The following is a 57023-nucleotide window of genomic DNA, read 5'->3' as shown; positions in this document are numbered from 1 at the left end:
GTGTTTGGACCATGATAGTTCGTTGGTGATGTGGACACCAAGGAACTTGAAACTCTCAACCTGTTCCACTACAGCCCCGTCAATGAGAATGGGGGCGTGCTCAGTCCTCTTCTTTTTCCTGTAGTCCACAATCATCTCCTTTGTCTTGGTCACGTTGAGGGAGAGGTTGTTGTCCTGGCACCACACGGCCAGGTCTCTGACCTCCTCCCTATAGGCTGTCTCATCGTTGTCGGTGATCAGGCCTACCACTGTTGTGTCGTCGGCAAACTTAATGATGGTGTTGGAGTCGTGCCTGGCCATGCAGTCATGGGTGAACAGAGAGTACAGGAGGGGACTAAGCACGCACCCCTGAGGGGCCCCCGTGTTGAGGATCAGTGTGGCAGATGTGTTGTTACCTACCCTTACCACCTGGGGGTGGCCCGTCAGGAAGTCCAGGATCCAGTTGCAGAGGGAGGTGTTTAGTCCCAGGATCCTTAGCTTAGTGATGAGCTTAGAGGGCACTATGGTGTTGAATGCTGAGCTGTAGTCAATGAATAGCATTCTCATGTAGGTGTTCCTCTTGTCCAGGTGGGAAAGGGCAGTGTGGAGTGCAATAGAGATTGCATCATCTGTGGATCTGTTGGGGCGGTATGCAAATTGGAGTGGGTCTAGGGTTTCTGGGATAATGCTGTTGATGTGAGCCATGACCAGCCTTTCAAAGCACTTCATGGCTACAGACGTCAGTGCTACGGGTCGGTAGTCATTTAGGCAGGTTATCTTAGAGTCCTTGGGCACGGGGACTATGGTGGTCTGCTTGAAACATGTTGGTATTACAGACTCAGTCAGGGACATGTTGAAAATGTCAGTGAAGACACTTGCCAGTTGGTCAGCACATGCTCGGAGTACACGTCCTGGTAATCCGTCTGGCCCTGCGGCCTTGTGAATGTTGACCTGCTTAAAAGTCTTACTCACATCGGCTACGGAGAGCGTGATCACATAGTCATCCGGAACAGCTGGTGCTCTCATGCATGCTTCAGTGTTGCTTGCCTCGAAGCGAGCATAGAAGTGGTTTAGCTCATCTGGTAGGCTTGTGTCACTGGGCAGCTCACGGCTGTGCTTCCCTTTGTAGTCTGTAATAGTTTTCAAGCCCTGCCACATCCGACGAGCGTCAGAGCCAGTGTAGTACGATTCAATCTTAGTCCTGTATTGACTCTTTGCCTGTTTGATGGTTCGTCGGAGGGCATAGCGGGATTTCTTATAAGCGTCCGGGTTAGAGTCCCGTTCCTTGAAAGCGGCAGCTCTACCCTTTAGCTCAGTGCGGATGTTTCCTGTAATCCATGGCTTCTGGTTGGGGTATGTACGTACGGTCACTGTGGGGACGACATCATCGATGCACTTATTGATGAAGCCAGTGACTGATGTGGTGTACTCCTCAATGCTGTCTGAAGAATCCCGGAACATGTTCCAGTCTGTGCTAGCAAAACAGTCCTGTAGCTTAGCATCTGCGTCATCTGACCACTTTTTTATTAACCGAGTCACTGGTGCTTCCTGCTTTAGTTTTTGCTTATAAGCAGGAATCAGGAGGATAGAGTTATGGTCAGATTTGCCAAATGGAGGGCGAGGGAGAGCTTTGTATGCGTCTCTGTGTGTGGAGTAAAGGTGGTCTAGAGTTTTTTTTCCTCTGGTTGCACATTTAACATGCTGGTAGAAATGAGGTAGAACGGATTTAAGTTTCCCTGCATTAAAGTCCCCGGCCACTAGGAGCGCTGCATCTGGATGAGCGTTTTCCTGTTGATTTATGGCCTTGTACAACTCATTCAATGCAATCTTAATGCCAGCATTGGTTTGTGGTGGTAAATAGACAGCTATGAAAAATATAGATGAAAACTCTCTTGGTAAATAGTGTGGTCTACAGCTTATCATAAGATACTCTACCTCAGGCGAGCAAAACCTCGAGACTTCCTTAGTATTTGATTTTGTGCACCAGCTGTTGTTTACAAATATACACAGACCGCCACCCCTTGTCTTACCGGAGTCAGCCGTTCTATCCTGCCGATGTAGCGTATAGCCCGCTAGCTGTATGTTATCAATGTCGTCGTTCAGCCACGACTCGGTGAAACATAAGATATTACAGTTTTTAATGTCCCGTTGGTAGGATAACCGTAATCTTAAATCATCCAATTTATTTTCAAATGATTGAACGTTGGCTAATAGGATTGATGGAAGAGGCAGTTTACTCGCTCGCCGTCGGATCCTTACAAGGCACCCCGATCTACGTCCACGATATCTCCGTCTCTTCCTCACGCGAATGACGGGGATTTGGGCCTTGTCGGGTGTCTGTATGATATCCTTCGCGGCCGCCTCGTTGAAGAAAAAATCTTCGTCCAATACGAGGTGAGTAATCGCTGTCCTGATATCCAGAAGCTCTTTTTGGTTATAAGAGACGATGGCAGAAACATTATGTACAAAATAAATTACAAATAACGCGGAAAAACACACAATAATAGTACAATTGGTTAGAGGGCTGTAAAACGGCAGCCATCTTCTCCGGCGCTGTTAGTAGGAATGGAAGTATTGTTGGGCGCGAACCAAGGGCCCTCTGCACGCAACATTCGCCACCCAAAGAATCACCATCAGTACCACTGACCTCCAAAAAAAATGGCATTTCTAGGTCTGGAGAAACAATACTTCTAGGTCTCAGGGCGAATGACATCACTTGCACAAGACTAGCGCATCGCTAACTAGGTAGTTATTCCACATCGGCTACACTATAGCATAAAGGCAAGAAACCCGGAGTGCCACCAATGGACAGTAGACAAGATTAAAGACATCTCTAAATCTTTCAGTACTTTCATCCAGATTTGAGTACTATTTCTCTAGCTAGAATGGAAGTGTGATATAAAAAACTAGGGATAAAGCTAATGAGATGGTGAGATTAGGGAAATAGGACAAGGCAGATGAAGATTAAAGTTTAATACATCCAGGAAAACCTTAATTAAGGAGTAACAAAATGGGGTTTTAATTCAGTCTTATAATTGCTCCACACTTGTAAACAGCTGATGGATAATGTGGTATTAGTCACCAAAGCATCAAGGAAGTTTAGATTAGCATTTCCCTCAGCCAGATGTCTGTCTGCTAGCGGCTCTCTGGATTTAACGCTTGAAGGCCTCAGACGGAAGACTTCTCTCAACTTGTGCGACAGGCAAACCTATCTGTGCATAATCAGAGGCAATCCAAAAATTATATAAACAGGCTCTTGAGAGGACTCATATGACACGCAGCATGATAAGTAGGCTTGGGCGGTATACCGTATATATACCTATACCGGGGTATTTGGAAATAGCCACGGGATGGTTTTTCAATACCGTCAATACCGTTGAAACTATTTCTTTTAAGTTTTTTAAAATACATTTGAATATTTGTAGCTACTTTTTAAAGGGCTACTTAAGGATTAGCAGATACCCATAGACTTCCAGTCATTGCGCTAACGCTAGTTAGCATTGGCTCAAAAAACTAACTATAACTTTCTTCATACTGGACACAACGACATAAAAATGGTATCCATGAGTTCATCTGACTCTGGGGAAGTAGATAAAGGGCCTCATTACCAAAATACCAAAGTATCCCATTAAGTAAATACCTGCAGTCAACTTGTGCAATACGTCAGGAGATAAATGTCACGGATTCTGCCGAGGCTGCTCCTCCTCCTTGCTCGGGCAGGCTTCGGCGTTCGTCGTCCCCGGAGTACTAGCTGCTGCCGATCGATGTTATCGGTGTCTGTCTAGTTTTGTCTGTATTGTTTACACCTGTTCCACATTATGTTTGATTGTTGCCCTATAATTACCCCTGTCTCTCATCGGGATCTTGTGTGTGATTGTTTCCCTTCACGTATGTCGTTTGTGAGCAGGTTATTTCCTCCCTGTGTGGAGTTATTCTGTGTTCATCTTTTCAGTATCGGATTAAAGTACGTTTCCGAGAGTTCCGTGTCCTGCGCCTGACTTCTTCAACCGCATCTCACTGACAGTCGTGACAGAATCACACACCGCAACATGGAGTCAGCAGGAGCGACGGCACCGACCGGATCACTCGAGGAGCGCGTCCTACAACAGGCAGCTATGCTTCAAGATCTTGGTGCCGCCATGGAAAGGGTGATGAACACCTTGGGACGATAGGAGAGAGGAGGTTTGCCCACACCTCCTCCAACGATACCACCACCATCGGCCACTCCTATCGTCTCACATCAGGAGTCCAGTGGGATTCGGCTCTCGCTCCCGAGGGCTTATGATGGCACCGCAGCCGGATGTCAGGGTTTCCTGCTCCAGGTGGAACTTTACCTGGCAACCATTCACCCGGCACCCTCAAGATACGAGAGCGTGTCCGCCCTCATCTCCTGTCTGTCCGGCAAGGCACTGGAGTGGGCCAACGCCGAGTGGGGAGGAATAGATGCCGCTACTGTGAACTATGCGGAGTTCACCCGCCGCTTCAGGGCGGTGTTCGATCATCCCCCGGAGGGGAAGGCGGCGGGTGAACGTCTGTTCCACCTCAGACAGGGGAGGAGGAGCGCGCAGGAATTCGCACTGGACTTCCGGACTCTGGCTGCCAATTTGGGATGGAATGAGAGGGCCCTCATCGACCACTACAGGTGTAGCTTAAGAGAGGACGTTCGTCGAGAGTTAGCCTGCAGGGACACCAACCTAAGCTTCGATCAGCTGGTGGACATGTCGATTCGCCTGGATACCCTGTTGGCTACCCGTGGACGTCCGGAGCTGGGGCCGTCCATTCCATCCCCCAGCACTTCCGAGCCGAGCCCTATGGAGCTCGGGGGTGCTGGTAGTAGGGAGGCCAGGAGAGAGGCTGTCCCCTGCACCAACTGTGGCCGCCGAGGACACACGGCGGTTCGGTGCTGGGGAGGGTCTCCTCGGATTCGAGGCAGCAGGCAACGCACTGATGAGTCATTCCAGGTGAGTAAGGCCCCAACTCACCCAGAGCTCTCTGTTGTTCATATGTGTATTCAAGTTGTGTTTCCAGAGGTTTCTTCTTACTCCCAGCATAAGGCGCTAGTCGATTCAGGCGCAGCTGGGAATTTTACCGATCGCCATTTCTCATATAAGTTAGGAATCCCTATATTACCAGTCGATGTGCCCTTCCCTATCCATGCCCTAGATAGCCGGCCTTTGGGGTCGGGATTGATTAGGGAGGTCACAGCGCCACTGAAGATGAAGACGCAGAAGGGTCATGAGGAGACTATACAGTTGTATTTAATTCCCTGGTTAACATCTCATGACCCCAACATTTCAAGGCAACAGAGGGCTCTCAAGGGATGGTCTGATCAGTGTGTGGGGCGGTGTGTAGGTGTTTCCGTAGGGGCAACGACGGTGTAAAGTCCGAACCAAATGCCCACAATGCACATTCCTCCTGAGTATGCCGATTTGGCACGCGCCTTCTGTAAGAAGAAGGCGACTCAATTACCACCTCATCGACAGGGGGATTGTGCGATAGACCTCCAGGTTGGCGCTGCGCTCCCTCGTAGCCATGTGTATCCTCTGTCTCAGGAGGAGACGGCTGCTATGGAGACATACGTCACCGAATCCTTGAGACAGGGATACATACGGCCATCCACTTCCCCTGCGTCCTCGAGTTTCTTTTTTGTGAAGAAGAAGGATGGGGGTTTACGCCCGTGTATTATTACGTGGTCTCAATCAGATCACTATTAAATACAGCTATCCTCTCCCTCTGATTGCTAGTATGACGGAGTCATTACACGGGGCGCGCTTCTTCACAAAATTGGATCTCAGGAGCGCTTACAACCTGGTGAGCATTCGGGAAGGAGATGAGTGGAAGACAGCATTCAGTACCACCTCGGGTCACTATGAGTACCTCGTCATGCCATACGGTCTAATGAATGCTCCTTCAGTCTTCCAATCATTTGTGGACGAGATTTTCCGGGATTTGCATGGACAGGGGGTAGTGGTGTATATTGATGACATTCTGATATACTCCGCTACACGTACCGAGCATGTGTCCCTGGTACGTCGGGTGCTGGGTAGACTGTTGGAGCATGACCTGTATGTGAAGGCAGAGAAATGTCTGTTTTTCCAGGAGTCCATCTCCTTCCTGGGACACCGGTTGTCTGCGTCAGGTGTGGAGATGGAGATTGACCGCGTTTCAGCCGTGCGTAATTGGCAGACTCCCACTACGGTAAAGGAGGTGCAGCGTTTTTTGGGTTTTGCCAATTACTACCGGAGGTTTATCCGGGGTTTTGGACAGGTAGCAGCTCCCATTACCTCCCTGCTAAGGGGGGGCCCGGTGCGTTTGCAGTGGTCGGCTGAGGCGGACAGGGCGTTTAGTCATTTGAAGGACCTGTTCACCTCGGCTCCGGTGCTGGCACATCCGGATCCCTCTTTGGCGTTCCAAGTTGAGGTGGATGCGTCCGAGGCGGGGATCGGTGCTATACTGTCTCAGCGCTCGGGCACGCCTCCAAAACTCTGCCCCTGTGCTTTCTATTCCAAGAAGCTCAGTCCGGTGGAACGCAATTATGACGTGGGGGACAGGGAGCTGCTAGCGGTGGTCCACGCCCTGAAGGTGTGGAGACATTGGCTTGAGGGGGCTAACCACCCTTTTCTCATTCTGACTGACCATCGTAACCTGGAGTACATCCGGGCAGCGAAGAGACTGAACCCTCGTCAGGCTAGGTGGGCCATGTTTCTTGCCCGGTTTGTATTTAAGATCACTTATATCCCAGGGTCACAGAACGTTAAGGCAGACGCCCTGTCCCGACGATATGACACAGAGGAGAGGTCCATTGAGCCCACTCCCATACTACCTGAGTCTTGTCTAGTGGCACCGGTGGTGTGGGAGGTCGACACGGAAATCGAGTGGGCGTTACGTACCGACCCTACTCCCCCAGAGTGTCCAGAGGGACGGAGGTACGTGCCGCTTGAGGTCCGTGACCGACTGATTTATTGGGCTCACACGTCACCCTCCTCTGGTCATCCTGGTATTGGTCGGACGGTGCACTGTCTTAGCAGGAAGTACTGGTGGCCCACCTTAGCCAGGGACGTGAGGGTTTACGTTTCTTCCTGCTCGGTGTGCGCCCAGTGTAAGGCGCCTAGACACCTGCCCAGAGGGAAGTTACAACCTCTACCCGTTCCACAACGGCCGTGGTCTCACCTGTCGGTGGATTTTGTCACGGACCTTCCCCCCTCCCAGGGGAATACCACGATCTTGGTCGTTGTGGATCGGTTTTCTAAGGTCTGCCGTCTCATCCCTATGCCAGGTCTTCCTACAGCCCTACAAACGGCCGAAGCCCTGTTTACTCACGTTTTCCGGCACTACGGGGTGCCTGAGGATATAGTGTCTGATCGGGGTCCCCAGTTCACCTCTAGAGTGTGGAGGGCGTTTATGGAACGTTTGGGGGTCTCGATCAGCCTTACCTCGGGTTTTCACCCTGAGAGTAATGGGCAGGTGGAGAGAGTAAACCAAGATGTGGGTAGGTTTCTGAGGTCCTATTGCCAGGACCGGCAGGAGGAGTGGTCGGGGTATATTCCCTGGGCAGAGATAGCCCAAAACTCACTCCGCCACTCCTCCATTAATCTTACGCCTTTCCAGTGTGTGTTGGGCTATCAGCCGGTTCTGGCACCCTGGCATCAGAGCCAGATCGAGGCTCCTGAGGTGGAAGAATGGTTTCGGCGCTCGGAGGAGACATGGAACGCTGCGCATGTCCATCTGCAGCGGGCCATCAGACGGCAAAAGGCGAGCGCCGATCGCCACCGCAGTGAGGGTCCGGTTTATGCACCTGGAGATCGGGTCTGGCTCTCGACCCGAAACCTGCCCCTTCACCTGCCCTGCCGGAAGCTGGGTCGGCGGTTTGTGGGGCCATTTAAAGTCCTGAGGAGATTGAACGAGGTATGTTATAGGTTAAAACTGCCTATTAATTATCGCATTAACCCCTCGTTCCATGTGTCTCTCCTCAGGCCGGTGGTAGCTGGTCCACTCCAGGAGAATGAGGTACGAGAGGCCCCTCCGCCCCCACTAGACATCGAAGGGGCTCCGGCGTACTCAGTCCGTTCCATCGTGGAATCGAGGCGTCGGATGGGGGGTCTGCAGTATCTCGTGGAGTGGGAGGGGTACGGTCCGGAGGAACGGTGCTGGGTCCCTAGGAGGGACATCCTAGATCCCTCCCTGTTGACAGAGTTCCACCGGAGTCATCCGACTCGCCCTGCTCCGCGTCCTCCTGGCCGTCCCCGAGGCCGGGGTCGGCGCACGGCTGGTGCCGCGCGTCAAGGGGGGGGGGTACTGTCACGGATTCTGCCGAGCCTGCTCCTCCTCCTTGCTCGGGCAGGCTTCGGCGTTCGTTGTCCCCGGAGTACTAGCTGCTGCCGATCGATGTTATCGGTGTCTGTCTAGTTTTGTCTGTATTGTTTACACCTGTTCCACATTATGTTTGATTGTTGCCCTATAATTACCCCTGTCTCTCATCGGGATCTTGTGTGTGATTGTTTCCCTTCACGTATGTCGTTTGTGAGGTGATCTAGTTACAGCATGGAATTCACAACTAAATGTTTGCCAGCTAGATAACTTATAACTATTAAGCGAACTGTCTAAAATGTGCTAAATGCTCTGCAGTTGGCATTTGGTTTGCTAATTTAGTAGCTCGTCAGTTAGCTATCTAGCTAAGTGGCTAGCTTCTTACAAAATCAAGTTGCGCTTGATAACAGCAGAGAATCCCCTCCTGGATCAAGAGCCATGCTGTCTAATATTTGTTTTGTGCACGCAGCAAACTGTGAGTAATATTTTTTTGTTACTTGTATAACTTTATGAGCTGGGATGTCTGTCCTGCAAATACTTTAGGTCAGAGACTGTATTACATGTTCGCAATGCGCTCGTTAGCATTTAGTTATCATTCTCTATGGGATTTTACATGTACTTGTCAACATTGCTAACCTTCGGATTACAAAGGCTCAGTGGGGTTTGAAAATAGCGCCCCTTGTGTTCAGTGCCAGTAGTACCGAATATCCCGGTATGGCACAAGGTCAGTATGAAGGCATGACAATCTGGATACCGCCCAAGCCTAGTGATAAGTCCCTCAATTTCAAAGCTCAGTGTGAAGAAAGGAATATATGGAGTCTCTTTGAACCCTTTATGTGTGTGTGTGTGTGTGTGTGTGTGTGTGTGTGTGTGTGTGTGTGCGTGCATGCGTGCGTGTGTGTGTGAAGAGAAATGGTCTTAGAAGTTGATCAGTGACAGAAACGTGGGTGCTCATTTCACATGTCAAGATGTGGGGGCCAATCAAATATTTCATTTAGGCCGCAATGCAATTAAAGTACTGAAAGCTCCACGTCTGTTATGGTCACTGCACACTTAAGCCTAGAGGAGATAATAGGGAATGGGACGGCAGGTGCTTAGGTGCACAACTCTTTTGACTGCTTATCTCTTTAAAGAAGCTCCTTGTCATTAAGTCTCTCTTTACAGATTTGTTCATGGACTTTTAGATGGAGAACTTAAAAGGAGGCCTGTGTGTTTGAAATAGTCCCTATGGAAGTATTACGTTCTGAACCTAATAAAATATACAGTTGAAGTCGGAAGTTTACATACACTTAGGTTGGAGTCATTAAAACTCGTTTTCAACCACTCCACACATTTCTTGTTAACAAACTATAGTTTTGGCAAGTCGGATAGGACATCTAATTTGTGCATGACACAAGTAATTTTTCCAACAATTGTTTACAGAGAGATTATTTCACTTATAATTCACTGTATCACAATTCCAGTGGGTCAGAAGTTTACATACACTAAGTTGACTGTGCCTTTAAACAGCTTGGAAAATTCCAGAAAATTATGTCAAGGCTTTAGAAGCTTCTGATAGGCTAATTGACATTATTTGAGTCAATTGGAGGTGTACCTGTGGATGTATTTCAAGGCCTACCTTCAAACTCAGTGCCTCTTCGCTTGACACCATGGGAAAATCAAAAGAAATCAGCCAAGACCTCAGAAAAGAAATTGTAGACCTCCACAAGTCTGGTTCATCCTTGAGAGCAATTTCCAAACGCCTGAAGGTACCACGTTCATCTGTACAAACAATAGTACACAAGTATAAACACCATGGGACCACGCAGCCGTCATACCGCTCAGGAAGGAGATGCGTTCTGTCTCCTAGAGATGAACGTACTTTGGTGCGAAAAGTGCAAATCAATCCCAGAACAACAGCAAATGACCTTGTGAAGATGCTGGAGGAAACAGGTACAAAAGTATCTATATCCACAGTAAAACGAGTCCTATATCGACATAACCTGAAAAGCCGCTCAGCAAGGAAGAAGCCACTGCTCCAAAACTGCCATAAAAAAGCCAGACTACGGTTTGCAACTGCATATGGGGACAAAGATCGTACTTTTTGGAGAAATGTCCTCCGGTCTGATGAAACAAAAATATAACTGTTTGGCCATAATGACCATCGTTATGGTTGGAGGAAAAAGGGGGTACCTTGCAAGCCGAAGAACACCATCCCAACCGTGAAGCACGGGGGTGGCAGCATCATGCTGTGGGGGTGCTTTGCTGCAGGAGGGACTGGTGCACTTCACAAAATAGATGGCATCATGAGGAAGGAAAATTATGTGGATATATTGAAGCAACATCTCAAGACATCAGTCAGGAAGTTAAAGCTTGGTCGCAAATGGGTCTTCCAAATGGACATTGACCCCAAGCATACTTCCAAAGTTGTGGCAAAATGGCTTAAGGACAACAAAGTCAAGGTATTGGAGTGGCCATCACAAAGCCCTGATCTCAATCCTATAGAAAATGTGTGGGCAGAACTGAAAAAGCGTGTGCGAGCAAGGAGGCCTACAAACCTGACTCACTTACACCAGCTCTGTCAGGAGGAATGGGCCAAAATTCACCCAACTTATTGTGGGAAACAATTTAAAGGCAATGCTACCAAATACTAATTGAGGGTATGTAAACTTCTGACCCACTGGGAATGTGATGAAAGAAATAAAAGCTGAAATAAATCATTCTCTCTACTATTATTCTGACATTTCACATTCTTAAAATAAAGTGGTGATCCTAACTGACCTAAGATAGGGAATTCTTATTAGGATTAAATGTCAGGAATTGTGAAAAACTGAGTTTAAATGTATTTGGCTGAGGTGTATGTAAACTTCCGACTTCAACTGTATATCATTGAAGGAAATAAATGGGTTGAAGGTATTGGGGGCTGGGGGTATAACATGAAAGCGAAAAATTACTTTTTGTGTGCACTACGTGTCCACCGTTTGGTGGAAACACACCACTAGTGAGAAAATGCACATATTTTCATGTAGAATATTTGCATGAAAATCTGTCGCTAATTGGATGGAAACCTAGCTTCTGCCCATGCATTTTCAATGGATTCAATGGCAGTTCTTACCTTCGCCACATGGGGCATTGTGCCTTTTTCTAGGATGCTATTGGCTCCAGCGCTGCCTAACGGGCACTATTCATGGCAAAAAATTTACATGTGCGCACCCAAAGCACTTGCAAGCAAATTAGCAGTTCTCAACTGTTAGCAGTCTCTTACTGGCAGTAAGAATGTATGATTGCCATAATTTTTCGAGTTTCATCACTCAGTTATTACATTTATATAACATTTAACAAACCAAACATTGAAATACCGTTATGTAAGGCAAGGTAAAAATCCAACCCAGTCCATGCATCAATACCGGCATATAGTAAAATACAGTTTACCGGGCTGGGCAATGGATTTCAATGTCCTCTTGAATTATAGGGGGCAAAACTGATGCCAACTTGGCATTGTGTTGTCGACCATTAATCCATTGTACGTTTTGACATTTCAAGTAATGTCTGAGAGCTTATTAATATCTGCTCTGTTCATTCGAATATTAAATATGTAGGGATTTAATTCACTAAAGTAAACACCAAACCCCCTGTTGTGTGTGTGTGTGTGTGTGTGTGTGTGTGTGTGTGTGTGTGTGTGTGTGTGTGTGTGTGTGTGTGTGTGTGTGTGTGTGAGATTGAGCTTCCGCCATTTTGCTTACACCTTACAGATCTGCTAACAACGGAGTGTTAGGGCCAAGGGGAAGGGATAGTGAGGGATTGGCCTGTCAATCAGTCTGGCCTGTCAATCAGAGACTCCATTATGTCTGTCAATCGGTCTATTTGTGAGATGACCTCTGCTCTGCTCTGCTCTCATTTCCTGAGACAGAGCCCAGATAACAATCCCCACTTTGCATCAGCTCTGTTGAAACGATACAACAGTATCAATGACACGTTGAAACCATATATCTGCTGTAGTAGAAAGACTCCTAACTCATTCTGCAGAATGTCACTTTCAAACAATGGAGGTTGAGTATAGATACAGTATGGTAGCATAACAACGGCTCGTCGATTGTAGCTAGCTTAAGATAAATGCCCAGATTGTAACGGAAATAATGGGGGATCATTTTCTGCAGAATGATGTGCCATGATGTGCCATCCGTCATGGCCTGATGGTGTCATCATTTGTCATCATGCCATCTTCCTCACAGAGACCCTGACAATATGCGGCCCCAAAAACGGGACGCGTACTAGGGCGGGTCTCTGTAGCCCTGGGGCCAATCCTTCATCTGCTCGGCAGGTGGCAGGAGGAATCCATCAAACATGGTGGCCCAGTATCATGTCACAGCAGAGAGGGAAGGCACAGTTTTCCATACAATTTCAGCTGATGACAAAAAGGCTTGGCATATTAAGGATTGTCCAGATATCATAAAGCTATAATACAGGGATCGGCAACCTTTTTTTATGGAACAGTTCAATTTGAATTATAATAAATAACTACAAAGCCTAATAATAAATGCAATAAATAACATTATTTATTGCAAATACACGGTTCAATGTACAGAAATAAACAACTGTTACCAATAGCCCTAAACATAACTGAATGAGAACCAGTCCAGAATACAAAAGACAAGAAGAAGGGGAGGGGTGTGATAGGCTCATCTCTCTCCACGAATGTATTCTCTATCTCCCTCGAATTCGGGCGCATTCATTGTTTGTAAAATACCTTGTAGCAGTTGTAAGGGCAAAGATTCAGGCAGGCAGGTAGTGGTGCAAATAGATGTTCGTTTTATTTAGACTCACCTCTGTATGTATTTGGACAGTGATGCAATTATAAATTTTTTGGCTCTATACCCCAGCATTTTTTATTTTTTCAGATCACATGTTTTATATGAGGTGACAGTATAGAATGCCACCTTTTATTTTAGGGTATTTTCATACATATCTGATTTACCGTTTAGAAATGTCCTCCCATTTGAAAATGTCATAAGTATTTGGACAATTTCACTTATAGTGCATTAAAATAGTCCAAAGTTCAGTATTTGGTCCCATATTCCTTGCACACAATGACTACATCAAGCTTGTGACTCTACAAACTTTGTGGATGCATTTACAGCTTGCTTTGGTTATGTTTAGGATTAAGTTTTGTCCAGTAGGAAGCAGTTGTGCCTATAAAAACACTATTTTGCTCAAAACATATTTTTTTACCCTTAAGTGTATGTACATTACTGTATTTATTCATGGGATATTGTTTTTCAACAGCAAATCGCTGGTGTGCATCTTTAAAGGTAGACTCAGCGATATGACGTAGATGCAGAAAGTAAACAGCGTAGTGGGTACATTTCTGCAACAACTAAGAGTGTTGAAGTGTGAGGCTCAACTTCTCCTCTGTTTTGGTGCCCTGGCTATCAGGCTGTAAACAGCGTGAAGCGAACCCGTGCACATGTGCAGATACTGTGTGTGACTATGTGAAAGCGAAGTGATGCATCTCCCTCAATCCAATATCTGTGGTGCTGTTCATGGCAATGTCATTTCGCTGAGTCTACCTTAAAGGCTCTTTTTGCATGTTAAAATGTATCTCTGTGGTGCCTGCTTTGACTAGACACAACAACCTCAGTGCTTATTGGTCCAGGTAGTCCAGTCAGTTTTCTTCAGTTCGGTGCCCAATGAACACAACCCTAGTCTCTGATCTGCCCTGATAATGATGCCAACCTCTGATGCTGGAGGCATTCTAGTCTCAAGAAATGGCTCTTGGCATTTTGAGGTGCTGCTGATGCTACTACTACTAGTGTACTTCTGCAATTACTATCAATGATGATAATAGTGGGATAAAATTGCACTTTGTATTCTACACAAGGCCATTATTTGGCATGTGAACAATATCTATGTCCCATCAATAATAATAATAATAATATGCCATTTAGCAGACATAGATCACATAAAGTGAAAGACCTCGATCCACATGATTATATATTATATTATAGAGCCCAACCTATTTATTCTCAATGTTGGCCAATCACAGGACCTGCCTCACACAACCTTGCCTGTTTAGTATGCCGGTCCATACACTATCAGAGCTATATTAATCAGAACTTTTATTCTAATGGTGTTTATGGCCTGTCCATCAATCTATGCTGAGTGGAAGTTGGCTCGAGCTGCCTACTGTAGTAGAGGTGGGCGCACATGTGCAGTCGAGTGGGAGAACCTTCACAGGACATGGTACAGTACCTCTTTCTGTGGGCTATACTGTGTTAGCTGATGTGTGCAGTCATAAAAATATAATGAATTATACTTCTGTAGGCGCATGCAGCCACACTGCCAAAATAGTGAGCAGCTAGGGTAGCAGAGGATGTCATAGACAAATACAGGATAGGCTCATAGTTTATTTGTTCCTCTAATTGGAAGATGTAATACACATGCTACATCATGACTCAGGCAGTTTGTTTCATATTAATTTGTTGACCTGAATAGTGAGCAATGAGCATAACACTTGTGAACCAATAGCTGTTCAGACTGTGAGTTAGTGTAATCAAACGTTCAAAACTGTGTCTGCAAAAGCAAACAGCCATGCTACAGTTCGGCTGGCCCGGCTAGGCGAACCGTACAAATATGCTCGCATACTCCCTTAAAAGACCTTCACTTGAAAAGCGAGAAAAATAGGCAATAGTACTGTTTGTCCATTTTGAGACGCCATAGCCAGTATACACTTCCTCAAAATAGTCTGAACTAATCTAAGATAACCCAAGAAATCTGTAATCAATTTTGACGTTTTTGCCAAGGAGATCTTAGTCAAGCAATTTTGCATATGACTCGGATGTTTGGTGCAGTATTTCTCAAGTGAAGAAATGTGCATGAGGACGAGTCGTCTCTTGTTGAATGACAATTGGCCAATCGCCGACGAGGGGGCGTAGACTTCGGCTACCGACTTTGGCTTGCCTTGAAAAAAATGTGTGTGCCCGAACTGCCAAAACGAACAAAAACGTCAGGAAATGTTATCATAACATATACACGAACTGTTCCAAACTGTTTATCCTGCTGCATATATTACCTAGACAGGAGTCACACCAACAGCATCCACTGTAAAAGTGGCCATGTAACACGTGACCTCTCCCTCCAGGGCCCATGTGGAAGTGACAGAATGCACAGAAAAGGTTAATTTATATCATGTTGGTATACAAGGGGTATCCATACAGAGACCATACAAGACCCCCAGTATCTTCTATGGACAATTGGCTTCTATTTCTGGGAAATGTATTCCATGTGACATGAACATAAAATGCCTTTTTCACAAGGAAACTAATTGAACCATACGCTTTTAGGAATATTCCTGTACAGCAATTCCTCATACAGTATGTATCTGGAGGTGTTATGTGTTGATCATAACCCTTTTCCCCAAACCAATAGTATAGCACCCCTCTTTTGCAGAGAGACATAATAACACAAGCGGCACTGGTTGGTTCAGTGCAGAGCTAACTGAACAAAGACTACAATGCACTCTGGGGAAGCAGAAATGGGCAGTAATGAAGGAGAGGTAAGAAGGGGGGATGGAGGAGTGGCAGGCTTGCCTCCCTCTGAACTGGCCCCAAATAGGGGGGACAAAGAAATTATGTGAAATCCTGCTTCAGTTGCTGTGCGCGATCAGTGGAGAAGCACTGTGAGTGAACACACACACACACAGACTGGTCACTGACACCCACACAGATGCTCAGTCGAATACTGTAGAGTAGACAGTAGAGTAGCAAGGAGAGAAAGGAGAGGATCCAAAAAAGATCAGATTGAATCCAGACACTCAGTAAGAAATAGGACTGTGTTGTGAGACTAGAGGAGGCATGAGTAGGTAGTTGGTCCTGTAAGCTCAGGCTGATGCGTTGAAAGTATGTATAGACCAGCTCACCGTTAACAGCTAGCTGCTGTAATACACTGACCTCAATGTTGAAATAAAGATAATTCGAATGGAAGCATGATCAAATGTGTAGAGCCTACACTGCTTTCATTCCTATGTAGGCTTTAGTAGTACACTATATATACAAAAGTATGTGGACACACCTTCAGATTAGTGGATTCTGCTATTTCAGCCACACCCGTTGCTGACAGGTGTATAAAATCGAGCACACAGCCATGCAATCTCCATAGCCAAACATTGGCAGTAGAATGGCCTTACTGAAGAGCTCAGTGACTTTCAACGTGGCACCATCATAGGATGCCACCTTTCTAACAAGTCAGTTTATCACATTTCTGCCCTGCTAGAGCTGCCACGGTCAACTGTATGTGTTGATATTGTGAAGTGGAAACGGCAGGAGCAACAACGGCTCAGCCACGAAGTGGTAGGTCACACAAGCTCACAGAAAGGGACCGCTGAGTGCTGAAGCAAGTAGCGCGTAAAAAACTTCTGTCCTCAGTTGCAACACTTACTACCGAGTTCCAAACTGCCTCTGGAAGCAAGGTCAGCACAAGAACTGTTCGTCGGGAGCTTCATGAAATGGGTTTCCATGGCCGAGCTGCCGCACACAAGCCTATGATCACCATGCGCAATGCCAAGCGTCAGCTGGAGTGGTGTAAAGCTCGCCGCCATTGGACTCTGGAGCAGTGGAAACCCGTTCTCTGGAGTAATGAATCACGCTTCACCATCTGGCAGTCCGACTGACTATTCTGGGTTTGGCAGATGCCAGGAGAATGCTACCTGCCCGAATGCATAGTGCCAACTGTAAAGTTTGGTGGAGGAGGAATAATGGTCTGGGGCTGTTTTTCATGGTTCGGGCTAGCCCCATTAGTTCCAGTGAAGGGAAATCTTAACGCTACAGCATACATTCTAGACGATTCCGTGCTTCCAACTTTGTGGCAACAGTTTGGGGAAGGCACTTTCCTGTTTAAGCATGACAATGCACCCGTGCACAAAGCAAGGTCAATACAGAAATGGTTTGTCGAGATCAGTGTGGAAGAACTTGACTGGCCTGCACAGAGCCCTGACCTCAACCCCACCGAACACCGTTGGGATGAATTGGAACACTGACCGCGAGCCAGGCCTGATGCCCAATATCAATGCCTGACCTCACTAATGCTCTTGTGGCTGAATGGAAGCAAGTCCCCGCAGCAATGTTCCAACATCTAGTGGAAAGCCTTCCCAGAAGAGTGGAGGCTGTTATAGCAGCAAAGGTAAGACCAACTTCATATTAATGCCCATGATTTTGGAATGAGATGTTAGACGAGCAGGCGTCCACATACCTTTGGTCATGTAGTGTATAATGTTCTCTAACAGCCGTCAATTAAAAATATACATTTTCACCAAGATTTGGCTTGTCTCAACAATATTTAATCATTCCCACAACTACTGCCCGCTCAAACATGTGTCTTACAGTTCTGTTTGTTGAACAGTTAGGTTGTGGCGCTGTCTCGGCAGAACAATTGTCGTTTGCACAGTCATTGTTTTCTAAGTGTTGTTTCATGTGTGATATTTTATCATCCCTGATGCAAATTCAATAAATACCTGACAACCTTCCTGTAACTGTCTATATGTGAAAGCCTCATATCTTGCGACTTTGATATTAAAACTCACTTCATTGGGTGGGGAAAAAATGAACTTTTCAGTGAGTGCAACTGTAGCCTACACTGAAAAATGGATGCATCTACCTATGAGGGGTCTGCTTTTTTATTGTGGACCTAGCTACTCAAATCCCATTCAGCAATTGTATTTTAATTACAAATTGGTGGTGAATAGGTTGTGTTAACAATTCATTATGTTTTTTTTTTACTCACATCCAAAATAAGAACAAGTGCTGGACAAGGGATGCAGCAGCAGGTAGGTAGGAGGGGGGAAATATTGGTATATTTGTAATAGGCTATATCATTACCTAATTTAAATGACCATTGAATAGGCTACTGCAGATTACAGCTGTGGTTGTGAACTCAAAACTAGGCTAGCCTACATGTACCCATGCTTTCCAATAGACTTCTGCTGTAGCAGGTGCATCTCGAGGATTCTAAATTCTACCTCCTTTCCTTATTGACCATTTTGTGCAAAATGAGTCCATGAAGATTTTTTTGATATTGAACGATTTCAGTTAAATTATTTATTTAGCGTTTTGCCTACACAGTTGTAGCCTACCCAGAGCATGCATGATAATTTACAGTTTGGCGCGCATGCTGTTTGTCCCCTTTGCCACACCCGCACTAATACTCCGGCTTCAATCTCTTGTCTAGAGGTGAGAAGATGGCTATTTGATTAATTTAAAACGCACACAAGTAAAGCCAAAGCCGTAGGCACCACAGCCAAATCTACTGCATGGGTCAATTGCCTATTTCAATAAGGGTTTTTACAATATTTCGGACAACAGATTTGACACACTGACTATAAGCAACACTGACACTAGCTTTCGTAGACTACGCTGTATTATAACCCAGACCATCATATATGAAGAAGGATGTTGGTTTTAGCCAATTACTGAACACCGGACCGATCATACTGCACAGATTAAACCTTTGGCAACACCCTTCCAAGCCTTCCACGACACCAGCGGTGGCATTAACACCGGTAGCCTGTAAGGGAAGGTATCAACAAACGGATTTATGCAGGCATTATTTTCCACTACTGTACGAATAACAAAACGTTCCGGGTGTCCGCTACAATGTCATGCTCACATGATACACAGGCTACACCTGTGCCACCCATACACAGCAATATAACTGCCAGAGAACGCAGTACAATTAAATAAAGGCTACCTGTCCTGTCGGGTCCAACTGTCAGTCTTCAGTCCAGATGTGGACCATTGAGGTTACAGGCCAGCGAAGCAACGTTACACCGACGCCGCCACCGCCCCGCAGCTTCTTTTCCCCGGGAGATGGCGCGAGAGAATAGATGCGACGCACGACCGGCAAGGGCGAGGAGGAAAGACGGAGGGGCGTGAGATAGGGGACAAGGGAACTCCCAGCGATGCGCGTGATCGGTCGACCGCTCCAGCTACCATATCTTGGACACAGGGTCGACGCAGACATAAAAAAAACATTAACAACAACACTATTTTTTACTCAGTCGGGTCTCAATTTACTACTGAAAGTAAGAATAGTAGAATACACCAGGTGCTGACAGTCACTCAATTAGCCATGTCAGCTAACAATTTATAGATTGGTAGGGAAGAACCTGGATGAAAGTAACACTGTTCTTTTCCTAATTACTCAGAGATCAATAGAGCTAGAGAGACCATCATTTATGACAAATAATTTATAAATTTCCTGTATTATTAGCAACTGTTATTTCAGTTCTATGGTAAATTAATTTAAATTAAATAGACATAGAACAGAACTACAGCAACATTATTTTTGTACCTACTGGCAGGCGGGAGTAACACAGCTTTGGGACAGAAGTAGGCTAACAGCTGGTGAGAAGTGCACAATATCTGTCTTATCTCCATGTATGTTTCTGTTTTGTAATGCTCCTTAATTTAATCTAATCAGTGGAGGCTGCTGAGGGGAGGACGGCTCATAATAATGGCTGGAATGGAGTAAATGGAATGGCATCAAACACATGGGAACCAATTTGTGTCTATTTGAATAATTATAGATGCACTATGCAGAAATCATTCCACCATTTCCTGGTTGCAAAAATTATAATAGTTCGCCTAATTTCAGTTTATGTGACAAAACATGCAAGTATAGTGTAGAGAATCATTGTACCATCTAAACCGCTGTGAAATATATTTTCCATAACAAAAAACATTGTATTTTCAGCTGTTTGAAGCTGGTGTACAAAACCGAAAGTAAAAGACACAAAAAGGAAACTTAAAAACTGGACACATAGAAATAGCGCACTTAGAACAGATCTACCGCTTCCAAGACATGCGTTCATTGCGAATGACAGATCTATAACTTTCTATGTGAATTTTGTCAGGTAGCACAAAAATGTACATATTGTAGCTTTAATGATATAGGTTCTAAATGTATGAAAATTAATCATGCGTCTACATCGCAATGTTGCGCAACCACAATATTTGGATCACATAATAGCTATATTAACCATAATTTTCTCATCTCACTTTAATGGGAAAGTAGTAGGAGATGTTTTTCACAATTTTCAATGGCTATTCATGCTTAGCCCTACCAATCAGGTACGCCCCAGCTGTCCTTATCATGCATTTTTTGATAGATTAAACGTTTTTATTCTCTTCACAAACAGCAAACTCATCATGCTTATCACATATCCATGGCTTGACACAAGGTAATTGACCCCCAGAATCATAAAGAAATATATGTTAAACCACTAACCTGTTGATAAAAGCTTATGTGAGAAGCTGATCCATAAAGTAAATTAATTAAGGCATAATTTTAATGATGTCATATATAATTTTCAAACATTCAGTCACTTGTTGATATTTTGCTAGCAATATGAACTAGAGGAGACTAGGGCTGTGGCAGTCATGAAATCTTGTCAGCCGGTTATTGTCATGCAAAAGTCTGCTGGTCTTACAGTAATTGACCGTTAATTAACATAAACATGTCTAGCATCTCCAGGCCTCCACACATACAGGCTGCTGATAAATCAATTAATATACACCATAACAATAAATCCATTATTTATTTGAGGTAGGTCTGAAGAAACATTATGATATGAAGAAAATGTATTTCAGATTAACAGAATATGAGTCTGCCTATTACTGTATGTTATCTGGCTATGTGGCATGCCATAAGCTGTAGGCTTATTATTCATTTAGCAGACAAGATATGCTTATAAGTCCTGTGTCATTATTTTATATTATATGATTTTATAGTAAGAAGAATATAATTGAACTTAGCTGAATAAAATAGAAAGGATATTTTTCCCATTCCAGAGCGAGTGTGCATATGAAGGCTTTGTTGAGCTTAAAAGTGATCATTTGAAACAGGTCCTATAGGCTACACTAGATTTAGAGTTATTTGGAAACTTTAGTTGTTAATGATACAAACCTTAGCATGTCTTAGAAATCAAAACATATATGGGCTGCATGATGCGACTATAGGCTATTGATGATTTTAGAAAGTCACAAAAAAACTTGCTCTCTGTTCCTTGCCTCAGGCTGTGTATGGGTGTTTTTAATTAATCATTACCTTAGAAAGCACTGTCCATTTCTTTGTTAGGCTTTGAAACAACATCCACAATGACCATGTTTTCCACTCAGTTTCAACCTGTTGTTGAACTTCTTTCTTCAAATTGATCAATCACAGTGAGATGTGTTTTAAAAGCACAATGCTGTTTTGATGATAAGTGTTTGATGTGATTTTCAATTACATTGATGTCAGAGTGGTTAGAAGGACAATAGAGCCCTGAGTACCAGGCCATTAGCGAGTAGGATACTACCAACGCATGTCGTGAGTGCATAAGAGGAGATTGCCGTGACTCAATGGTCACATGGAATTCTATTTTATTTTATTTTTTACTTCTACTGCGGTCATGACTCATGACTGCCGGTGTGGCGGTAATATGGTCACCGCAACAGCCCTAGAGGAGACAATGGCTTGTGCTTAAACATTTATTTGATTATATTCCAGGTCATCAGTTAACATTGTGTTACTTTCATCCCACCTGTCTCTCCTGTAACTTTTCCCAGGCTAACAGACTAGCTAGCATAATACTTGAAACCTATGCTGTCATTTAGTCACTAGATGGATTAAGAAAATGACATTATGTGTTTGGAACCTTAAAAAACGAAACACAACTAACTCTACAACCGAAAAACACTTCCAGATCAGTTTTTTTACTTACATCACTCAAAACCACTTTTTGTTAACTCCGGGAAACACGGTCAGACTGGGTGTTTTTTTTGCAGGAAGCTCGTCCTCCGCATTAGGAACGTGCTGACTTCACTATGTCATTCTAGCTTCTGTCTTATCTGAGAAAATGGGCATGTTACTTTCGCCCCATGTTACTTTCATCCCAGCTCTCCCCTACTTAGTCTAGCCAGCTATCTAAACTTGACTAACAACACCCCATGCCAATATATCCTCACCGGCTTCTCGGGCATTATCACTTAATTAACTAATTTAATTTACAGCATGGTGATGTCACCATGGAAGGCCAAAACTCAAATCGACCAAAACAGGCTGAAATGTCAGGTGGTCTTTTCAAACAGCTCTTACACTAAAAGGGCATTATCATCATGTTCACAATTTCACAGTATTATTCCAACCTCATAGTGTGGAAATATATATAAAACACAGGAAAATCACGTTTTTGACTGCACTGGGCCATTAAAACTGCAGGCCCCTGCTTGGACACCACTTGAGGAATTGTAGTCAAGCCTACAGGCTATCAGATTTAGTCAAATCTCCCAAAATGTAGGCGATAGGCTACATCCGAATAAAGGTTAAGTTGCGTAAAAATCCTGCTGACTTGCGATTTGAGATAGAATAACGTTTTTGAGGGAAAAAAAACTGTCCGTGGGGCCTATTAAAATTGTATAAACTCTGGACTGTTAATAAAGCTAATAAATCTTCCCTATAAAGCTAATAAGTATTTTTCATTATTCTCCTATAGGCCTTAGTATGAACACTGAAAAATGCAGTCTGCTACATCAACAGTCACTCCTCCCCTCTAACAAATGACCCAGGAGATTCTCCAATGTGCTGAGCTATGGGGTCTGGGGGTCTACCCCTGGTAATTTACTCCAACTAGCTCAGATGTCTGAGCAAGGCAATAAAGAACAATACTGTGGTCTGTGCTTGCCAATGTTCCTGCAGACCTCATCTGTAGCTGTCAATTACTGCAAATCCACATGCATTTTTGATGAATGGACACTACACTCTTAGAAAAAAAGGGTTCCAAAATGATTATTTGGCTGTCCTCATAGGAGAACCCTTTTTGGTTCAAGGTATAACCCTTTTTGGTTCCAGGTAAAACACTTTTAGGTTAATTGTAGAACCCTTTGTGGAAAGGGTTCTGCATGGATCCCAAAAGGGTTCCACCTGGAACCACAAAGGGTTTTTCAAAGGGTTCTCCTATGGGGACAGCCGAAGAACCCTTGTAGGTTCTAGATAGCACTTTTTTTTCTAAGAGTGTAGCGTCACTAATGACAAATCAATGCTCCTCACTCTGCACAAAACGAATGGCTAATCCTATTGCCATTCAGTGGGATATATGGATAGATCTACCGTTACAGGCTTGTAAGCATTCTTTCTCTTGCAAAGTTCTTCTGAGAAAATAACTAATGGGCACGTAGCCAGAGCTGAGGTCAATTCTAGTAAGTTCCATTTAGTTGAATTGTTATGTTTTCTATTCATAGTCTGTGGTTAATTTAACTTCTGTTCTGGGGTTAACCTCAGCTCTGCACCATGTATTCCTTTAAAATGACCTTGGTTTTCAAGCATTTAGCATTAATATGATTTATACAGTATTTCTCCAACCATTAGTTAATATAAACAACAATTGGCATATGCTGCATAGTCAAAGGCATTGAACGCTAAGTAGGTGATGTATTGCACTGGGTGAGCCATAGTAAGCTTCTGTAATGAATGCCTTCCTTGGGTTTTATGCACGAGTGTTCTGTACAAATATACACTACCAGTCAAAGGTTTGGACACACCTACTCATTCAAGGGTTTTTCTTAATTTTTTTTAAACAGTTTTTTACATTGTAGAATAATAGTGAAGATATCAAAACTATGAAATAACACATATGGAATCATGTAGTAACCAAAAAAGTGTTAAACAAATCAAAATATATTATATATTTGAGATTCTTCAAAGTAGCCACCCTTTGCCTTGATGACAGCTTTGCACACTCTTGGCATTCTCTCAACCAGCTTCATGAGGTAGTCACCTGGAATGCATTTCAATTAACAGGTGTGCCTTGTTAAAAGTTAATTTGTGGAATTTCTTTCCTTCTTAATGCGTTTGAGCCAATCAGTTGTATTGTGACAAGGTGGGTATACAGAAGATAGCCCTATTTGGTAAAATACCAAGTCCATATTATGGCAGGAACAGCTCAAATAAGCAAAGAGAAACGACAGTCCTTCATTACTTTAAGACATGAAGGTCAGTCAATCCGGAAAACTTCAAGAACTTTGAAAGTTTCTTCAAGTGCAGTCGCAAAAAGCATCAAGCGCTATGATTAAACTGGTTCTCATGAGGACCGCCACAGGAATGGAAGATCCAGAGTTACCTCTGCTGCAGAGGATAAGTTCATTAGAGTTACCAGCCTCAGAAATTGCAGCCCAAATAAATGCTTCACAGAGTTCAAGTCACAGGCACATCTCAACATCAACTGTGTGAATCAGGCCTTCATGGTCGAATTGCTGCAAAGAAACCTCTACTAAAAGACACCAATAAGAAGAAGAGACCTGCTTGGGCCAAGAAACACGAGCAATGGACATTAGACGGGTGAAAATGTGTCATTTGGTCAGGAGTCCAAATTGGAGATTTTTGGTTCCAACCGCCGTGTCTTTGTGAGACGCGGTGTTAGTGAACGGATGATCTCTGCATGTGTAGTTCCCACCGTAAAGCATGGAGGAGGAGGTGTTATGGTGTGGGGGTGCTTTGCTGGTGACACTGTCTGTGATTTATTTAGAATTAAAGTCACACTTAACCAGCATGGCTACCACAGCATTCTGCAGTGATATGCCATCCCATCTGGTTTGGGCTTAGTGGGACTCTCATTTGTTTTTCAACAGGACAATGACCCAACACACCTCCAGGCTGTGTAAGGGCTATTTGACCAAGAAGGAGAGTGATGGAGTGCTGCATCAGATGACCTGGCCTCCACAATCCCCCGACCTCAACCCAATTGAGATGGTTTGGGATGAGTTGGACGGCAGAGTGAAGGAAAAGCAGCCAACAAGTGCTCAGCATATGTGGGAACTCCTTCAAGACTACTGGAAAAGCATTCCAGGTGAAGCTGGTAGAGAGAATGCCAAGAGTGTGCAAAGCTGTCATCAAGGCAAAGTGTGGCTATTTGAATAATTTCAAATATAAAATGTGTTTAACACTTTTTTGGTTACTACATGATTCCATATGTGTTATTTCATAGTTTTGATGTCTTCACTATTTTTCTACAAGGTAGAAAATAGTAAAAATAAAGAAAAACCCTTAAATAAGTAGGTGTGTCCAAACTTTTGACTGGTACTGTATGTAATATGCATAGGCCTATTGAACATATATACCATTCAGGCTCAATGGTTCTCCTTCAGAATATGAACACAACTGGGCAGTGCCTTGGTTTGACGTACGCGTGATATTTAGTTGACAATGATGTTGAGTGGGAGCTAGGCGGTAGCCTAAGCAGTTTAACCTCACACAGTCACAAACAGACAGACCTCGACTGCTGCCGCTTGGAAAAAAAAGTAATACTCGTAAATGCCCCCTTTTCTTGACTTCATCTATGTCTAGTGATTTGAAAAGGCTGGTTGGGGGAGGACATATCAAAGAGAAGAGAACAAGGAGATTAAAGCTTTTACAAACATTGTGACACACGTTCTCTCTTATAGATAATTAAATAAAGTTATGTTTGAGCCTGGATCCACATGGTGCAGTATCTACCACAGTGTTCTTTTCACATTCATGCAGTTCTATGCCCACTGTCTGGTCCAATCACAATTTAAAGTTTGAAGGTCTTCTTTATACTTTATACTAAGAACTAAAACAGTCACAGAGATTTATAATCTTGATAAACCAAATTGCTTATGTAAAGATTATATGAGGACCGTAATGGAAATTATTCTGTTTTTAACCTTGATACTTTTTTATGTATTTAATGTCATCTCCGGCTGGAGCAGCCTACTACTTTTAATTATCCAATAAATTCAAATCAATCAAGATTATCCCCTTCTACATCTGCATTGCTTGCTGTTTGGGGTTTTAGGCTGGGTTTCTGTATAGCACATTGTGACATCTGCTGATGTAAAAAGGGCTTTATAAATACATTTGATTGATTGATTGATTGATTGACAAGGTGAAACGTAAATGTTTTGCTGTGAGAATTAGCTGCATCTAATGCATAAAGGTGATCTTTGGTCAATAATTATCAAGCCCTGTCCCCTTTAGTGGATGTTTGTTGGATAAAGCCATCCATCACTTACGGTGTTGATCAGTAATTGTTTTTGCCTTTGTCAAAATTGTATTTGTTTAGGCATTGATACAGTGCATTCAGAAAGTATTCAGACCCCTTGACTTTTTCCACTTTTTGTTACCTTACAGCCTTATTCTAAAATTGATTACATAGTTTTTTCCCCTCATCAAATTACACACAATACCCCATAATGACAAAGCAAAAACAGGTTTTTAGAAATGTTAGCGAATTTATAAAAAGTAAAAAACAGAAATATGTAATTTGCATAAGTATTCAAACCCTTTACTCAGTACTTTGTTGAAGCACCTTTGGTAGCAATTACAGCCTCGAGTCTTCTTGGGTATGACGCTACAAGCTTGGCACACCCGTATTTGGGGAGTTTCTCCCATTCTTCTCTGCAGATCCTCTCAAGCGCTGTCAGGTTGGATGGGGAGCGGATGGTGCCTGATTTCCTCCAGACGTGACGCTTGGCATTCAGGCCAAAAAGTTCAATCTTGGTTTCATCAGACCAGAGAATCTTGTTTCTCATGGTCTGAGAGTCCTTTAGGTGCCTTTTGACAAACTCCAAGCAGGCTGTCATGTGCCTTTTACTGAGGAGTAGCTTCCGTCTGGCCACTCTACCATAAAGGCCTGATTTGTGGAGTGCTGCAGATATGGTTGTCCTTCTGGAAGGTTCTCCCATCTCCACAGAGGAACTCTGGAACTCTGTCAGTGACCATCGGGTTCTTGGTCACCTCCCTGCCAAGGCCCTTCTCCCCTGATTGCTCAGTTTGGCCGGGCGGCCAGCTCTAGGAAGAGTCTTGGTGGTTCCAAACTTCTTCCGTTTAAGAATGATGTAGGCCACTGTGTTCTTGAGGACCTTCAATGCTGCAGAAATCTTTTGGTACCCTTCCCCAGATCTGTGCCTCAACACAATCCTGTCTCGGAGCTCTACGGACAATTCCTTCGACCTCATGGCTTGGTTTCTGCTCTGACATGCACTGTCAACTGTGGGTAGCCGAGTATTCACTGAATGGTTTGATGAGCATGAAAACGATGTAAACCATATGCCATGGCCGTCTCAGTCACCAGATTTCAACCCAAATCAACACTTATGGGAGATTCTTGAGCGGTGCCTGAAACACCATAAACAAAACACCAAATTATGGAATTTCTCATGGAAGAATTGTGTCGCATCCCTCCAATAGAGTTCCAGATACTTGTAGAATCTATGCCAAGGTGGTTCTGGCTCGTGGTGGCCCAACACCCTATTAAGACGATTTATGTTGGTGTTTCATTATTTTGGCAGTTACCTGTATATTGCATTTATTAAGGCTTACTTCTCATGTTTTAATGTGCTAAGCTAAACATAGTTTAAGAGCTCTTGCCAAGAAAGATGTCTGGTGCCTTGTAGTGCAGCTTATTGCAATAGAGTAGTGCCTTGAACTGCTCAGATCATACTGTCTCTGTGTAGGGGTTAGAAACGTGTGCAGAGGACTTGTGGTCATGCAGGAGTGCTTTGAAGGTCTTGATTGCGTTTTCATCCCGTCTGCTCTCCAGAGATGGGAGTGAGTTGTAGGGAGTTCCAATGATGCGGCAGCCCTAAGGTTTCAGTACCAGGTCAGGCTGCAGGGTCAAACCAAAGACTATCATTGACCTGTGAATTGTAAAGGGTGTAGGCAGATTGCTAGCCTATGATATGCTACATCAAGTGCATAAGGTCACGTAAGGTCACGTACAGTACAGTGGTTGGATCACGACGGTGAAATAAAGAAGTCAACTTTATATTTGTTGTTGATACATTTCCTTTAATTAGACACTAAGAGTCACAGTTAAAGGGATTCTCCTGTACTTTTGAATACTTTTTTGCCAGTAGTTCTGAAAGTGGTCCCCGAAAATTGCGTACTATGCCACATGTGCAGACATGTGCACCACATCATTCCTCTCTCTCTCGCTCTGCTGTGGTTGCATCATGTGCAACTTGCTAGCTGTCACTCATATGGCGAGGGGCTGAAGCTCATTGGTTGAACTTGAATTCCAAGGGGGCTGGCCCACGTGGGGGAAAATGTAGGGAAAATGCCGCAGCACAGCTTCCAGAAAAACTATGGCTTTCAAACTAGGGATTTCGTGGCTAATTGAGGTAAGACAGTAATTCTGCTCGTAGACGGGTTGGTTGTTTAGCAACAAAATCGACGCATGCGCAACTATGGGGCAAAACAGACAGGGTTGGCTTAGATTGTAGATAACATGTAAACTATATTTTGTCTCCAATGTTTATTGACAACATTAAAACATTTGCACAATGAGCACTTGTTGTCTCTCAAATACATGTTACAGTTGTTAGTTAGCTAGCTACTGAAATGTTGCCATATTAGCATAGACATCAGTCAAACACCTCAAAACAAGACATGATATCAAGAACAAGATAAAACTAGCTGAAACAAGCTATCTGGTCATCCAGAATGACAACACACTGACTTCTGCCCCATTGAAGCGTGTGCATCGTTTTCGTGAAGTTGTCAGCTAACCCGTGGAGTTTAGACCAAAAAGCTCTATTTTTGTCTCATCAGACCACATGACCTTCTCCCATTCCTCCTCTGGATCATCCAGATGGACATTGGCAAACTTCAGATGGGCCTGGACATGCGCTGGCTTGAGCAGGGGGACCTTGCGTGCGCTGCAGGATTTTAATCCATGACGGCGTAGTGTGTTACTAATGGTTTTCTTTGAGACTGTGGTCCCAGCTCTCTTCAGGTCATTGACCAGGTCCTGCCGTGTAGTTCTGGGCTGATCCCTCACTTTCCTCATGATCATTGATGCCCCACGAGGTGAGATCTTGCATGGAGCCCCAGACCGAGGGTGATTGACCGTCATCTTGAACTTCTTCCATTTTCTAATAATTGTGCCAACAGTTGTTGCCTTCTCACCAAGCTGCTTGCCTATTGTCCTGTAGCCCATCCCAGCCTTGTGCAGGTCTACAATTTTATCCCTGATGTCCTTACACAGTTCTCTGGTCTTGGCCATTGTGGAGAGGTTGGAGTCTGTTTGATTGAGTGTGTGGACAGGTGTCTTTTATACAGGTAACGAGTTCAAACAGGTGCAGTTAATACAGGTAATGAGTGGAGAACAGGAGGGCTTCTTAAAGAAAAACTAGCAGGTCTGTGAGAACCGGAATTCTTACTGGTTGGTAGGTGATCAAATACTTATGTCATGCAATAAAATGCAAATTAATTACTTAAAAATCATACAATGTGATTTTCTGGATTTTTGTTTTAGATTCCGTCTCTCACAGTTGAAGTGTACCTATGATAAAAAATTACAGACCTCTACATGCTTTGTAAGTAGGAAAACCTGCAAAATCGGCAGTGTATCAAATACTTGTTCTCCCCACTGTATATACACACAGTGTATATATATATATATATATATATATATATATATATATATATATATATATATATATATATATATATATATATATATATATATATACACAGTGAGGGAAAAAAGTATTTGATCCCCTGTTGATTTTGTACGTTTGCCCACTGACTAAGACATGATCGGTCTATAATTTTAATGGTAGGTTTATTTGAACAGTGAGAGACAGAATAACAACAAAAACATCCAGAAAAACGCATGTCAAAAATGTTATAAATTGATTTGTATTTTAATGAGTGAAATAAGTATTTGACCCCTCTGCAAAACACGACTTAGTACTTGGTGGCAAAACCCTTGTTTGCAATCACAGAGGTCAGACATTTCTTGTAGTTGGCCACCAGGTTTGTACACATCTCAGGAGGGATTTTGTCCCACTCCTCTTTGCAGATCTTCTCCAAGTCATTAAGGTTTTGAGGCTGATGTTTGGCAACTCGAACCTTCAGCTCCCTCCACAGATTTTCTATGGGGTTAAGGTCTGGAGACTGGCTAGGTCACTCCAGGACCTTAATGTGCCTCTTCTTGAGCCACTCCTTTGTTGCCTTGGCCGTGTGTTTTGGGTCATTGTCATGCTGGAATACCCATCCACGACCCATTTTCAATGCCCTGGCCGAGGGAAGGAGGTTCTCACTCAAGATTTGACGGTACATGGCCCCGTCCATCATCCCTTTGATGCGGTGAAGTTGTCCTGTCCCCTTAGCAGAAAAACACCCCCAAAGCATAATGTTTCCACCTCCATGTTTGACAGTGGGGATGGTGTTCTTGGGGTCATAGGCAGCATTCCTGCTCTTCGAAACACACCGAGTTGAGTTGATGCCAAAGAGCTCCATTTTGGTCTCATCTGACCACAACACTTTCACCCAGTTCTCCCCTGAATCATTTAGATGTTCATTGGCAAACTTCAGACGGGCATGTATATGTGCTTTCTTGAGCAGGGGGACCTTGCGGGCGCTGCAGGATTTCAGTCCTTCACGGCGTAGTGTGTTACCAATTGTTTTCTTGATGACTATGGTCCCAGCTGCCTTGAGATCATTGACAAGATCCTCCCGTGTAGTTCTGGGCTGATTCCTCACCGTTCTCATGATCATTGCAACTCCACGAGGTGAGATCTTGCATGGAGCCCCAGGCCGAGGGAGATTGACAGTTCTTTTGTGTTTCTTCCATTTGCGAATAATCACACCAACTGTTGTCACCTTCTCACCAAGCTGCTTGGCGAAGGTCTTGTAGCCCATTCCAGCCTTTTGTAGGTCTACAATCTTGTCCCTAACATCCTTGGAGAACTCTTTGGTTTTGGCCATGGTGGAGAGTTTGGAATCTGATTGATTGATTGCTTCTGTGGACAGGTGTCTTTTATACAGGTAACAAGTTGAGATTAGGAGCACTCCCTTTAAGAGTGTACTCCTAATCTCAGCTTGTTACCTGTATAAAAGACACCTGGGAGCCAGAAATCTTTATGATTGAGAGGGGGTCAAATACTTATTTCCCTCATTAAAATGCAAATCAATTTATAACATTTTTGACATGCGTTTTTCTGGATTTTTTTGTTGTTATTCTGTCTCTCACTGTTCAAATAAGCCTACCATTAAAATTATAGACTGATCATTTCTTTGTCAGTGGGTAAACGTACAAAATCAGCAGGGGATCAAATACTTTTTTCCCTCACTGTATATATTTGCGGGATAAAAAGAAGAAGAAAAAACCCACTATGACACAACCTTATAAATACCTGCTATGCTGACAAGGTACCATTATAGACTACCATATACAGTGAGCTCCAAAAGTATTGGGACAGTGACACAAATATCATACCCCCATGACATTGGTGGGTATGATATTTGTGCATCTGTAACTTTCTCACTCATCATTAATCACGATTCATTCAGGATTATCCGTAATCATGGTAGCATCCACATTAATGTAGAAGTGTTTATAAACATATTCTAATCGTATTGATTTATTTAATAAAAGTGACTCCAAAATGACACTACATAATTTACCATTCATTTCTATTCGGCACAAAATTATCTGAAACATAACCAAAACAAACAGCAAATGCATCCAACAAATGTGTAGTGTCACAAGCTTGATGTAGTCATTGTGTGCTATGAATATGGGACCAAGTACTTCACTTTTGACTGCTTTAATACACATGTCCCAATACTTTTGGTCCCCTAAAATGGGAGGACAGAGCCAATACTTTTGTAGCTCACTGTAAATACCTGCTACGCTGATAAGGTAACATTATAAACACTACCATAGATACCTGCTATGCTGATGCGGTAACATTATAAACGCTACCATATAAATACATGTTATGCTAATGAGGTAACATTATAAACACTACCCTATAAATACCGGCTATACTGATGAGGTGATGTTATAGACACTACCTTGTAAATACCGGCTATACTGATGAGGTGACATTATAGACACTACCTTATAAATACTGGCTATACTGATGAGGTGAAGTTATAGACACTACCTTATAAATACCTGCTATGCTGATGAGGTATTATAACCACTACCTGCTATGCTGATAAGTGAGATAGGAAGCGATGTGAATTATATGAGTTTACAAGATTAATGAAAAGAGATGATCATTCAGAACAGCCTTACTGATTGAACTTTCATAAACTACATTATAACACTGTAAGCTTTTTCTCTCTGTTGTGTCAAATTTCCTCTGAGATGTATGTTTTAATTGTGACAAAGTCCCTGACAAACAAAAGGTATTGAAATCTAAATAAAGTGAATACAAAAAAATGGACACTAATACATTTGAAGGGGCTTGAAGACATGCCTTTTTTAAAACCCTTTGCCCATATCATCTTGTCTAATCTCGGAAGCTAATGCTGCGTTCGCAAGAGGAAGGTGGGAATTTACCATTTGTGAAGTTGTAAATACCAGTTGGATGCATTCACGTGCTTTGAACAGGTTGAGAAACGCTGATTGGCTAATGGCCAACAAGCTGTGTAAACCATAAACTAACTTAGCAGGCGTAGAAGGACAGGGGGAAATGGAAGTTAGGTTGAAAATACTGTATCCCTGAAAACCGGCAACATCTGCTTTCATCCACCGCCGCTAAGGGTGACCATAATCATCATCTCCTAGCAACCAATTTCATGAGCATCAGCACTTAAGAACAGCTTCTCCTTAAATTTAAATTTTTTGTTAAATGTTTTTATTTTTGTTTAATGTTTTTTATAGTTATTTTAGTGCATTGCTGTGTTCTGCACATCTAGAGGAATCGGAAGATACTTTTCTTTTATGGAAATAGTTTGATTTTGAGAGATTTTGAGAGATTGGTCGACTTGGTTTTGGCATGGCTAATCTGCTGAATCTTCAGGCAAAACAAGGCAGGAATGGGATTGGGGGACTATAAACCCAACAAGGACAACAAGAAGAATTAGGACAAAGACAAACAAACATAAAACCAACAGAGGGAGAAAAAGGAAGGATTTCTGAGGGATTTCTGGAGGATAGTTCAGGCCTTGATAGTGAAACAAGCATTCAGATGAACAAACAAACAAGCAAAGTGCACTTGGAAGAGAGGTGTGAACATTCTGAACATTGAGACAGTATCTTAATTTATGTGTAATGTTTTCTTTAATTGGAAAACACATTGAATATCTTTATTTGTATTATTCATAAAAGTGCATTGTTTAAAATGTGCATTTATCTATAGGTGCATTATTTATATAAGTGCATTCATCAAGAGGCATATGCACATCTTCTAGAGCAGAGTGCATTGTTCGAAGAGGTCACCATGGAGATGAAGATGGATGCATTCTCTAAGCATTGTTTCAGAGACCTTGCCTTCACTTATCCTGAAAATGTTACAAGTGAGTCAGGAAAAAATTTATTCAAAAAGAAATTGCTAGAGAATTCCCAGACTTTGAGGGCAGACTTCATCCTAAAAGCGAACAAGGAAATCAAAGGAGACGGATTATCCTAATGCTTGGCACATAGCTCTCCACAAGGCCAAAAATGAACTTAAAATGTCCGAAAACAGAACAATGAGGCAATTGTACATTGATTCCACCCCCAAATTAAACATTAATATTTATAATAACGGCACTGTGATTGTTCAAGGTTCGGAGGCCAGTCTGGATACATTTGTCCAGTACTTTAATCAAATTAAACCTCTTGTTGCCAAACTCAAAACCTCTCCACCAAAACTGCATACAACAGCCTCCACATCCTTTGGGTCCCAGGATGTAGTCCCCAGTGCCCCTCTCCTTCCCCCACCTGCATCAGACATAGCCCTCAGCATGCCACTCTCACATGTGACACCTGCAGTATCACAGCATCTCAGAGAGGAGGAGATCAGCCTGGTGCGTCAGGATAGGGATGAAAACCTGAAGTTGCGGTATGCTATCAGGTGCGTTGAGGAGAACAACCAGTACCTCAGGATGGAAGTGTGCAGAGTACGAGAGGAACTGTCTACCACAGTCAATATAAGCCATCTCCAGGGCCTGCAGAAGGAGCTACTAGTTCTAAGCAGGAATTGGTCAGCCCCCACCAGCCAGTAAAAACCTAGGACCCAGCAAACTGTTGAACAAGGACCCATCATCCAACCCAACCATCCAACCAACCCAACCAACCAATCCACCAACCCAGCTGACCCCTCCACCCCAGTTGCTCCCACTCTTGCCAGCCTCCACAGGCCTGAGAAGAAGCCTGACATTGTTTTGATGATGGACTCCAATGGAACATTTATTAACGACCATGAAAATAGAGTAGTGGCAAAATGTTTGTGCCCCACATCTGAGAGAGCCATGGAGCTCCTGACCGTGGCCCAGTTTGGCTCACCGAGCCTCATCATTGTACATACTGGAACCAATGACCTGCGTGCTCAACAGGAAAAGGTGGCCACATCACTTGGGAGGGTGATGCAGAGGGCCTCTACCACCTCCCCAGATGCCATGATTGTATTGTACACCCTGCTCTAGAGGAGAGATTTTCACCTGCCACCATCGAGAGAATAAATGCCAGCCTCCCCTGGAACTGTGCTAAATGGCCAAATGTAAAATTGACCCACCATCCCACCCTTAGTCTGGACTGTCTGTATGATAATGTACACTTGTTCAAAGAGGCTGTCCCCACCTTCGCCAGGACGTTAAAGGATGTTGCTCTGGGTGGCCAGGAGCAGCAGACCAGCCACCAACTGCCTGAGACTAATCAGACACTCCTTTAGACCTGCATCTGGTGGCGCCTCACAGAGACTGGAGAACAGCCAGCAACACTGCCCCCCATATCACCCGCCACCACTTCTCTCCCAGGAACTGCATGCAGATACACTGAGCTATGCTCAAGCCAGTCACAGTGGCCCCACACAGTTTGTAGCATCGCCAGCGACACTGCCTTCCACCCTACCTTCTTCAATTCACCCCACAACCTCCCTCCCATGTTACCAAATCAGGCCTGCATCAACTCAGCCCAGCTCTACACTGCACCGACCACTACCCTAGGGTCTGGCAAAACACTGTTGATGGTAGTGCACCACATGATGCAGTCCACACCATGTATCATTCACATCATCAGCCCTCATATGCTGAGAGTTAGGAGCTTTGCCAGCTACACTGCCCTCCGCACCACCCTCCTCAATTCCCCCACAACCTCCCTCCCAGGCTAATTTTGGTTACCTCCCTACTCCCATCCCCAGGACAGGTCTGGGACACTACTGCCCCCCATGGCAGCCCCAACCCTGCAACAGGAGCCACACCAAGGCCTCCTGTGCACACCCAGAATGGAGCATTGGCAGCCACTCCGGTCATCTGCAGCAGCTCCACTCCTTTGGCGGGAGCTTCATCCGGCCGGAACTGATCTCTGCCAACAATACTCACCCAGTTCCCGCAAGCCCCTGCATCCAGCGACTTTAGGGAGGTCTGTTGAATGCTCAGTCTGCTCTGCTCTCACGTGGTTGGCCAGGGACCTTGGCAAAGTCTCAGCTCACTCAACAAATAGCTGCAGATGACCAGCTCAGTTGGTAGAGCATGGCGCTTGCAACGCCAGGGTTGTGGGTTCGTTTCCCACGGGGGGCCAGTATGAAAAATGTATGCACTCACTAACTGTAAGTCGCTCTGGATAAGAGCGTCTGCTAAATGACTAAAATGTAAATGTAGTGACCCTATGCCTGTTAGCTCTTATGGAAATGAGCTGAATACCCCCTCTGACTTTATGTCATGTAGGGGGCTTGGGCTAATGCACCTAAATGTGCCAAGTATGAGTAAAGAAATTGACACAATTTACATTTGGGTACAGGACTCGTGTCCTGACATTCTGGTTCTCTCAGAAACATGGTTAAATGGTTCTGTCTCTGATAAAGACATTGAAATAAATAATTATAATGTATTTAGATTTGACACATTACAGAAAGGGAGAGTAGTGGCCATATATGTTAAATCGAATTTCATGGCGCCCCGAACTTTAAATATTTCTGTTCCCAAGAAATTTGAGCTCCTGGTTGTAGATGTGTCCATAAACCAGAATACACATGTATTTGTTGCTGGGATTTACCACCGCCCTACTGCCATGTCGGATGCTGTTGGTGCTTTCTGTCCTCGGAGTTGGTCATTTTTGAGGATTTGAATCTGGGTTGGCTATCCCCGACCTCAATCAATTTAAAAGTATATGCATTGATTTTAGTCTGACACAATTGATCTCAAAACCCACACGGCTAAATGTGAAAAACCCTGTTAACTCCTCATTGATTTAATTCTTATTAATAACCCCCAGAAATATTTGTCTAGTGGAGTATTTGCATATGATCTCAGTGATCATTGTCCCATAGCATGTATTAGAGATACCAAACAGCAAAATACTAATCCTTGTTAAATTAAGAAGATATATTTTTAAAAGTTTTCTCCTCAAGGGTTTTTACATGACATGTTCTACTCTGATTTAGCCACTGTCTCCTGTATTCCTGACCCTGAGTTGGCTCTAGAAAATGTATCCTCCATATTTATTCCTCTGGCAGATAAACACGCCTCTTTTAAACAATTCAGAGAAAATAAATCCACTGGGGTTGATATGCTTGATCCATTTTTGCTGCAGCTCTTTGCCCCCCTGATTGCTGAATCATTAAACCATATTTTTTTTACCTGACATGTACTCCCCCTTCACACTCCCCCGGCCCATGTACTCCCCCTTCACAAAGGGGGTTCCCGTTGTGACCTAACTAATTATCGCCCTATTTCTAAACTTTCTTGCCTAGCTAAAATATTAGAATCCTTGATTAATTCTCAGCTAAAATCTTTCTTATCTTTGAAATGTATTCTAAATGTACATCAGTCGGGTTTTAGACCAGGTCATAGCAGTATCTCTGCTGCATCCCTAGTTATACATGATGTGGATAAAAGGCAACATTGTGCTGCCCTCTTCATTAACCTGTCAAAGGCCTTCAATACTGTTGATCACTCACTGCTTATTCAGAAGCTTTCCTCAGTTTGCCTAGACCAGGCTTTTTAAAAACTTGCATTCAATACTAATTTCAGATCAATAAAGTGTTTCTGTAATACAATGAAAGCAGACTGTAGTTCAGATAGCGCCTGGTCAACCGTGAGGGCAATAGCATACACAACAGTATCATCGGCATAGAAGTGCAGGTTCCAATTTTTTACAGTCCATATTGTTAATGTAAACAGTAAAAAGTACAGGACCCAGAATTGAACCCTGCGGGACACCTTTCGTTATGTCCAGAAAACCTGATTTAAAACTATCAGTAGATACACATTGAGTTCTATCTGTAAAGTAATTTTTTAACTAGTTACATGCATGATGATGATTTAAACACTTTGGATGGTGTCGATATTGATCGTGTCCCTGCTTACAAATATCTGGTCATCTGGATAGAGGAAAAGCTGTCTTTTTAAAAGCATATTGATGAGTTAAGAAGCTGATAATAAAAATGGGCTTGTTCTATAGAAATAGGTCATGCCTCTAGCTAAATAGTAGAAAGCAGATTATTCAGTCAACCTTCCTATCGGTCCTAGGCTATGGTGACATCATCTAAATGAACGCAGCTGCCATTTCATTAAAGCCGTTAAATGCAGTTTAACATGGCACACTGCACATTATTATGGGCGACAGTTTTAGTACTCATCCCAGCATTCTCTACCAGAAAGTTGGTTGGCCCTCTTTGATGTCACGTAGGTTGACACATTGCTATGTTTTCATGTATAAAGCCCTTTTACAAAAACTCCCACCTTACCTAACAACATTACTAAACTTTAGAGTTATGAGTTACCACACCTGGTCTCAGGGATGGTTATCTCTGGAAATTCCTTTGGTCTCTACCGAGTTAGGTAAATCAGCTTTAAGTTTTCTTGCGACTTATTTGTGGAACAATCTTCAAAATGTTCTTAAATTGGATGTTTTGATTCCTCTAGGGCAATTCAAAAAATCGAATTGAGGACATTATTACTGATGAATGTGTTTGTTGTTTATGACTGTGTTTTTCTTTCTGCTTGCATTTTCAGTAATTTCTGTAATTCAGGGCTCATGTAAAAGAGACCTTGGTCTCAGTATGGCTTCCAGATAAAATAAAGGTTAAATAAAATAAACAACAAGTACAGCTATCATGCTTGTAAACAAATTATAGTGTTCAAAAACCATATTAATAGATTGCTTATGTGTAAATAATGTGTTGTTGTTGGATTTAACTGCCAAAAATGCTGTATTGAGGTCATTTCCTTAGTAAGTGACATCAGAGGTCAGCAGGTGGGAGAAGTGGGAGCTCAAGATGATAGATGAGTTTCCCACTAGTAATTACCAGTTGGAGGGCCGTTCAAGTGGATTTTTTCCCAGTCATATATGGTGAATTTCCACTTCCCACTTGGTTACGAACGCAGCGTAAACATGGTCGGGCTTGAATTTTGGATTGGGAGACAGCCTGGAAATAGACAGACCCCTTACTGTGTTTGCAAACACTGCCACACGAGGGCGATGCGCCCAAATTGGTGGCAGATCATGGGAGAGTTCTCATAGAGCGCCAGCAAAAAAAGCCTCCATTTACATGTTGCTTATGAGTGCATTTCACACTACTTTTGGATTAGAATTGGATTTTAGGCTCGTATGAATGACCTGCTTAATATAATGTTTGTGTCATCATCGCAAATCAACTGCATTATACTTTTTTTAAACACTTCAACTTCAACCAGTAAAATCTAAGATTTTTATAACTAACCCAAGATAGACCATGTATTTTCCAATGGGAGCAAATTAATCATAGTGGGCAGAACAAGCAAGGAGGTGGGCAGAGCCAAGCACGAGCTAGTGAGATCCTATTAGCGCGTTCTAGCATTTATTAGCATATTTTCGTTAGGGAACGCCTGCTCTGTGAAGTGAGCGTTTTCACTAACTCAATTCGCTCTTGCACTCCTTCTAAACAACGCAATTTTTAGAAACTCAGTCCACTCTGTTTGTTACAGATTATAGTTTTGGAAACAGAAAACTGTATGGATATCAAATGTTTCATCGATGAGAAAGTATCTGGCTCATTGTTCTATCTGTAGTAAAATGGCTCTTTGGCTAGCTTTTGCTTCAGCCAAAATTGTTATTTTGCAAAGATCACAACCAAATATAGTATTATATGCGTATGAGAACCCTAAAAAGTTATTTTGTTTAGAAGTAATAAAAACGTAATTCTAGGCTATGTTGAATGGGCGCAGATGGTGATGGCTTTCTTATGGTGCGTTCACGACAACTGGGAACTAGGGAAAAAACGAGGTAAAATGACGTCAGTAATCTTAAAGTCGGAAAATCGGAGCTCTAGAAAGAGGCCCGAGTTCCCGACTTGGACTTCCGAGTTGGATGACCCGTTCAAAACGAATTTTCCTAGTCGGAGTTCGTTTTTTTCCGAGTTCCCATTTGTCATGAACGCACTGAAGTTGGAGGTTTCAGAGTTCCGAGCTCCCAGTTATTTGAAGGCGGCATTAGTAGCGCATCCAAAAGACAAGCGCGTCTGTGCGTGACGTCAGTGTGTCTTGTACTGACTGAAAAGGGGGTTACCTGTACGCTTTTTCTCTCTTCCTATGATTTGGGAAATATGAAAATAAATGTAAATAAATGTTCAAAGTTTGTGTATGTGTGTGTAATTAATTGGAATTCATGTAATTGTAAATACAGTTTTTTTCTTTCACCCCTCTGAAATGAGGTTGCCATGACAACATGTGTTGTCAAACCAGAGAGATACTAGCTAGCTAGCTACTCCTTTCTAGTATCTCTGGTCAAACTACTCGACAGCTAGCTAAACATTTAGCTAAGTAGCCTTTTAGCTGAGCCCTGGAAACAGATGTGGCGAATGCTACCACGGAAACATGTCAAAGAATAGGGTAGGAAAGCCATTCAAATGAAAATGCTTGCATGCTGTGTAGCCAACTCTAGATACATTAACGTTACTGTTTGTGCATTTTAACCTGTGGTTCTGACACTGGTGAAGTTGAAGGCTCTGGTTCTTCTAGGCAGCTGATAGTGGGCTCTAGAGCAGATCTAGCGCCGATTATCAGCTGCTTAGGGTAGTCTGGTCACGACTTCATTGTGTCAGAGGCAGATATATTTAGCTTTGTCTGTTGTGAACGTTAGCAAAGATAATCGACTAACGTTAACGTTAAATGTCTAGCTAGCTAACTTATTAGCCTATCACTTGTTCAGGCAATTGTGAATGGCTAGCTAGCTTAACTCATTCATCGTTTTACCAGACTGCTGGATACAAGGGTCCTTATGGTTATCAAAAAAGAAGAGAGGGGTGAGTTGTTCTGCAAATATGGTTGTTAACCAGCTAACGTTAGCTAGCTAACTAACGTTACTCACTAGCATGATTTGAAACATCTGACAGTACATAGCGAATTTGACATTCATTTTGACACCCAGCTAGCTAATTGATGATAGCCACTGTAGGCTAATGCTATTAGCTGTGTGTGTGTGTGTGTGTGTGTGTGTGTGTGTGTGTGTGTGTGTGTGTGTGTGTGCGCGTGTGTTTTGTTTCTTTGCATTTTACTAGCTATATTGTGTGTACACACTCTTAGAAGAAAAGGTTTTACATGGAACCAAAATAGTTCTACCTGGAACAAAAAAGGGTTATTCAAAGGGTTCTCCTATGGGGACAGCCGAAGAACCCATTTAGGTTCTAGATATAACTTGTGTTTCTTAGTGTAGACTGACTTGCTTACATGACAATAAGTAAAATGCACATGATTTGTGATCTGTGAACACAGTAATGGCAAATGAGATTTTATCTGGTGTGATGATGTTGGATGTCTGATGTTTGTGACATAGCTTGGCAATAGAAGAAACTAACAAACCACTTGTTGACTCCACAGGGAGGGAAGAAGTTGTGTGCGTTACAAATGTGGCCTAACAAACACCATTCAGGATGTTTTGCGGCAAAGACCAGGCTGGATGGAGGTCAAAGAGTGAGTTGTGTAGGCTAGACCTAATAACTTAGCCACAATCTGTGTGTGTGTGCGCACTACATTGCATTTTGATTAGGCTATGTAGCATATTGTATCCAGAGTGTATGTATGTATGTATGTATGTATGTATGTATGTATGTATGTATGTATGTGTGAGTGCGTGTGAGCATTTTAATTAGCTTATTGTATCCAGAGTGACTTAGCCAACTTTACAAGAAGTCAAATGCCCATGTTTTTTTTTTTTAATCTGTGAGCACAGTGATGGAGAATGGGATTTTAACTGGTGTGATGTTGGGTGGCTGAGGGAGAATTTCGACCACTCCTACATGGAAGAACACGTGAGGATATGCCATTTTCGCAATCATTATGAGGTCAGTCAGTACCATTACACATTAGTCAGTAACACTTACTGTGGGACCCCCTATGTAGGCATTCATAAACCCTTTACAACACTAGCCTACAAAATACATTAGGCTATAATAGCCGTCATATGTATTCTAGTTAGATGGCAGGCAAATCTGTTGTCATGTGCAGAAGTTGACATAGAAGCACATGACAACAGATTTGCCTAACTATAGCCTAACCAGCCTCAAAAAATCTTATGCCGGTGTCCATAAGATTCATGTTAATCACTGCCTATAGGGGACATTATAATGTATTAGCTGTTGTGAAGGCTTTTATGATGCATGAGGATCCCTACAGTAGTGTTACATGTATTGTAAAAATAGCTGTTACCATATATGGACAGCAGGTGTCACTGTAACATATTTTCCCATGTGGCGCTCATATTTATAGTACATTTACATTTACATTTACGTCATTTAGCAGACGCTCTTATCCAGAGCGACTTACAGGAGCAATTAGGGTTAAGTGCCTTGCTTAAGGGCACATCGACAGATTTTTCACCTAGTCGGCTCGGGGATTAGAACCAGCGACCTTTCGGTTACTGGCACAACGCTCTTACCCACTAAGCTACCTGCCGCCCCATAGTAATGCGTATTATAAGGGCAATCTGCAGTTCAAACAACAAAGCGGGCACCCCGCACTGTTTTGGTAAACAGCTGAGGAATGGGGCTGGAGAAATGCAACCACTCTCAAATTCATAGTTAGACAGACTTATGGATGAAAGGACTGACCATCCATGAGATCAAAAATATACATTACTAGTTGAAGTAAGTCGCTCTGGATAAGAGCGTCTGCTAAATGATGTAAATGTAAATGTAAGTAAGATCATGAGGCGTTTCTTCAAGAATCAATGGGTATATAGGCTATCATTCATTTAAAAGTCAAAAAATGGGTGTACCAATCGCAGATTGCCACTCATAACATAACACTTATGTTTGTACTGTATCATAATCTTAATTTGCTTTATGATGCAGCTAACGCGCAAGAACCTAATGGTGAAAAACCTGAAGAGGTACCGCAAAACCCTTGAGAGGGAAGCTGGCCGCATTGAAGCAGCCAAATGTGACTTTTTCCCCCGAACCTTTGAACTGCCCAGTGAATACCACCTCTTTGTGGAAGAGTTCAAACGGAGCCCGGGCAGCACCTGGATCATGAAACCGGTGAGAGGACCTGCAGATTTGTTTTATTGTTTAATCTAGGCCTATCTAACCTTTATTTAATCCATTCCCATCAAGATACAAAAACATGTATTTTCCAAGGGAGACGTGGCAAACAAGGCAGCTCCAATTAAAAAAACACAGAACAATCATACAATCAGAACATACCTGTGCACTAAGTCTATAAGTCTACAAATGCATTATTTTCAAAAGTGAACGTGACAATTCACACAAGCATAGTTTAGCATTAGGTTGTCATCAGTAATAAGAAGAGTAGACAAAACAAAACTATTGCTTTTACATTATGCACTTACATATTACATTTGTATCTTTATACTATAGTTATGAAGTTCATCTCCCTCTATCAATCTTTGTTCAGGTTGCAAGATCTCAGGGGAAGGGCATTTTTCTATTTCAAAAACTAAAAGACATCATGGACTGGAAAAAGGTAACACCATGCGGTAATATAATACGTTGAAACATGACATTATATGATTGTTGTGCAATGTAGATATCTTATAGGTTGTTGCCCTTAAACCATGTAAACATTAAGTCCATGTTTGTAATAATACATTTGAAAAAAGACAATGACAAACACACACACACACTGACAGTGGATGTTTGTGTTTGTACAGGATGGGAGTCGCTCAGAGGAGCAGAGAGATGAGACTCAAGTGGAGAGCTACGTTGCACAGCGCTACGTAGAAAATCCCTACCTTATCAGTGGTGCATTAAACTTAAGTTTGATAATAGGTCTAAGTTTGAAATAAATTATTACACAATGCATACTTTTGATGTTTATGTATTGCTCTTCTCTAACTTTCTCTTTTTATGACCTTTCCTTAAATAGGGAGAAAATTTGACTTGAGGGTTTATGTGTTGGTTACATCAGTAAGTTTAGGTCTTCTTAATCACTAAATCAATCAAAATCAAAGTAATCAAATCTATAACTATTTTAGGAGATCATTGGATTAAAGCACTTCACTCATACAGGCATGACACGTCAACTGATGGAGTAAGCAACACATGCTGTAAAATATGTAAATTGAATACTGTTAACTAGATTTCATTTGTGTGTGTGTGTGTGTGTGTGTGTCTTAGTATATCCCACTGAAGGCATGGTTATATCGAGATGGCTTTGCCCGATTCTCCAGCACTCGATTCTCTCTCACCAGCATTGATGACCAGTGTATCCTTCTCATTACCTCATTACAGCCTTAAATGTGAGCTGAGTTATTGTCTAAGAGCAGTTATCTGCACACAGTAGTCAACTGTTCTGCAGCCAAATAATAATTGTATTTTCCTAAGAAACAAACTCCCAACTGTCGGCTCTATTTCAACTCGACTCAATTCAGGATGAAATCCGGAATCCTAATAATAAATTGTCTGTGACAATTTGAGTCTTTTGAATTGCCTGGCATTTAAATATATTTGACCCAAATTCTGTTCTACTATTTCTCCATCATCTCTTTCTCCAGTGCCAGTCTGTTTGTGCCATCATGCCAACTCCTTGTCACTCATTGCCCTGTCAAACAGTGCATTCCAAATGTATTCAGACCCCTTGACTTTATCCACATTCTGTTACGTTACAGCCTTATTCTAAAATTGATTAAATCGTTTTTTCCCTCATCAATCTACACACAATACCCCATTATGACAAAGCAAAAACAGGTTTTTAGAAATTGTTTGGCTTGGCAATGACAGCAATGGAGTTGTCAGGAGCACAAACAGATATGGGACTAGGCTAAGAGAAGATGTCTCCTTAATGCCTCTCCTAAGATGTCCATCTCACAAATGTGGCAGTGCAAAAAACAGCGCCAGATTATGACCCTGAAAAGGTGTGTAGAATTCCTTCAAAATTCACAATGTTGGGGGTAATCTATATCGACCAAATGTTTTGTAAGACCACTATTAAACAAAATTAAAGAATAAATTACTTTGCTATGAATCTCTCTCTATTCTCCCTTCTGTGTGTGTAGGGCTGTAAGTGGCAGATGCAGCAGCTTCGGCGATACCTGACTGCGAGGCATGGCACAGAGACCATAGAGGCTCTGTTTAAGGACGTTGACAACATATTTGTTCGTAGCCTGCAGAGTGTGCAGAAAGTAATCATCAACGACAAACACTGCATTGAGCTCTATGGCTATGACATCCTGCTGGATCAGGACCTCAAACCGTGAGACACGCACACCTCCCTCCTCATTCCCCACCAACTGACTGCATTTCTAATACAAAGCATTAACCAGTCTGACCCCAATATGTAACCATTAAATTGCTTTATAAATCTGAAGTTTATGTAGGAAGGTATGTAAAAGATACTGTATCACTGTGAAGTTAAGTCAAGCATTTGAAGTAAACATCACATAGTCACAGAATGGTAGTAAGACCATGCATTGCTCATGTCATTGCATATCGTAAAAAAATTAGAGCAGCAGTGCAATGAATCATTACTCCCGTTTATACTTGGTTCTAACATGCGTTCTTTGTCCTGATCTTGTCCACATTCTCATTGTGACCACATATTTCGACAGGTGTAGATGATTAAAAGACACATTGTGATCTGATTGTTATCAGATCTTCCTGACCACCTCCAGAGTTAGTCAAGGACCCATTGTGCCTGGATATCTTACAAGTGTTGACAGGTCTGGACAGTGAAACCATTTAAATCATCTTTATATCACACTCTAATATCATTGACAGGTGGCACCATTGACTTATGGCATCAATATGTTTCTAAAATAATCATTAAATATTACTAGCGGTACCCCGCAAATCAAAATGTGTTTTATCAGTTCAGCTTTTTGATCTTTGGATATACACTACCGTTCAAATGTTTGGAGGGGTGGTAGGGTTAGTGGAAAATAATAAAGGAAAATATATTTTTAAAATATGTACACTACCGTTCAAAAGTTTGGGGTCACTTAGAAATGTCCTTGTTTTCGAAAGAAAAGCAATTTTTTTGTCCATTAAAATAACATTAAATTTATCAGAAATACAGTGTAGACATTGTTAATGTTGTAAAGGGCTACTGTAGCTGGAAACGGCAGATTTTTTATGGAATTTCTACAGTGGGGGAAAAAAGTATTTAGTCAGCCACCAATTGTGCAAGTTCTCCCACTTAAAAAGATGAGAGAGGCCTGTAATTTTCATCATAGGTACACGTCAACTATCACAGACAAAATGAGCAAAAAAAATCCAGAAAATCACATTGTAGGATTTTTTATGAATTTATTTGCAAATTATGGTGGAAAATAAGTATTTGGTCAATAACAAAAGTTTCTCAATACTTTGTTATATACCCTTTGTTGGCAATGACACAGGTCAATCGTTTTCTGTAAGTCTTCACAAGGTTTTCACACACTGTTGCTGGTATTTTGGCCCATTCCTCCATGCAGATCTCCTCTAGAGCAGTGATGTTTTGGGGCTGTCGCTGGGCAACACAGACTTTCAACTCCCTCCAAAGATTTTCTATGGGGTTGAGATCTGGAGACTGGCTAGGCCACTCCAGGACCTTGAAATGCTTCTTACGAAGCCACTCCTTTGTTGCCCGGGCGGTGTGTTTGGGATCATTGTCATGCTGAAAGACCCAGCCACGTTTCATCTTCAATGCCCTTGCTGATGGAAGGAGGTTTTCACTCAAAATCTCACGATACATGGCCCCATTCATTCTTTCCTTTACACGGATCAGTCGTCCTGGTCCCTTTGCAGAAAAACAGCCCCAAAGCATGATGTTTCCACCCCCATGCTTCACAGTAGGTATGGTGTTCTTTGGATGCAACTCAACATTCTTTGTCCTCCAAACACGACGAGTTGAGTTTTTACCAAAAAGTTCTATTTTGGTTTCATCTGACCATATGACATTCTCCCAATCCTCTTCTGGATCATCCAAATGCACTCTAGCAAACTTCAGACGGGCCTGGACATGTACTGGCTTAAGCAGGGGGACACGTCTGGCACTGCAGGATTTGAGTCCCTGGCGGCGTAGTGTGTTACTGATGGTAGGCTTTGTTACTTTGGTCCCAGCTCTCTGCAGGTCATTCACTAGGTCCCCCCGTGTGGTTCTGGGATTTTTGCTCACCGTTCTTGTGATCATTTTGACCCCACGGGGTGAGATCTTGCGTGGAGCCCCAGATCGAGGGAGATTATCAGTGGTCTTGTATGTCTTCCATTTCCTAATAATTGCTCCCACAGTTGATTTCTTCAAACCAAGCTGCTTACCTATTGCAGATTCAGTCTTCCCAGCCTGGTGCAGGTCTACAATTTTGTTTCTGGTGTCCTTTGACAGCTCTTTGGTCTTGGCCATAGTGGAGTTTGGAGTGTGACTGTTTGAGGTTGTGGACAGGTGTCTTTTATACTGATAACAAGTTCAAACAGGTGCCATTAATACAGGTAACGAGTGGAGGACAGAGGAGCCTCTTAAAGAAGAAGTTACAGGTCTGTGAGAGCCAGAAATCTTGCTTGTTTGTAGGTGACCAAATACTTATTTTCCACCATCATTTGCAAATAAATTCATTAAAAATCCTACAATGTGATTTTCTGGAGAAAAAAAAATCTCAATTTGTCTGTCATAGTTGACGTGTACCTATGATGAAAATTACAGGCCTCTCTCATCTTTTTAAGTGGGAGAACTTGCACAATTGGTGGCTGACTAAATACTTTTTCCCCCACTGTACATAGGTGTACAGAGGCCCATTATCAGCAACCATCAGTCCTGTGTTCCAATGGCACGTTGTGTTTGCTAATCCAAGTTTATCATTTTTATTAGAAAACCCTTTTGCAATTATGTTAGCGCAGCTGAAAACTGTTGTGATGATTAAAGAAGGAATACAACTGGCCTTCTTGAGACTAGTTGAGTATCTGGAGCATCAGCAATTGTGGGTTCGATTCCCCTCTCAAAATGGCCAGAAACAAATAACTTTATTCTGAAACTTGTCAGTCTATTCTTGTTCTGAGAAATGAAGGCTATTCCATGCGAGAAATTGCCAAGAAACTGAAGATCCCGTACAACACTGTGTACTACTCTCTTCACAGAACAGCGCAAACTGGCTCTAACCAGAATAGAAAGAAGAGTGGGAGGCCCCGGTGCACAACTGAGCAAGAGGACAAATACATTAGAGTGTCTAGTTTGAGAAAGACGCCTCACAGGTCCTCAACTGACAGCTTCATTAAATAGGACCCGCAAAACACCAGTCTCAACGTCAACAGTGAAAAGGCGACTCCGGGATGCTGACCTTCTAGGCAGAGTTGCAAAGAAAAAGCCATATCTCAGACAGGTCAATAAAAAGAAAAGATTAAGATGGGCAGTCTGAGATATGTCTTTTTCTTTGCAACTCTGCCTAGAAGGAACGAACCCCGGAAGAACAGCGTCTACAGAATGACGACATCGAGACCTACCAAGGTGACGTGGGCGAGTCTGCTGGCCCCATTCCTGTCTGGAGACGCCTAAAAGGCATATTATGACCTCAACACCGAACAGGCGGCTGACTATGACTGTCTCAAGAGGGAGGTACTCAGCCGCTACGTTACAGCCTGGCCTGTCGGGCCCAACTGGTCCACGACTGGAGGTTCGTGGCCGAAGCTTCCCCCCGAGCCCAGATGAGCAACCTACTGCACATCACCAGAGCATGGCTCCTAACCAACCTAGCCACCCTCCCCGTTATCGACAAAGTGGTAATGGATCACTTCTTACGGGCGCTACCACACGACATGAAGAGAGCGACGTGCCTATGCGCGCCCCAGACCTTGGAGGACCTCTTGGGAGCCGTGGAGATGCACCAGAATACCGAGGCCCTGCTGAAGGGGACGCAGGCCGAGTCCGGGAGCCGTCGGAGGGGACGGAAGGACGACCCCACCACCGTACTACCCAATCCGACAGTCAACCGGGCTAAAGGACTGCAGACCCGCGGAGAGACAGCCGGGAGAGAGTCGACCCCCTGCCGACGACCCCAGATGGATGAAGACCAAAGGAGGCATTTTGAGTGTGGCGCCCGTGAACACCTCGCATGGAATTGCCCGGGTCGAGAGGAGTCGATGCCATCAGCGGGCCCCGGAGACGAGCCGGGCCACGCAGTAAACTACGTCACATCCTGTTGGGCCCACAGCGAACCACCAGCACCCATGGTCCAGGTGATAGTCGATGGTCACGACACCCATGCTCTGTTGGATTCCGGGAGTGTGGTAACGCTCGTACAAGCACGCCTGCTGGCCCATCCGACCGACCGTGGTGAGGAGATGTCCGTCTCCTGTGTCCATGGCGACACCAAGCGGTATTCGACCTGGCAGGCCACCATCGTGACGCCACAAGGGAGTGCCAGATGAGGGTGGGTGCTGTACCTGAGTTGCCGGTACCCCTCCTCGTGGGACGAGATTGTCCGAGGGGAGAAAAAGAGTACGAGCCGGCGACTGACAAGAGCGGACACCGCCGTGTTTTCCGAGAAGCCGAAGGAACGTTACGAAAAAGGCTATACCGGATCCCCGAGGCCCGAAGGAAGGCCGTGAAGCAGGAGATGGAGGGTATGCTGAGGATGGGAGTCATCGAGGAGTGCCACAGCGCATGGTGCAGCCCCATTGTGTTGGTGCCCAAACCGGACTGCGTTTCTGCAATGACTTCCGGGGGGTGAACAACATCAGTTTGTTCGAAGCCTACCCCATGCCGAGGGTGGACGAGCTCATCGACCAGTTGGGAAAGGCCCGGTACATCAGCACCCTGGACCTAACCAAGGGATATTGGCAGGTACCCTTGGCAGCCTCCTCCTGGGAGAAGACGGCATTCTTGACACCGGACAGCTTATACCAATAACGGGACCTCCCGTTTGGTCTACATGGAGCCCCACCCACGTTCCAGCGCCTGATGGACCGAGTCCTCCAACCCCACCAACAGTACGCAGCGGCCTATTTGGATGACATCATCATCCACAGCCTGGCAAGCCGGGTTGACAGCGAATCCAAAGAAATGCAAGCTGGTGTTCGAGGAGGTGGAGTACCTGGGATATTTGATCGGACGGGGGAACATCAAGCCCCAGGAGAGGAAGGTTGAGGCGGTTCGTGACTGGCCCGTTCCCCTCACCAAGACACAGGTCAAGTCCTTCCTGGGGCTGGTGGGAAACTATAGCCGGTTTATCCCCAACTTTGCGGCTATAGCCTCCCCCCTTACCGATCTGACAAGGGTCCGCCTCCCAAAAACAATGAAGTGGTCGGATGAGGCCGAAGTGGCGTTCAGGCGCCTGAAGGAAGCCCTGTGCTCCCATCCGATTCTCGTGACGCCCAATTTCCAGGTACCGATGCTGGTGCAGACGGATGCCTGCGACACAGGACTAGGGGCCGTCCTGTCCCAGGTACATGATGGGGAAGAACACCCCATCATGTACATAAGCCAGAAGTTGATACCCCGAGAAAATAAGTACTTGATTGTCGAGAAAGAGTGTCTAGCGATGAAGTGGGCGCTAGACACTCTTAAGTATTACATGAAAAACAAATGATAGTCCCACTAAGCGCAAACCAGATGGGATGGCGTATCACTGTGGATCTGTTGGTGTGTTCACAATGTAAAGTGATAGCCAGGTCTGGCACTATTCTTGGATCATCTTAATGTTGGATCATTGCCGTAATCCTTAATCTCTTTTGGGCCGATTCAGAGTTATAAGCGCACGCAACTCTTGACTTTCACTTAAATCTTTAATTGATGTCAATGGGAGACTGGTGCGAACATTCAAGTCGAATCGCAATTCAGAATGTGTCTCTCCACAGGTGGCTGATAGAGGTGAACGCCTCTCCCTCTCTCACCGCCAGCAGCCAAGAGGACTACGAGATGAAGTGTTGTCTGCTGGAGGACACCTTACACATCGTGGACATGGAGGGCAGGTAGGGAGTAGGGCAAGGAACTCAACCCAGGGCCAACATGCCTACTGGTTTCCTTCTTTGCTTTTGATTTAGCCACTGATTTAGACCTAGGAAATCAAGATTTTCAGGCCAATCGGTGACATAATTTGGGTTTTAAAGTAACTCTCCAAGGACAATATAACTTTTAACAGCTCATTCTGTGAACTCATAGCCAAATAATGTTGTTGACTCACTTGTCCTTTACTTTATTTGTAGCCAGAGCATAAATTTGAGAATAGCCACTGTAATACCCCTTCTCAAACCTGTATCTGAAACAGACGGTTTCAAAAAGTTGACCTCTCATACTTTGGCTGATACGTCTCATTAGCTGAACTGGCAAATCAGCTCTTCACAAATTAACTGTTCAGATAGGAGTTCACAGAAAAGGGGGTTGGGGGGGAGGAGAATCTATTTCACTCATATTGTAATAAAGTATAGGTCATATTTCATAGAAAATCTGGCCAGCTAAAATACTGGACAGCTACTGAAAAATCAACAGACAATATATCCCCCTAGTGATAGAGCTGAATATCTATGGATTAGGGTAGACGTCATTATGACCCTTTGTGGCAGGGTTGGGGGCAGCTCCATTTCAATTCAATTAATTCAGGAAGTACACAAATTTCGATTGGAATTTCTTTCTTATTGAATTTGAGTTTACCTCCTGAATTGACCAACACAGCCTCTATGCAAACTAAGGCCCAATTAAATTTACATTTTAGTCATTTAGCCGATGCTCTTATCCAGAGCGACTTACAGGAGCAATTAGGGTTAAGTGCCTTGCTCAAGGGCACAGACAGATTTTTCACCTCGTCGGCTCGGGGATTAGAACCAGCGACCTTTCGGTTACTGGCACTACGCTCTTAACCACTAAGCTACTTGCCGACCAATCACAGATCAAATCAATCACAGATAAAAGGGAAACCACACTACAGGTTCAACTCAGAATGTTTACTCCGTATTAATGTTAACTGCGTTACACCTGACACACCCTATAAGCTCCAGTGCAGACTGCAATTGTCAGTAGATATTGACCTATCCCCAGAAAATACAGTATCCACAGTGTGGTTGCCTTTAGTGATGGAATTTGGTCCAAATATTGGCTTGCTCCTTTCCTATCTTCGTTACTTTTCACTGATGAAAAGACTTGATTGGTAGTCTCCCTGTGCAGATGGTTTGCCTCCCACATGAACAATGTTCCAACATACATGTCTGAACCGATACAAACGTCCAGTGGGTATAGTCGGAAATGGACAGGAAAGCAGGAAATACAGCTTTCTTACTTCACCGCCTTATACGCTTGTACCCTGGCATAAATATCCCCACCGGACACAAAATTGGTAGCTAGCTAGATGGAGCTGGCAAATGATATTTTCAATGTGTATTTTCCAAGTTAGTAGTTTGCATGCGCCATGACAGCTAACGTTAGCGTTACATGCTTTCCACCACTGACTGGCTGTGGCTATAATTAGCCTAGCTATCTGCGTTCACGTTGGGTCCACCTCTTTCATGTTTCCGAGGTGATAATATTTCAAGAGCACAATTCCCGCCTGCATTTTAAGCCGAGCCTACCCAAATGTGTGATTTGTTAGGAGAGTTGTCTGTCTGGAATATTTTTTTCTACCCTTTCGAAGTTGCCAAGAAAATCCCCTATTCTTCCCAGACCTAAGGCAACAGCACTTCCCGAGACTACTTGATGTTATTTTTCCTATCGTCTATATTCTCTCTTTGGTTGTTCTCTTTAGGTTGACTGGCAGAGAGAAGAGGGTTGGTGGCTATGACCTTATGTGGAACGATGGACCCGTCTACAGAGAAGATGTCAACCTAGAGACACTGGGCAGCGCCTGTTTCACTGCAAACACACACCTCGGTAAGTCTGGCTTAAACTGTTACTCTGTCACCACACTTGGGTTCAAGTCCATCTCAAGTCAGTCAAAATGATTAATTTTTACACTTCAATACATTTGCTTCTCACCTTAGAGAGAGCATAATATCAGATTGTGTTTTGACAACTGTTTTCTCCACAACAGGCTGTGTAAACGACAGGAAGAAGCAACTCCGTCAGCTTCTAAAACCATTTCCAGGCCAGAAGAGGATATGACACACTACAAAAAAATATTTTCCAATTCAAATGAAGAATTAATCATGTCTGTGTACACAGTATACATATCACCACTCTTGAGTTTCCATCAATATTTAATAAATATGTATTTTCTTACAACCCTACTCATGGATGGTGAGGTCACACTCACTCAATGATATCGCTCAATGATTCAGTGCAAAGCATATTTATTTCTATGCCTTACAAACAACTGCATTCAACATTGAGAAAATATGTACCACAATCTTTCTGCGTGCGTGTGAGAATGTTTACAACAACTCTACTCCCTGATCTATGGCTTAGATACTTTACATTAATATTGAATAAATAAAGTGCAATTTAACACAGCACGACTATTACATGTATGTAGCGTTTCAATTAATAAATTCCACATGATAAAGTACAATAAATTGATAGATGTTCTAATGTAAACAAATGAAATAACTGTTCAATTATGCGAAAAATATACATTCAGCTTTTTTGCTTAACATTTCTCCTACCCAAAACTGTAAACATAACAACATCAATGACAAATGCGAATCAAAATGTGATTAACACAATATCTATCATAAATAGAACTATGGTATACAAAATTTGGAAAAATACGCATTTACATTTGTAGCAAACATTAGACTGTCTCTCTTGAACAAAAAAGAGCTCAGCCCTATGCAAAATATACTTGTAATAGACAATGTAAATTAAAGTATATTCAAACAAGAGAAAGTCCTTACACAAGTATACCTTGAATAGAGTATATCATTCATATCGAACTTGAACCAATAAACCATTATTCCAACAATATCACAAAGTGTGTCTCTCCGTATTCAACAATTGAACTCTTAATAGACACAGAAACATATGAGGCACCAACAACATGATGGTCAAGCAACAAATAAAAAATATAGTGAGAGAATACAGGAATAAATACATTCCAACACCAAAAACAGCTCCACTAGACCGATGATGATGGCTATTTTGAGTGAACCTCAGGCTCTGTGGATCAGCCTACTTGCTGACTAAATAATTAATGGTTGACTAATAATAGGCCTATGTGTTGTCTACTTTTCAACATCAATAACCTGTACTGACAAAAATGACTGTACAGTGCAAAGTGCCTTGAGCCAAAGTGTTCAGTTTGCCTAAAAGCCTTCATTGATTACAGTCTGAAATAAACATATCTGGAAAAAATATTTACTCCACACATTAGATCCTAATATCAGATATCATGGTCCAAGTTCCATGTAAAGGCTTGCGTGTATTGTCCAAACCAAAATTGTTACAGTGCAAGATTGTTACAGTACAACACGTTGGCCATGTTTTTATTCTTTGACCTATTAAAGTATCACTTGAAATCAATTCTACATGAAATAGATTATTATATATTTTTTATTTGACCTTTTGAAAGTTGCAAACAGCTAGCGTTGTGATTTAAACAGCAGTAAAACAGTTACAGTGCCTTCAGAAAGTATTCACACCCCTTGACATTTTCCACATTTTGTTGTGTTACAGCCTGAATTTAAAATGGATTAAATAGAGATTTTGTTTCACTGTGGAATTATGTTTTTAGACATTTTTACAAATGAATTACGAATGAAAAGCTGAAATGTCTTGAGTCAATAAGTATTCGACCCCTTTGTTATGGCAAGCCTAAATAAGTTCAGGAATTTCAAATAAAGATTCAACCACAAAGACCAGGGAGGTTTTCCAATGCCTCGCAAAGAAGAGCACTTATTGGTAGATATATATATTTTTAAAGCAGACAATATCCTTTTGAGCATGGTGAAGTTATTAATTATAATTTGGATGGTGTGTCAATACAGTGTAGTCACAATGTAGTCACTACAAAGATACAGGCATCCTTCCTAACTCAGTTGTCGGAGAGGAAGGGAACCGCTAAGGGATTTCACAATGAGGCCAATGGTGACTTTAATACAGTTACAGAGTTGAATGGCTGTGATAGGAGAAAACTGAGCATGGATCAACAACATTGTAGTTACTCCACAATACTAACCTAAATGACAGAGTGAAAAGAAGGAAGCCTGTACAGAATACAATTATTCCAAAACATGCATCCTGTTTGCAACAAGGCACTAAAGTAATACTGCACAAATTAACTTTATATCCTGAATACAAAGCGTTATGTTTGAGGCAAATCCAACACATCACTGAGTACCACTCGTCATATTTTCAAGCATGATGGTGGTTTCATCATTTTATCATCGACAAGGACTACAGAGTTTTCTGGGATAAAAATAAACGGAATATAGCTAAGCACAGGCAAAATCCTAGAGAAAAACCTGGTTCAGTCTGCTTTCCAACAGACACCGGAAGACAAATTCACCTTTCAGCATGACGATAACCTAAAAGTTGCTTACCAAGATGACATTGAATGTTCCCAAGTGGCCTAGTTACAGTTTCGACTTATATCGGCTTGAAAATCTAGGGCAGGACTAGCAATGATCAACAACCAACTTGACAGAGCTTTCAAAAAATAATAATGTGCAAATATTGTACAATCCAGATGTGCAAAGCTCTTAGAGACTTACCCAGAAAGACTCAAAGCTGTAAGTCGCTGCCAAAGGTGATTCTATCATGTATTGACTCGGGTGTGAATACTTATGTAAATGACATTTCAGTATTTCATTTTCAATAAATTAGCAAACATTTCTAAAAACATGTTTCCACTTTGTCATTATGGGGTATTTTATGTAGGTGAGAGAAAAAATATATGTCATCCATTTTGAATTCAGGCTGTAACACAACAAAATGTGGAATAAGTCAAAGGGTATGAATACTTTCTGAAGGCACTGTATATTATATAGAACTTTATCAAGCATAGCTTTAAGCTCCTGTACTGAGCCAGGAAATGTGGTTACTTTGCAATAAAGTGAACATTCTTTGCTTTTCCATTCGCCTTGGCAGACAATGGTGCCTTGGAGAGAGAGAGTGGCTCTTTTACTGTTCTTTTAACCCCACTTTTAGATGCCTGACTTCCTGTTTCTGTCCTCTGACAGTCTTTCTCGACCCTCTTGGTGGTGTTAGCCTCTCGTTTACTTCCAGAGTGTGTGCGTTTCTCCACACCAGCCTTAGCCGTACTGGACTCCTTCCTCCCCTCAGCTTCCGAATTGGCTCTGGCGCGGCCTTTCTTCACACCGACCTGACCTTTACCGTTAGTGCCTGGCTCCTGGGCGGGTTTGCGGATGTTGCCCACCGCCTGCATGTTTCTGACGTGGCTTCTTCCTGCCGAGGGGCTACCTGGAGTCTGTCCTCCTCCACTGCAGCCTGTGGCCCTACCCTCAGAGGAAGTGACCCGGCTCTCACTGCTGCTCCTCTTCGGGGGAACCCCGGGCCTGGCTCGGCGCTCCAGCAGGGGACTGAGGCGTGAGTGGCGCTGGTAGGCGTAGGAGGAGCAGCTCCCATTGCACAGAGGGTAGCGGATGTGACAATGGGGGCAGACAGGGAGGTGGGCGAGCTGCTGTGCTGCCAGCGAAGGGGGGTTGTGAGGGGCAAACGGGAAGGAGCGCTGACACTGCCGCAGGCCTTTGGGGGAGCTGAGGCGGCTGGGGGGTGCCGTGTGGGGCCGAGGGGCGTTCGTGGTGGTGGCAGAGGGGAAGCCCAGGGCCCTGGGACGGCCTCCCGCAGGTCGGCAGGTCTCCGCCTGCACAGTCTGGATCTGGAGCCACTCCAACTGCAGCAGCCTCTCCAGGTACTTCTCCAGGGGCCCCACGGGTTTGGGGCGAGGTGCGCCTCGGCCCTCTGTGTGGAGGAACACAGCCAGCTGGCGGAGGCTCCAGGTGTTGAAGGGAGGAGGCAGGAAGTCAGGGTAGCTGTAGCTGACGCTGTCGTTGTCGTTCGTGGCCCCGTGTGGTCCTGGGAAGGCTGGGGGGAAGTCACTGGAGTTGATCACTTCAGCGCGGAGGTTGAGATGGGGTGGGGTGCATGGGGTACAGGGGGAGGGGAGTACGGGCAGTCTCTCTGAGTCTGACAGGTCGCTGGCGCTGTCCGAGTCGTCTTCCTTCTGCTCAAACTGCCTGAGAGACTCCAGGGTGGGGACTTGAGTGTGTGTGTGAAGCCGCATTGGCCCCTGGCGCAGCCCAGGTATAGGGGAGAGGGGCAGAGAGAGAGCTTTCCGACTTCGGCCCAGTACCCCATGGTTCTGATCTACCTCACCGCAACATGGGGACGTTTGCTGCACCTCTCGCTTCTCCTCCTGCCTCTGTGTTGAGGAGTATGTGTGTGGTTTAGACTTCAATCCTCCTTCTTCTTGAGGGCTGTGGAGAGTTAAAGTGTTGTTAAGGATTTGACTGCACTGAGTCATTTTAAGAAAGGGTTCCCCTATAAAC

General features: G+C 43.4%; 1 protein-coding gene across 1 annotated transcript; it reads left to right on the top strand.

Annotated features, from left to right (window-relative positions):
* Window positions 1–33491: 33491 nt before the first annotated feature.
* On the top strand, window positions 33492–52680 carry ttll9 (tubulin tyrosine ligase-like family, member 9; the record flags this gene model as incomplete). The annotated part of the gene is made up of 15 exons (XM_084184371.1): window positions 33492–33567; window positions 34025–34235; window positions 34392–34661; window positions 41047–41139; window positions 41399–41510; window positions 42519–42704; window positions 43081–43149; window positions 43337–43427; window positions 43552–43592; window positions 43803–43890; window positions 44481–44539; window positions 44681–44877; window positions 50448–50561; window positions 52325–52449; window positions 52610–52680. 15 exons carry the CDS (start codon window positions 33492–33494, stop codon window positions 52678–52680), a joined length of 1803 nt encoding a protein of 600 aa, XP_084040497.1.
* Between the last annotated feature and the right edge of the window lie 4343 nt (window positions 52681–57023).

Source organism: Coregonus lavaretus (assembly GCF_964263955.1).
Source record: "Coregonus lavaretus genome assembly, chromosome: 20".
NCBI lineage: Eukaryota > Metazoa > Chordata > Actinopteri > Salmoniformes > Salmonidae > Coregonus > Coregonus lavaretus.
This window is presented reverse-complemented; position numbering and strand designations above follow the sequence as displayed.